The following is a 64116-nucleotide window of genomic DNA, read 5'->3' as shown; positions in this document are numbered from 1 at the left end:
GATAATTTAAAAAATATATCAGATTTTAAAGGGATAGGAAAAATGAAAGAGGGGTACAAATGTATGTGTGTGAATGTATGTATGTATATGTAGAATATGCATGTGTATGTATATACAAATGATATACATATCCCTTAGGTGATAACACAAAGCCTCTATGATTCAAACAATGACACTGCAATTTAAAATAAATAGATGGAAAATTAATAATTGCCTTTGAAGTGTTTAGTATTGTAAATGTTTTGCTTTCCTCTTTCACTTTAGATATTTTCAAGCCATACCTCAAAAAATGAAATTTTACATTAAATTGTTGCATTAGCAAATCTATAATAATAATAATAATAATAATAATAATAGACTAGGACTATATATCTTAACCATTTCCAATATTAAGGCAAAATATTTGCATAGAGTTCACTTTGCAAAATGTAATTTCTAATTAAATAAAATGTGCTAACATGCAAAAAATGTAACAACTAGATAGTTCAGTGATTAGCCTTAGTAAAATATACTGATAGAATGGGGTGTAACATCAAACTATCTAATTAAATGAAACCAAATATCATATACTCATAGTTTCAATGAAATATTGTCATGGTTTAGAAGATAAAATAGTATTAATATAGTACAATCATGATGACGTAATTGCACAAATAAATGGAAAGTTCAAAATTGATTGCATATTTAGAAAGCTGTGAAAATAGTGTATTCATAACTACTTTTAAGATTAAAATATTAAGATTCAGAAGAAAACACCTGAAGATAATTGCATTAAAATGCCTTTTGTTACATTGTTTCCTTAATTAAATTCTCCAAAAATATGTATGCAACATGAAAAGGAAGAGTATAAATCTACTGACACATGACTAACTATTAATCATTTCATATACAATTGTTAAATAAAATGCTGTGAAGATTACACTCACGAATAAATATTGATAGCAAAATAATAGAGAGAAAATTAACTATGTAACCTAAGCTAAAGGATTCACCTAAAACCCTAATGAAATGAGACACCTTGCTAAAAGACAGAGACTAACACACACACAAAATGTGCTTAAAATTTTTTAGAAATACTTAAAATATTTTCAATATCTAATATAAGTACAAGACTATTATAGAGTAAAGTTTCTCTCATCAGACAAGATTTAAATTAGAGCTATTTAGAAGCATGTGTAACTTAAAGTACTTTATGGAGTAAATATTTTAAATTCTGCAAATGAATTACAAACATTAAAGGATGGGTTTTATTTTGTGTGTGTGTATGTGTGGAGCTACTAGAAACTAGTACATTACAAAACAGGGCAACAGTATTGAAAACTATAATCACTGAATCACTGTAACATTGCAACAAGATATATACGTATGCATATATATATACATATATATATACATACTATATATAAATATATATTTTAATATTAAATTCTATAACAATTGAACTGAAATTTAGAGACTAAAACATTTTAATGAGGAAAATATAAATCAAATAATGAGATGTTTAGAAATTAGAAGTTATTTATGCAAGGAAAAAGGTTGATATAACCAATATAAATACATGGATATAAATAGGTATAAATAGAGTTTAGAGATAGATATGTGGAGATTTTATGGAATCTATAGGGTGAAAAATTGCTTTAATAGAATTAAGATGATTTTGATTTCTCATTACATAGGTGCTCTGAAATACGAGTTAATAAATCATTGATATAATAAACATAGGTTATTAGGAAAATAAAAAGAGAATGATTTTTTTTTTTTACATTTTATCTTCATATTTTTTTTCTTTTTTTTGTCTTTTTTTGTTATTTTTCTTTTTGCAAAATGAAACAATAATGAATGTATAATGTTATAATCAGGTATAACCATCTTTCTTGCTCAAGATTTCTTTTTCATCTTAGGCCAACCTACATATTTTGATACTTGATGAGAAGTATCAGTGAAAGACAAATTTTGACCTAAGCACTGAAAAGTTAATTCTATTTTGGTTCAATAAAACAGTTTTTAAAGCTGCTTGAAGAGACTGCAACAGATATTTCAATACCACATTCCATTTTCATAATATTCAGGGAAGCCTCTGTGAATCAAAAAGAAAATAACAGAAATAGTCACTTTGTCTTTCCAACTACCAGAAATTCAAATTAAGCCAACCTTTTCACTATAAGATGTAAGATTTATCAGAATACATTAAACTCAGCCACAAACATGTTTATGACAATCAGACAAAAATTGATGATTTTCTGTAGTGAGAATATGGCAATCAGATAGCTATTGAATAAATTATGTAAAATCTAGAAACATTTAAAAAATATAGAAATAAATGCCTCAATTAGCTAACAAATTTGACCTGAACATTAAAGTTATGATTTCCATTTGAAAAAAAAATAAATAAATAAAACCAAAACGTTCTTAAACGATTTTAGAACATACTGATGATTAGATATCCAGATTAGAATGTATCTTATTTCTAGAATATGAATACGATGAGTGTAACATTTTAAATAGATTTTTTTCAATTTTTTCAATTTTTGATTTTTTACAAATATTTTCAAAGCATTAAATTAATATAAATAAAAACTCAAAAGATATAATCAAAAAAATCTGTGTGCACATTTATGTATGTATGTATGTATATACATATACACATATATATACACACACAAACATATACAAATATATACACACAATGCACAAGGCACACACACAGTCACACAGTTCATGAAAATATCCATATTTAGAACATCTAAATCCATGATAGCATGGAAAACAGACGTAAAAAATACCAATTAAACACATAAACACATTCATACACATATATACATTTATATATATAAACACAAAACGTAACACTAAAAAAGCTCATTAACATAGGCATTTCAATTTTCCCCACCTTGAGAAGATATATGCATGTGAGTGTGTGTGTGTGTATGTAATTTTATATGGATGTATGTGTGCATGTGATACTAAACACTTCTGAGGCTGTATGGGATTCATTTAGAGCATTTGAAATTTAATTTATAAATGAATTATATACTGAATGAATTTGATGAAAAAATAAAGAAAAAAAGGTTAGCTTTCATCTTGTTATATCTAGAAATTGGAGAGGCAATGTATTTAAGTTTTCTATTCCTATTTCCAAGGCTGTGGAAAGAGGAAAATGATTTTTGATATATATATATATATATATATATATATATAATATATATATACACATATATATATATACACACACACACACATATTCACACAAATACACAAAAGTGTATGAGTGTAGTATATACATACATATATACTCGCACCTATATGCGTATATACACAGACACACATGTATGTACATGGCGTGCTTATTTGAATATGCATGAATATGTATGCGCGCACACGTGTGTATGTGTGTCTGTGCATATATATATATGTATATATATGTATATATATATATATATATATATATATATGTATATATATATATTTTGTTTGAATTATATTTATGGTTAGGATTCGGGATGGGTTTAATTTGATTTCAAAAATATAAAATAAAATAAATAAAAATGTTTAAATGAAAGTGGGAGAAGTTAAGAAAAAAAAAGAGGAATGGGTGAGAGAGTGAGGGAGAGAGGATTTAAGAAAAAAAAAGAAAAAGAAAGAAAAAGGGGGAATTTCCGTGCAATGAAATGGCGGGAGAGGGTACCCTAACGGGTAGAAGCTTGACGAGCCCTCTTCATTTCCTCTTGCTGGAGGCGCCGCTGGATAAATAACTGGGCTTTGGAAATGTTGTTAGGAGTACCAGTTATGGTGACAACACGATTACGGGTACCAGGTACATAGACTCCTTTTTTTGAAATCTGAATGTTGGTGCCCGTGAACTGTTGTATTTCCACGATGCCTTTCCCGCCAGGTCCCAGGATAGCTCCAACAATTGTCTCCGGAACCTCCATCTCTTGCTTAGTTGCCGGGGCTGATTTGTCATCAGCAGGGCTATAGATGCCAGTTCCGAGGCCAAAAGAATTTTGATTAACATTAGGAGACCTGTCGCCAGCTATGCTTGGAGTTCCAGTGAACCCAGGATTGCTGGGATAATTAGCAGCATTGCCAAATGAATCATTAAGCATTGGACTTCCCCCATATCTTTCGTTGCCAATACTAGGAGAGGAATTACTGAAAAGACTAGAGTTGGCTCCAGTGGAGCCTGAACTTCCTAATCCGGATGACCCACTGCCAACTGGACCAAAAAGGCTACCAGCACTGTTAGTACTGGTGGTAGTGTTAAAGAAAGGGCTGCTCACACTTGTGGTTGAAGTTGTACTACTTGACATCATGCTAGAGCCTTGCAAGCCAGATGAATTAAGATTCAGTCCTGTTCCTAGACCGCTTCCAGTTCCTAAGTTTGCCAAATTATTCAAACTGCCCATTCCTAAACCCATACTAGCTAATATACCATAGCTAGCTAAAGTGTTCATGGCAGTACTTATTTCTTCGGTTGCTTGATCTGAAAATCCATTTCCTCGCAGAGTTATTTTTATGTTATCCAAAGCTGTACTGTTAATGCTATTACTAGTGCCACCACTTAAAGCTGCATTCAAGTTCAGATTCGTCATGCTAGCTCCTATATTGTTTCCAAAGGCATTTCCATTAAAACCAAAACCAAAAGCACCAAAGTTATTATTAGCTAATCCTATCTCTGTACTTCTGTTTTGTATATAGTCCGTGTTAGCGAAAGGGGACCCGGTAGGATTAGCACTGGCCACTGGTCCTGTGTAATCTGCATAACTGATATTTGGACAGCTTCCACTTTGAGGATCTTCAACAATCTTCTGTAATATCATGTCAACAGCTCTTCTGTTGGACTCAACATCACCTACAAAACAAAGATTGAGAAGGAAAAAAAAAATGGAAAAAAAAAACAGTTTAGACTAACTAAAATTTAAGAAAAAGTATTAAACAAAAACTACCTTATTTACAATAATTTTCTAAACAATGAATGTATTAACATTTCAGCCAAGTTACTAAAATAGATAATATAGGGCTACATACTAAACATTTAATAAAAATATTTAGGAGCTGTTTTTCTAAGTCAAGATGACAAGAAATATTCAGTAGCAACAAATGCAGAGTCCGGAACAGATAAACAAATTTCTTAGAAATTCATAATTTACCCCCCAACACCCTATTAAGTATTTAAATATAGAATGGTTTATAAATTTTAGTGATAAATATACCAAAGTCATTTGCAATATAAATATAATAAATAGGCTTATGGCAACTAAATAACAAATGCAATGTAATTTATAAAAAGAAAAGAGTCCAACTTTATTATAGATGGATGGTCACTAGTAAAAATCTGCCCAAGACAACAAATCATCAAGTTCACAATGTTTTAATTCAAAACACTACAGCAAAACACAGCTTTCAAAATGTCAAACAATTTCATAATACATGCACAAAATTAAAAATAATACTACACAAGAGAACTTGTTTCCTAGTCACAAATTCAGTTTCAAACAATAATTCAAAATACAATAAACACACTAAAACAAGGCTGCACTCACCTGCAACTGTTACACAGCGTTCTGGCAAATTTGTTTCTTTTGACTTTTGAGATATCTGCACATACGCTCCACTTTCCTCCTTAATTTGTTTTATATAAATGCCACCTTTACCAATTATCATTCCTGCAGTACTATTAGGGACTAAGATTTTCACCTGAAAACATTGGTAAAACAACAATTAATAATTAAAAACAAACATGGAGCATTAGATAATAAATACATAAATAGCTTTAATTTTGATTCAGTTACAAATTAATTATGATTTTTTTATGATCAAAATGAATGACTTTATATGTATCAAACCAAATTTAAATTGTTAATCTTGTTAAAAATGATCTATTGTCTGTTACATTTTAAAATATTTAAGAAAAACTTTTTTAATAAAATTCTTATTTTTATTTAGTTAACCACAGGTTTTTTTTTTTGTGAAATTAAAAATTATCAGCAAATTTTTGGAGAGATTTGAATAAATATTTCATTAGTATAACATACTATAAGACAATTTCATATCTTTAGTTGACTAATGTTCAAACTGTATAAAAAACAAACTAACTATAATTCATTACTAAATCAAGGACCAAATCAAACAAATGTGGTTAACAGTTATTTATTATAAAATGCAGAACTGTCTTAGCCTTAAAAATGAAACAGGTAAATGCTAAATTAATTTGGACATGCTGAATGCAGTTGGAAAGAGGAGGCAGCAGTGACCTGATCATCATGTAAAAACCAGCTAATATATGTATGTGTGTATATATATATATATATAAATAAATATATATATATATATATATATATATACTTAAATAACATGCTTAATTTCCAAATAAAGTCATCCTTAAGAATTTTTGTACTAAAATATAGTAATGTTTAACATTTCTAAATATATAAAAATGAGTTCTCATCCACAGTAAACATACTTTAGTAAGAACTTCCTATACATTCAGAGCTAGATCAAAATATATATTATATATTTATTTGAACATTTATTACCATCAATAAATGGTTTGGAATACAATTTCAATTTCCTTGAATACTGAAACAAAATGTCCAGCCATATGTAAATAAAAAGGCCAAAACTTGACCTTAGCGGTTTCAAAAAGTTCAAAGGACTCTCTGACCTGTAAAAATGGTTCTAGACTATCAGAGGGCTGGAGCCTGTCAAATTGGGTTGGAGCAGCTAAATCTATTGTCTGAAAGTAAGAATGATTTCTTTTTAACCTATTTTGGGATTTCAGTATGTACAAAAAGTAAGGAAAGTGAGCAGATCAGAAGGTGATGTAAGAGAAACTTTATAGTTTGGAAATAGCAGCCTATCAGACAGCCTATTTAATAAAGGGCTCTTGCTGCCTGGGTTGGAGGTAGAAGAGCTAATTCTGACCACTGATTTAGTAGCATTAACAAAATGAAAAAGCAAAATGAACAAAAACTATAGTTAAATATAATTTAACAATATTATTAATCTACTTTCAAATATATCAGAAATTCCAAAAGATTCGACTCAATCAAATTGGAAAGGAAGATGCTTAGGTAACTAAGAATAGATTTTCCTCAGTTTCATGCACTTCCTCCAATTTTTTCTCAGTTACACAAATTAATTAAAGTATGTAGACAAAAATATGAAAAATTAAAATTAAGTCTTCATAGATTTTATTTACTTTAAATACATCTCTAAACTATATATGTACACACGCACACTCACACACAAAGGGGATAATTATATGCACACATTTATAAATGTATATATATAAACATGTATATACAAATGTGAGTATATATAATGTGCATAAATATGTATATATATATGTGCATATTGTGTGTATATATATATATTTGTGTATATATATATATGTATAATATAAAAGAAAATTTATAACATTATTACCTGCCGGTGCCGTTCATAGGTACTTTTATTTTCATCTAATTTGGGGTTAGGTTCTGGTTTTTCCCTGATTTTTTCCATAATAAAAGTATGGACTTTCCTAACAGCTTCAACTGAACCAGTTATAAGACACACTCGTTCGGATGTCCCTGGAAATTTTTTTTAAATAACAAACTGTTAATCTAATAAATAAAATAAATCACCAAAATGTGGTGCCTCCTCAATATATTCCAATTTTTATGACATAAAATGATTTTAAAGAGAAGAAAATATGCTATTCATACACAGAAAATAATTAAATATTTTAAGCAATAAATAATGCAAATACATTAAGATATCATTAAACTAAGTCCAATTTAAATTTGCCAAAAAAAAAAAAACAAACATGCAAAAAATTTACAACTTAGGTCTACATATTCAATTTTAATACAGATTAGCTTTTATACATACATACACACACACACACAACACCAAGACATACCAAATTATAGTTAAAATCAGTTATTTCTCAACTTAAACTAGTCAAAGTAAGATATTTGCCACATCAGTTATCTAAAACATTTTCATAATTCTTTTATTTGACTAGAAGATAATAAAATAGACAATCATTGTAAACACTCACTACATTCATCCAGATGTCTTCATTTGTTAATTATAATGCCCCCCACTTCTCAGCTAATAACCTAAAAATGTGTTAGTCCTCACAAACAGAAAATAGTTACCAGGATAATGATCATTAGCTTTCGACATCTTTACTCTGGCTCCTGCATCTTTCTGCACTTGTGCAATTGTCTCTCCACCTTTGCCAATAATGGCTCCAGCAGCTGCACTTGGAACTAAAATCTTAAGGTGGACATTCTCCCCTGTAATAAAAATTAATTTACCTTTAATAATTTCTATTCAAAATTTTATCAAATCTCCCCACCCTTAAGATGAACAAGTTATCTTTAATACAATACACTAACAAAATTTCACATTAATAATATCTGTAATTCATCTTTGAAACATTTTTTTAATGCTTACAAAAAAAAAATTACTGTTTAAAGAAGAAAAAACACTGCATAATTTTTAAACAATATTTTTATGGTTAAAAAATGTAAAGTCATTTTAAAACACTCAAACATTAAATAGAAAAGACAAAAATGTAACTGCAAACTTCACTAATTAAAAGGATAAACTACGTTTTGAGCATTAATAGTAAAAATATAAAATGCAAGTTAATACTGACAAGATTGAAATATTTAAGAATTCTTTTCTTTAGGCAGCAAAACGTAAATGTGTTAAGTAGTAATTTTTTAAAAGTCCAATTGAATGTTTGAAAAATATGCCCAAAGAATTCACAAAAAAAAAAAAAAAAAAAAAAAAAAAAGGGGTATATTTCAGAATGTGGGTTTTTATAAAGTATGAAAAGAAACATTGATGGAGCAAAAACAATAATGACATTATGCCATGTTATAATTAAGGGAAAATATCTTCAACTAAAACAGCTGGTAGTTTGAAATTAAACCTTTTCTTTAGGAATTCCTAAATTTCTTTACATGATACCACAAAAAGTTATTAATACACACACAGTAACTGTTGAAAGCAGTGAATGCTTTGCAAGGGATTTAGTACAAGCATAATAATAGCCAGGGTAGACCGCTTCAGTTAGAATGGACAGTTAACCTTGGTTTTGTAGCTGAGGTTAAAGATTGAGCATTTATATAGCTTAACTGAATGCTTAAGTACAGCTGTTCCACTACATGGTGTGGACAGAACAAAGACACTAAATATCATTACATTTTCAGGTTGACAAGTAAATGATTTAGCAGTACTAGTTTATGTATAATATGCCAGGATTTAAAAAAAAAAGAAGAAAAAACTAACAGGATGAATTGGTTTTTATTAGAACTGTTTCCAACTGGATTGACTTCCTAATATTGAGTTTTAAGATTTTATATAGAGGAAGTTGTATAGCTGACTATATTTAATAGTTACTCACTGGTACATGATTTACCATCCCAGAAAGGATGAAGAACAAAATTAACAACAGTATGATCTGAACATCTGTAACTAAATATTACAAGGCATTTTATCTATCATTCAATAGATACAGTCAATCCACTGCCCAGGTAGTTTTAATATTAACTACAAATGAAACTCACTCCAACAAAACAGTACACCTTGCTTGTAACAGCTTTAATTATTTTGTAGTCAGCCAAAGGTCATTAGTAGTCTAGTAGGTGTGAAGTAGTTCTAGTTACCACATAGGCTCTCCACACCACTAATGTATATCATTTTGTTTTTAATGATACTTGTTTGTATATTAATTGAAAGACCATGACAAAAATAATTGAGACCAATTCAAGGAAGAATTCAGTAAATTATCTGAATTCTTCCATATATTTACATGCAGGAAGTTAAAATAGTATAGCTGTGTTTTATTTCTCACATACTACTACTATATAATAGGGAAAATAGAAATAATTCAGAAATTATCAGGAAAATTTTCAAAACTAAAAAAATTAAGTAATGTAAATCAGTAATGGCACAAAGATAAAAATAGGAATAGCAACACCAAATTCATTATATTGATTTCAGTTTTATTAATTATTAAATTTCATAAGGATTTTCTTCCATACAATGCTAAAGTGGCATTTGGCTTTCGAGAAAAATCACAATCTTTAATGAAATTTGGTTTTATGCAAAGAAGTTTGGCTCTAAAGAGAGGAAGGTGAAATACAATCAAGCAATTATTTGTAAACAACACTATTCAAAGGTGGGGAAAATGTGCCACATCAGCAAAGGCTTGAATCAAAATGTGTTGTGTGTATTACAGATCGCATTAACATTATTGGCATAAAATCTCAGCCTTTACTAATGCAATTGCTTGAATAAATAATAAACATCTTCAAATAACTAAACTATCCATAGCAAGGATATGGACTTTCTATATGAAAAGGGATGGATATTACTGTATTAAATTTTAAGACACTAACCACTTGTTCATCAACATTAGTATCTGTGAAATACTATGCACTAGCAAGTACTCTGAAAATATGGCAATATGTTATAATAGAAAATACCATGATTAATTTAATGGTCCTGTGGTGATATCAGAAAATTGATATTAAAAGGTAGTTTACTCTATCATTTGAACATACCACATATCTGACTGAATATTATCTCAACAACCACAAATTTTAAGCTTTGCTAATTTATATGGCAAAACCAAGTCCAGTAGGAAAACTAGTCAGCTGAGATTTACAAGGACCCTTTCTCTGAAATAGAGAATTCTTGAAAAGGGTAAATTTTTTTTCTATCTCAGGTAAAAAAAAAAAATTTCCTATACTAACAATTTTAGTTTTAAATTTACAAAGGAGCCTCCACTGAGTTGCTTTACCAGCTAAAAATAGCAACCAAAATTTTTAAAAATTTCATTTTGGAATCCAATTTTCCATAGTTGCATGAGTCAAAGAATGCAACAGATTTTCTACAGCTAAATGACCTTTGTCACCAAATTTACTATTATGGTACAATGTCAATACTGGGATACACACATACAACAGGCTCCTTTCATTTATGAAATCCACTCAAAAGGCTTTGCCCAATCAAGGGTTTTAGTAAACACTTGCCTTAAAGTGCCACACAGTGGGACTGAACCCAAAATCATGTGGTCGAGAAGCAAGTTTCTACACCATGAAGCCATACCTGAACAAACAAATGAAAAAAAAAATGCTGGGCTCCCTTTGTGGACATGTTCTGCTTATTTAGTACTTACACTGCAATCAGAAAGAGTGCAGACATTATATACATATATATTTATTCATAAGCCAGGTATGTGGTGATTTTTTTTTGTTTACTATTGTTAAGATAGAAACTGTGGGTGAAGCAAAGATACTTGGCTATCAACCAAAAATTGGTTGATTTATATGGTGTCAATATCAACTTGCTATAAACAAATACCAAAATTAGTAACTTGCAAAATAGTAAGCTTAAATGGGTATTGTTTGGAAAGGAGCAGATTTGCCAAAATGACTTACCCCACCTACACAAGAAAAATACTGGTTATAACGTTCAGATGAGTTAAATATATAATCACTCAATACTAAAAGTAAAACATTAAAAAAATTATTTACTACAATGGCATATAATTTTAATTTATTTCTAGCCACAGTTGATGTAGTAAATCCTAATATAGTTATATAAAAATATAAAAATGCTCATTGATTAAAATAATAGTCATTTAAAATAAATTCAGCTTTTAATAGAAAAAAAAATCCAAATTAGTATTAGGCAATGAGATTTTGCAAAAACAGTTAATACAAAATATATATATAATGTATACAATATATAAAATATACATAATATTATACATATAATATATACAATATATACATAATATATACAATATATATAACATATATATGCATTATATATGTTCAAAACCACAGCAAATGTTATATAAATAGCTTATTTTTTAATGTTGAATTATTTTATATTAGTTGCATTTGAGTACAGAAAGGAAACGTGAGACAAAGTCAATTTCAATTAATGAAATATAAAATTGTTCAAAAAGAAAATCCAGAACTCATATTTATGAGAACCAAGATCAAGGAATAACTTTTTTCAATTTTCTTAGCTACACTTTTATAAACTTTAAAAAAAACATAAGGGAGAGGAAGATCAAAAGACTGCCAAGGTTGCTAAATGTTAAAAAAAAAAAAAAAATGTAGTCCAGGTGTCTGTTAGTAAAAATAAATGAAAATGTAAACTGGTAACTAGTGGATCATTCTAAGTAGATATTCAATCAGATCTTGCCATTTTTCAGCAGTCTAAGTGATCAACTAAATAATGCCTACATATGTACCTTTAAAAAATAAAATAAGTCTTTGTGAAATATATGCCAAGGGAGATCTTTTTAAATAACAAACTCATAATTTTATCACTGATGGTAAAACACCTCAGTTATAAACTTATTTATCCATAAATTTATTAACAACTGCTAGAAAAAAGAAAAAAAAAAAGGATTTTTTGAAAAAAATAAAAATTTCTCACTGGTACCATTTCTCGCCCATCATTTGTAATCTTGTAAGCTATTTCTTCCTATTTCCAGTACATTTGAAATATTGATCTTGATATTTTTGCCTGCATATGCCATTCTTGGGCATTAGGGCAATTGAAAAACTAATATTGCCAGTGACATGTATGTCTGTGTGTGTATAAACTTTGGTTCCCCAATTTTATGGAGCATATATTCTTATTGCAGTGTAGCATATGTCAGGCAGTCACATAAATGCAGAAATCAATTATGGAATATTTCATTACTATGTACACAAACCCACTTTTTTCAACTATTGGAAGATGATGCTTTTGATTTTAATATGGTGATTCAAAACTCAATTTCTGAATGTGTTGCAAGTGTGGACTGAGGACCATACCATTTGTTTGTTTGTAATAGATGTTATTCTTTGATTTTTAGCAGTGAAAACAAGATTCACAAGCAAATCTTTCCTATCACAAATTGTACATTATTTTTATTCCATAAAAAAACTGCTTCACAACTATTCTCATATTTTAATTACATTAGTCATAAAGCAAAATATGTTACATTAAGATCCAGTGATTATCCTGAGAAAATTTTTCAGTTACATAGAATGTATGAAACCCAATATCATTAAAAATAAAGATATAGGCTTGTGGGGAGACGCTGGAACCAACATATTCATTAGTTATTTATGGCTTGCTCTAAGTTTTGAAGGTCTCAACCCTCACTGCTAAGGATATCTACTTAAATGAACACTTATAAACACTGGAACTTGCACATACTGCTATCACTGTTAGAAGCAGTTCAAAACCATCTAAACTATATATAATAAAATTAAAAGTGTATCTGGTGTAAAATTGAGTAAACTAATGAATGTATATAAGGAAAAATAAAATTTGTTAGTAAATACAGAAAAGGAATACTAAATCTAGAATACAATACTGTAACTTTCGAATGAAAAAAAAAAATTAGATTACAGGTGTGCAACAAGCAATGGCCATAAATGTATAAGGATAGTGCTGTCAATTTGAGAAATAAAGAATCTAATAGCCACTAAAGAGGAAGGCTAGGCAAGGGCTTAAAGCATTAAAAGTTTTTCTGAAATCTCATTACATAAATGCCTTGAAAAAATGATAATCGCAAATTTCCAATCAAGCCAGGCAAAATTTTGCATGGGAATAAATGGACACCGAAGGGAAAAGGACAAAAGTAACAGTGATGTCCAGAATCAGCCACCTGAAACTTTAATGTTAGACACAAACAAAAAGCATGGATATGTTTGATTTTACCATTTTTTAAAAAGTTATTTAAGACATGCATGTTTTATCCACTCGTTCACAAAATAGAATTATGCTAAATTTGGCAAGTGACATCATTCTCCTGACAGATATTGTAATGAGAACAAATGAAAAATTTGGCTATGGGAAAAATCAAAGCAATGCATTCATGGCTCACCTTGGTTTTTGTGCCAAATTTGAAGAGAAGCCATCATATTATGTCTCAACGGTTCGTCCCCGGGTTGACAATCTTCGTATGCATATGAGGGTGCCCAGACCTGACTTTCAATACCTATCAAGATACCATTGAGTGGAACTTTCAGCCTAATTTAAATAAAATCTATAAATGTTTGTTTCTATAAATGTCTACACTATTATGCATCATTTGGATACAAATTGTTACCCGGATTAAAACTGTCGAAGATGGAAATTTGAACCAACTAAGAAGAAAAAAAAAAAAGAGAGGAAGAGTAAAAAGAAAAGTGGAGAGAAAGAAGTAAATAGAGTTCAAATGAATGATATTTTATGCATCTTGTATATGCATAAAGTGAGGAATAGTGCTGCTATTATAATCTAATCTCCTCAAAATAGGTACTCAACAGCAGCATTCCTAAATATTATTGTAATATAAAAAATAATTCAGAAAGACTGGCTTCAATAACTTCCTAAATCCATTCCCATTTTCCTACCAAAGTATCTTCATAATATACAATTAAAATATAACTTCTATATGGAAGACTTTAAAAGATATCTAAGCTAACTGCTAAGATACTGAAGCCAGAAGTTTTCAGAATTATATTACCAGCAGTAGCATGGTTATTGTATTTCATCTAATATAACAGGCATCACAGAGTTGTACCAAGGTGAGCCAAGAGAAAAGGAAAATTGAATAAATAAACAGAGAATTAAATGAAACTTAAAAGCAAATTAAAATTAATTATAATAAATCTTTGTTCATTCATCTCTGAAAGATGGCTTAAAGCAATTGATTGGCACTATTGCTGTAGATTTTTTTCCTCTCTTTTTTGAATAGTTATCCACACAAGTTGTGCACTTTCCACACTAGTAGAAATATAAACAGTATGGAACATCAATATCTGACCCCCTAATACTACTACAAAGTTGACGTTTTTATAGTAAATATGGTAACAAAACTAGAAAACTTATATCCTATTTTTTTTTTCTTACCTTTAATACTAAATTTTAAACCATGCTAATTTATTACACCATTAAATTCCTACAATCTAAAAGTTAATGGTTTGCCATCCACAAAGGAAGAATTTCTAAGTGCTGTAAAGAATCATTTTCTAATAAAGTACTGATATGATTTAGTAATTTTTACTATTTCAATATATTAGAATTTAGATAATATACTAAAAAATTATGTATATATATATATAAATAATGTATATATATAATTTATATATATATTTTTAAAACATTAAATAGACCAATACAAGCAACCATTAAAAAAAAACATTTTGAAAAGTGAAGAAAGCAATGTTCTGGCAGAAAACCATGAAAGTATCAATATTCAATATTTTAGCAATTTGTATAAGGTATTTCAATTAATTTATACGATAAAAAAATTCTTAAAAATTTCAATATTTTATAGAAATATTTGTCAAATATATTTAATGTTTTATTAAAATCAAATATTTCTAACAATGAACTAGTTTGATTTGAAAATATGCACACACAACTAGAAAGGAAAATATCAAATGAGATGAAATGAAATGATCCTAAACATGAATATCATGTCAATAAATGTTAAGATTTATGTAGATTTCAATTCATTTATTGTTTTAAAAATCTATATTTTTATGCAAGCATGAAACATGGTTTTCATAATGGGTAGTTATATATTACTAGAGTAAGTTTATTTCTTTTACCGTTACCACAGTTTGATGAAGTTTTATCTTATATGATGACAATGACTTTTGCAAGTTTTAATTTAAATGCACAAACCACACGATTCTGGTAACACATGAACTTAATTGCAAGTTATATTCTCGATGTAATCCCTTATAACGCATGACCTTGTGATTTTAAGTAGTTCAAAATTGTTAAATGTAAACACTGTAAATTCAGATGAAGTCATTTTGTGTATTTAACTTCTAATCCATTTATATTCATTGACATAATGAAATCTTTAAAAACAAAACATTTACTTTTGATTAAAAAAATTCTAGACTTATTGTTTGCAAATCTCTTAAATTAAATACAACAATTTGTGATTTTTTGGGAGGGTCCTATTTTGGTGTCGAAGAGCCAGTACTCAATGATCATCCCACAACCTCTAAGACAAAGTCAATGCAGTTAATGTTTCTCCCCAAGTTGTAAATTGATGTCTGCAGGGAAAACAAGGATATGAAAATATTTCTAAGAAGAAAGATGTAGTTAGTGTAGGATCTGTGATCAACAGGAGGTAGTAGCAAGGAACAAGTTGGAAGTGCCTGAAATGGCCGGATATGAGATTAAGCCAAATCGAAAGGTGCAGAGGTCACTGAAGTAGTAGTGACAAAAGGCAGAGGAAGGAGGCAGGTAAGTTCTTGCCAATCAAATAGGCAGCCCCTTTTTTTGGCTTGTTTTACAATGCAATTTAAAATGTATGTTTAACAACTGCACTGACCTAGATGTGAAAGCAACATTTTGTTGTGGGTCTAAGTTTTGTGGAAATTAGAAGTCCTTGACTTAGATTTATTTTCCCATGCTGAAGAAAACGCATTAGAGATTAAAGTTTTAGCTGTGTTGAAAACACTTTGACAGCAGCAATTCTTAGCAATGAGGCCTGGCATCAGTACCTTTCTTGAGAGTTCTTGATGCATTTTGTTCAAATTTTAGGTGGGTAAGGTATGTTTTCTTTCTATGCCTAGTGATTGTATTTGTACTGCCAAAGGAGACAAGATTGGTATGATTCCAATTGATTATATTTTGAGATATGTTCTTGGAACCAATGTAAAAGTGATATGAAGAATCAAGGTTGCATGCTAAATTATTAATACTACAAGAAGTGAATCAAGCATTAAGCATAATTATGTTGGTAATTAACTTTGACAGGCATTTTCTTGTGAATATAAAGTGTAATATTAATTACTGGGAATTTTTCTTCCAAAAGGCAGTGTATACACATGTGTACACCATCAAATAAATATGAATTTTAATAAGCTTATAGATCAGAAATATAGTTTAAACTTATTTAAACCAATCCTAATTTTTGTGTTAAAACAAATAACTGCATCAATCTTCCACACAATAAGTATTTTAGGAATAACTTGAATATATTAACATATATATTTACAAGAAGAAAAAAAAAAAAAAACCTTTTATTGATTCCTATTTGCTTGCCAGGTAGGTAGCTTGTCAGCAAGAGTTGTTTACTAGCACCAGACATAGCTCAATAAGACAGCTTACACTATACAAGAACAATATGCTAGTATTAATAGAACAGAAAGTAATCCAATGGCATTAGCAACTAGGTCAAATGCAGAATAAATTTAAATGTAATAACTATTTAGTATCAGGATATCAACAGTTCATAGAGAATGTCCTAAATATCGTATATGAAATTATAAAATTACAGCTACCAAATTTATTTTAATACTGAGAAATTAATGTTGCTAACCTTTAGATAGTAACTATATGGTAGCTGAAATATGAAATGGAAATCTTACTTAAAACCCAAATATGGCACATTAGAAAAATTATACATACTTAGCAAGTAGCAACCAGTAAAGAATGTAGGGTGGATAGTAATTTTCTATGCAAGATCTTGCAAGTATATGTGTGTACATACATAATGAATAAGGGCTGTTTTGGGTTCCATTTGAAATTTAAAAAATAATGCCCAACACTGTAAGCAACATTATATGTGCTGTTGAGACACAAAAGAAAGACATTTCTGAATAGTACTTTTATAATGCCTAGTATAACTTTACACTAAGTATCTCAGCAGTTTCGTAATTCGTTATTTGATTCATGAGGATATTTTTCAACGTAAACATTGAAGCTCCTGCAATGATGGGCAGTAATGAGTTCTTTAAAGATCAGTTTATATTAACCAGAAATATTAATTCAAGAAATTCTCTTTCAACAATAATGTGAAGAAAATGACACAGATTTTATAAGGCTAACCTGACAGAATCAAATTAGAAATTTTCAACTGTTTTTAGGAAAACAAAATTTAAACTAAAAAATATTTCACATGATCAAACTTTACTGTTATTTGAAAATTCTGAGATAAAGGGTGTGAATATAAGAAAAAAGATTCAGTAAAATATAAAAGGCTACACCATTTTACAGAAAAAAAATACAAATGGACTATTCTTTGCATTAAAAAAAAAAAATTAAAAACAAATCATCTAATTATAATAGTTAAGATGTAACTAGGATTTGATTGAACATTCAATATTTTCTCTTTTTTTAATACACGAAATATGAATGAAATTGTTTTTTAAAACTCAACTACCAATACATTACATAATTACAAAACAATTCCACATCTTTTAATATTAGTGAAGAGTAAGTACATTAAATTTGTTACCATCTTTCATGTTATCTGAAGATTTTAAAAACTAGGTTACCAACAACCAAGAATTTAAGAGATTTACAAAATATTAAAAAAATTACTTCTGCTCAAAATACTTTTTCAAGTTCTTCATTTTTGTAATGTAAACAAAATTTACCAATTTCTTAGTTCAGATCAAAAAATTTTGTTAGCATAATAACTATGCAGATATATTGATTATAAATGTTTCTAACATCAGATGCTTCAATGCAGCACATTATGTTAACAAATGTCTTCTAATCTACCAATTTTTGTAATAACATTTAACAAATAAATGCTCAAATATAAAGTTCAGAGGCTACACAATATTAATTGATGAGAGTTCATGATTTACATTGACAAAAGAATACTGAATATCACTTCACATTTCAATAGTGTCTCATTAACTGAATTTGGAAACTACATGTAATTAATCATTTTCAAACAATATCAAACCCATTTTTCTATCTGTCATCTACATTAAACTGTTCATGTGCTTCAATGTATTTTTAAAGTAAGTATTTTACAGAGGTTTGTATTAATTTTTTTTCTTCCATTCACTGATGTTTGGAATGCAGCCAGAATTCAAGCAGTTTTCATTCTGTCTTATAACAACATGGTTTCAGTTGAGAATTTTAATTTGACTATGAAAGTGCTACAACCAACAACTGAGGTCATTAGCGTACTAGCTAAATCTAATAAAATACTAGAACACTAAGTTATTCTCTTACTAAAAAACCCTGATAGTGGAGACATATTTATCAACTTAATATTACTAAAATTATGGTGAGCATCAATACACTGCAACAATTAGTAATGGTATCAATAAAAATTCAAAAAATCCCAAGAAAGAAGAGATAACTTTTAGGGCTCTTTCAGGTTGAAAAGATGGGATGATTATATTACATCAGTGCAGATCATATTTAGTATGAAATTAACAAACTTTAAGAAACTAAATAAAACATTCCTTTTAATATGAACTGGTTTCTTTCAGCTTTGTTCCAAGATTTAATCTGAATTGTTTGTTTAATTTTGAAAAATTAGACATGTCTTGTTACATAATTTAGCAGCAGTAATGAATCTTGTTGATGCCCTATAGAAATTTAATTTCGATAACTCAAATGATTTTTCAATGTCAAAGGATTATATTACAGTGAGCAAGAAAGGAAAAAAAAATCAGAGAAATAAGAACTTTTGAGTGATGCTTCTGATGTTTTGTATTAAGTTACAAAGGATGAAAATTGAAGACTATATTTTCATAATATAAAAAAATGCAATGTTAACCTAGAGATATGTTAATCTTTAGAAAATAATAACTTTCTACTAAAAATACTATTCAATATTCCTTGAATAAAAATATTGATCATGAAAAAAAATCTATTAGAAGATAGACTGTTAGCTCTGTCTGCAATTCTGAATATCTTGCTCATCACTGCTTTTCATTCTAAATTCCCTTTATTATGGACCACTCCTGCTGTCCACTGAGCTCTCTCTTCCATTCAGTTTACCACTGGCTTCAGCTCCACTCCTGCTTCTTGCCTCTGCTGTTGTCTTTAATGATGACTTTTTATAGGGACTCTTATTGAAATAGAAATATATTAAAATATTGTTTTCAACCAAGTTTAGAGCTATCGCTACACATAACCCAGTGTAACTTACAAGGCTGCAAACATCCCTAAGCAAGATGACTTTTTTTCATTAACTTGACCAACAAGTTCATAATGAAAAATTATAACCTGTATTATCAGTGAAATCTAAATAGAAGCTTCTTAAAATACTGGGTCATGAATAAAATGGTTAAGTAATCAGATTTATACAGTACTGTTAAGTAAAATTAAATATGCATACTTCTATAAGTAAATGGCAAAAAATCAGGACAGTTTAGAAGCAAGAGCAGGCTGTAAGCCGTAAGAACAATCTGACAAATTGAAATACAGATACAATTATAAAAATCAGAAAAAAAAAAATGAAGAATTCTATTATAAAATAATTAGCTTGATCCTAAGTTCAAGTGACAGCAAAATTCTGATAATTTTTCATTTCTTTCATTGATACCATCAGGTACCAAGCTTTGAAATTAATCTCAATTCATTATCTCTATCAGAATTATATTCAGCTGATAGTTGAGGAATTAGAGAAAGGAAAAACTATTGTTCCCCATATTTGGAAATAGTACTACTATGCTTAGACACTGGACATAACTGTCAGGAACTTAGCAGCCCAACAAAACTTTATACACTGAAGTATCAGGTTTTTAATTAGCTTTGGAACAAGCATTTTCACTCACAAAAGCAAATCAATATCAGGCAAATAAGCTAGATAACAAGAGTGAGAAGTGTTAAGCAGCACCAATAAAAAGTTATTTTGATAGTTTAATGAAAGGATCAGAATTTAAACTACAGTCTGTCATCATCAAATTTTATATAATTCAGTTACTTATACAAATTTTAGAATTTAAAAATTATAAACTCATTGAAAAGTAGAAGTGGATGAAATGATGTGAAATGCAGCAGTAATTATCAAATCAAATTAAGACATACACAGTTTCACATATACACAGAAGATATACAAAATACTATTACAAGCTATTTTTTTTATATAATACTAACAATGCATATATTTCATAGACTATGCTAAGTTCCCTTCCAACAAAAGGGAAATATATGTCGATTGCCTTTTCCTTTACTTTATAAAGCCTCACTACATAATTTTAGCAAGAAAATGTTTGTACTAAAATTTTGAAAGAAATTTGTTCAATAGTGTGAAGAGAAAACTGGAGAATGTCACCACTTTTTAGAGTGAAAGTGTAATGTCATGAAAAGGACTTGGTTTCACAAAAAAGATGTGCTTCATATCTAAAACAAAAATGCTGTCTTTGGTGAATGTCAAATTAGGAGTGATTTATGCCCTCTGCATAGCTGAGATAAACTATTTCTAGAGTAATATGCCATGTCTACACTCCCATTCTTTCATTATCTGGTGTAGTGTTTCTCAGGTGGGTGAGGCCTTTGAGGACTGAAAAGAGGTGAACATATTGCCATGTTTAATAAAATCAAGATGGCTTCTAACTTTTTAAATACTGTGAAGAAAGAATTTTGTGGAAGCAAACTATTTTGTTTCTTCATATTAAGGAGTGGCACAAAAAAAATTCACTATAAAAGGGGTTGAAGGGTGGTATTTGTGAGCTACTTATGCCTTTCTTAAAGATAGTAACAATATTTATAAATAAAAGGCATCAAAAGCTTAGTCGTAACTCAAAAATATGTTCATATATAGAGAATAATAGTACTTCTTCCATGAATTCTCAATGGTGAATACAATGACTTAAGGGTGGTGGAAGAAGCCAACTCAACCTGCCCAGGGTGAATATCGCCACAAGTACAAGTAATAATAGTACTTGAAGATGACAATCTAATATTTTCAATGTTTACTTATTTCAACCTAATCTTTTAAACATGCTAAAAAAAATTATTTTTGCTGAATCAGTACACTAAACTCTGTAGAAAAATTTATATATATATATATATATATATATATATCCTAATAACTACTTAAAATACCTTCATTTGAAAATAAATTTCTAGCATACTACACTCGTGAAATTGTTTAAGCCTAGATACACATTTGTCTTTCAACAATCAATTCCACAATATTTAATTAAGGATTACCAACTAATACAGGTCGGAAGACTTAACCTCCAGAGTCACTTATTTTTACTTAAAAAAAAAACACCAAAGGATATTAAAAGTCTGTTATTCAATGTTTTAAATAATTTAAAACATCTGTAAACACCTCCTTATCTCACAAACAACCCCAATTGTCTCAAACCACTTATTTCTTCCACACTGTAACCTCTGCTCATGTTTTCCTAAGATGTTTCTAATTAAAGAACAATGCCAGTAATATTAGGAGAAAGGAGTCAGTCGATGCTGTTCAATCTCAATATTTGACTGGCACTCTTGACTGTCAACCCTGAAAGGATGAAAGGCAAAGTTGATCATGGTGGGATATGAACTCAATGTGTAGGAGCCAAAAGAAGTACAATGAGGCATTTTGTTCTGTCACTAATAATTCTGCTAGCTCAGCAGGAAAAAAACCCCAGAAAACTGACCACAAAGGACCAGCAAGAGAATTTTACGGATAATATAAAATTTCAAAGTTTAAAAATCTTTATTTGTAATAATAATAATTTTTTTATAATTCTTTATTCTTTAACTACTATTCTTTCATTACTACATTTTGTTTCAAAATTCTAAAATAACTATGTATTTAGATCATTTCCATAAGACAACAATATGTTAGTCTCAAAACAAAAATGTAAATCATTTAAATTTACATGATAGATCACATAAGTAGTTTCAGCAGTGTAGTTAGGCTACTCATTATTCAGATATTTTCAGTAGATTATTATAGGCAAAAATTTACATGGAAAGCCCACTAGAAATATAACAAATAATGCACTTATTTGGTCCAATTTGTCAATCATACTTTATGCTGACCCCTAAGTACCAATGAGTTTTCCTTTCATTATTATTCGGAATAATGATTTTGAATCATGAAGTCAACTGACTGAGTCCAATGCCTTTTGAAAATTTGAAACATAAATACTTCTTAAAGTTTTAATGTTATACTTTCTGGAAATTGTTTACACTATACCAGTTAACATTATTAGACATTGGAGTACTCCTTTCCAAGTCAACTACATTGATATGCTTGTAGCATTTCTTTTATTTACTGCATTCAAAGATTATTCAAATTCAGAGTTAGCTTAATTAGGAAAAAATGGTAGAACACTTTCCATGAGAGAAAGGATATTGAAAAATAAATTTCCAAGAACAGAAAATTAACTCTGAGAACACTAGTTGTATACTAGTAAAGTAAACAATTTGTTGATATATAAGTGTTAATCTAACTTGTAACTATTAACAAACATACAGTTTATGCTGGTATTTTACGCTTTGGTAACATGACCACAGATGGTTTAAGGCATGGTGAGAGCAGTTCATCAGATCAAATCAAGAACTATGGATTTATTGGTTTTCAAATTGCTGACACAATAATATGGTCACAAGCCCTGAAAGAGCTATCACCATTTTTCCAGCGAGTGGTTGGATTTGAAATCAAAGAGTCAAAACACACATTGCAACCACAAAGAATCTCAATTGTGCAACAATTCTGTCAATCCAATCATCAAAAGCATGAAAACTGACCTCAGTGGTATTTGAAGACAGAGCATTCTATCTAACATTAATAACTGCCAATTCAATCTAATTTGATCATAGCCAAACCATCTTTCAAGCACTTAATCTGACTATTATTTATTGGAATCTTCACTGAAGCAATTAGTAAATAGACCGATTAGTTCATATTTGTTCATAATCAGTTTCATAATAGGTCTTTAAACACAATTTTTAATTCTAGCATCTTCATGTTAAATGAATAAAACTGAGAAAAGTTATTCAATTGAACATGCTGGCTGAGGTTTACTTCTTCAAACCAACAAGACACAAATCTAAGTTAAAATGCTTACAAAAATGTTTGTTGCAACTATTGTTCATTTTAACAGAATTATTTTCAATCTAATAATAGCTAACCAAAATATGGTGACTTCTTTCCAAGTAGCAGTCAGAAACGTTACACCCAAAGGTTACTTTCAAACAAGAGTCAAATTTTGCAACAAAAAAAAAAAAAAGTTGCCGGTAATGCACTTGCCTATTCAGTTTTTTAAAATTTTAAATTAGTTTTATCCATGTTGTATAACACAATTTTTCAAACCTAGCAAGAGAGCCTACACCTGAGGAATGGACATAAAAGACGGCAATCACAGCTGTAACTCTTTTGACCAATAACAATACTCTTTTACTTGTTTCAGTCATTTGACTTTGGCCATGCTGGAGCACTGCCTTTAGTAGAGCAAACTGACCCCAGGACTTATTCTTGATAAGCCTAGTATTTATTCTTTCATCTCTTTTGCTGAACCGCTAAGTTACAGGGATGTAAACGCACCAGCATTGGTTATCAAGCGATGTTGGGGGAACAAACACACACACACACATATATATATATATATATACATGATGGGCTTCTTTCAGTTTCTGTCTACCAAATCCATTCACAAGGCTTTGGTTGGCCCGAAGCTAATGTAGAAGACACTTGCCCAAAGTATCATGCAGTGTAACTGAACCCGGAACATGTGGTTCATAAGCAAGCTACTTAACACACAGCCACTCCTACACCATATGTTTCTTTTTGACTAAGCCATTCAATTTCACCTGATGGCTTACAAACCTAGTCAAACTTAATTGTGTAATAAATTATATTACTTTTAATACAAGTCTCCTCATCAATGTTTTGTTATTCATATAACCGCATAAGAACCTAAAATATTTTTGTTACTCCACCCAACCAAATTCAACAAGTTGCAAATGCAGATATACACACACAAACATATTCTCTAGCATCTATTTTCCCATACTAGAGTGGGTTGAACAGGAAGAAGAGGCAAGATTTTATGGCTGGATGCTTTTCCTGTTGCCAAACTTTACCTCATTTTCAAGTAAGAAATCTTTTTTTTATTCCACAAATCTTTGAAAGGAATGGAAACATATCACTGGCAGTGATACGTGCAGTCAAATGTTAATTTTCATAAACATTCACACACACACATTACAGGTTTCCTACAGTTTTCATCAACAAAATTCACTCACAAAGCTTTGGGTGGTCAACAAATGTAGCAGATGACACTTGCCAAAAACACTGCACAATAGGACTGAACTGAAAACCTACATATGGTCGCCAAGCAAACTTTTTAACCACACACACACACAAAAATATCACTGAACTATAAGGATATAAAAGATATGAGAATCTTCTTGCTTTAATATGTAGAGTGTTTTACATAGATTCATTTATTTCTACTACCATAATGTTTCATTTGTATAATTTCATATGTAGCATGCTATTCCTCTAAAAAGGGAAAATACACTTAAAATTAGTATGTTAAATCTCGTCTGCATGCAGTTTGTGTGTGTGTGTGTATATATACATATATATATATATATATATAAAGCATTACACAAATCTGTTATCGTTAAGGAAAAAAGCTCAACTGAAGTGGAAGGAAATAAAAACATTTCTTAACCCTTTTGCATTTAAACTGGCCATATCTGACCTAAATATTCTACCTGTTCTATGTTCAAACTAGCCAGTCACACCTACCCTACAATGCAAGGTAATATAATCACATGAAAATTCTGAAGCTACAAGATAATGCATGATTAATTCAAAACAATGTGAATAAATTATATTTGACAGTACAATCTAAATGCTAAAAGGTCAATCACTAAGTGATTTATGATCAGGCATCATAAAGTACCAGTTGCTAGTCTGTGTTATAGCAAAAGAACATCCATTCAAAATTTTAATCTATGGTACTGGAATATCTATAGCATTGAATGGTACTGGAATATCTATAGCATTGAGGTTTCAAAATATTACTTGTTCATAGGAAAAACCTCAATAAAAATATGATTTCCAACTAACTGTAAATTAAATTATAAAGATTCTAAAAATAAATAGCTATAATAATGAAATTCGATGGAAGAACAGAAGCATACGTCAGTGTGCTTTCAGATGAAGTCAATGTTCCATTGGAGAATGGATTCAAGAGACTTTATGTGAGATATTTAAATATACAATTCGTGGACATATACATGAGAAGGAATGAATTAACTATTTAAGTCAACAATACATATTCATCTCAGATTCAGTAATTAGGGCAATATTAGAAATGTGCACAAGATGTGAAAACCAATCATGCAAAACATTTTGTTTTTTTTTTCTAAATGTAAAGTATACAGAAACAAAGAACGAAAAACACTAGCAGAGAAAATTTCAATCCAGTAAGATTGAAATTTAGATGGTTTCATCTTGTAAAAAAATATATCAATCCAGCAATAAATTTTATCCCAGCAGGCAATGCTGTTGTTGCTTTGTATCCAAGTGATTCCAGGTTTAATCCAAATGTGCAGCATTTTGGGTAAGTATCTTCTACCATATAACTGCATATCAACCATTGATTTTGTTACTCATTTTGAAGAAGTGCTTTATGTGGATCTTTCACCAATATATTTTGGCAAGAAAATTGCAATAGTGCTCTTGAATAAAAATCCTTGGTTGTTTTTTGTTCCATTTTGAGCTGCTGCTACCGTCACAAATGTAGCAAACCAGTGACTGGCATATTGGAAACACTATCGTCCACCAATTGCATTATAAAGTAAAAATATCATGTGGTAAATTACATAGTTATACATCACTAGCATAATATCAGAGTATCTGTTGGAACAGATTTCCAAAGTAAACAGGGATGCAATTAGAAATGACAGTTGTTTATAGGATTTAATCAGAATTAAGATTGATTAATTCAGCCAACAAATTTGCTGGCAACAAACTATTAATTGTCTACTACGCAACTAAAAACTGAACAGTGTACAAGGTAACATCCACATCCCCATCCCTTCCAACTAGTACTTTAATGTACATGTACATAAACTGTGATCATAGCTAATGATAAGCAAAGTGACTATGTTTGAAAGAAGACATTTAGGGGAATGCTACCAGCTGGCAACAAAATATTTCCCTCTGCACAACAACTAGTCTTTATGAATCATGTGAAAACACATAATGGCAATGAAATATGGATAGTGAAAGAAAACCATCTGGAGCAACTGAAAAGGAAGATGTCGAATATTGATTGGTTGATGAGCAAGGTCAACTTCTTAGGAAGGTTGAATGCAAGATGAGAAAATGGTTGAACAAAGAATGGTTGATGCTGCAATGGAGACACTATTCGAGTAGATAATGAATGATGGGCAAACAGGAATATAAGCTTGCAGTAGAGGTTGACTAAAATGTCATAAATGAAAGATCCAAATGTAGAAAAATTATCCCTCACATACATAATGAAGCAGGACTTGGAAACTGTGTTAAAAAACATTGATTAATCCCTGCCTGCATAGTTATATGTATGCTAAATGATTTAAATATAGGGGAAAAAAGTGGCTTCAAAATTATTTTGCTTGAGTCTTAAGCTTGCAGACCTAAATTAACTGAAGTGATTCAATTTTGATAAAGCAGTATATTTTGCTACATATTCTCATGTAGAATGAGAGAACTCAGAGCTTCTGAACTGAAGTGTATATTTCTCTAGATAAGAACACTGAGGTCTCCTACATTAGAAATTAAAGATCTGAGTTCAAGCCAAAAAGAAAGCATCTGTATATTTTGAAAAAAATGTTCACACAGACAGGAAAATCCATGCAGCTTGATTGTGTTGTTAGTTGATGAAAAAATTAAATATGAAATTGTCAATTTTAATAAGCTTGTTGAAGATGCTGGCAGTTAAAAAAGTGTTTAGAGGGCCAGGTTCCATATTCTGCATATCTATGCTTTAAATGCTATTTATACTAAAATGAAGAGATAACTAAATGAAAAGTTACATTGAAAATGGGGAAAAAATGACAGTGCAATACAAACAAAATTTTATTCTGAAGAAAGTGCATACATACTTTCAATGGTCAATGATTCTGGTTACATTATATATAGAAAATGAATTCTAATTGGGGAAAAAACCCTTCAGAACCTTTTTGATAAGGCATTCTTTTTTGTATATATATATATATATATATTTTTTTTTTTTTACATAAAACTAGACATGAATGACAAAATTAAGTTTTGCAAAAATTTTATTTCTTTAATACTCAGTTGCTTCAATAATTAATATAATCCAAAAGGCTGTTTACCAACTGAAATTCATTGTAATATCAATGTTGCCATTTTACATATTGTCCATATCCTTAAAAGTAAAATACTACAACCAACTCATCAAAAATATAGTTTTATTCTAATCTATCATTGGATTGCCCTTTTTCATCTTATATAATGACCAAATTCAATCAATCTTTTTATACTTCAACACTGATACATTCCCTTCAGAATGTTTTGATGACAAATAGCTAAGCAAGATTCAAAACAATGGAAGACTTAAATATCCAAGTCCACCAAGAATGGAAACAGAACAAGTTGACAGTTTGGACAATTGGTCATTCTTTAGGTTTCTTCCATTAGCAATTAGCCAAGGAAAATGTGTAATAAATCAATAAATCAAGTAGAAGGGACATGAAAACGTATAATAAAAGTTAAACAGAGAATATTTGTAACAGTATACAAATGACGTTCAACAGTATCCAAGATAAGTATGTCCCAAATGATACACTATACTAACCACTAATAAAGACACTTAAAAAAAGTTGATGTAGTTTAGTAGCTCACTACGTAGAATGATACTGAGAAACAAAATATGCTGTATAGTTAATGGAAAAGAAAACCCATACTGTGATTTGATGTTGATAAAGTCAACACTTTGCATAATCCAAATTCCTCAATGTGACTAACAGTATGAGTTACTTGTAAAATAAATTGATTGCTATTGTGATTTACTTAGTAGCAATGCTTAATAACATAGGGCACTTAATCATGCTGAAGTGATCCAATGATAGAATAAGGGTGAAAGGTAAATGTTATGTAATGGCAAGGAAATATGACATATGGGGTGGGAATTAGTGAAGTATTGATATAATTAGTTGGTACATGCAAGAAATAATCATGTTGTATGCACATGTAATGAAAATAGATGACATGCTAAATAAAAACTGCTATGAATTTGACAAAATTAGCGAAGGAAGACTCAAAGCAATCATATTCAGAGATTAGAAAGTTAAGATGAAATGACAGATGTAGGAAAAAAAAAATCTGTTCAGCAAACCTGTGCCAGAATAGAAAAATGTTAAATTGATAATGATGAATACTTACCATATTCCTATAACAAGGACAGGGTCATTTTGTAATGTGATGAGAATGGTTATCAAGATGTTTAGCTAATTTTCATTTGCAAACTATTAAATTACCACCCATGAACAATCTTCTAGAAACCAAATAATTCGCACCTCTAGATTCCATATTTATGGTTTGAATAATGACTATGAATTAAAAAAATGTGTATCCAGGATGTTATATTTACAGGATATTATATTTACAAGTGGTTGGTGAGATAATCAATAGTTACTTAACCACAATGTTATCCATTCAGACAATTTCTATAGAAACAAAGGAAAGATAAGTGTTGCTACGTCATTCTTCAAGTAGTTCTGCTTCACACAGCATTTACTATGTAGTCATGGTGTCCGCTAAAAGTTGTATGGTTTGCAATTGCAACCAAGTACTTCAATAGTTTTATTTGGTATTCTGTCCATTAATTTTGAAATTCCTTATCATTCTTATCTTTTATTGGGTAAAAAGTTTCTAACTATAACACTGCTTACAGTGTAATAGTTTATTTTTTTATTGCTTCTGTAACTCTTGTGTTCTAAGAAAATTTGCATCCCTTATTTTTTACAACTCTTAAAAATAATTGATTTTTATATTTTACATTTCCTTTTAATGATAATTAGCAGTGCTTTAATGTTAACATACAAATATGAAAGCCAAAAAAAAAAAAAAAAAAATGAGAACTAAGTGGAAACTGAACACAGTTCCTATAAATGTTTCTGTATATAGCAGTAAAGAAAGGGGAAAGGATTCTCACTAGGCTTTCACTTGGTTTTTTAAAAGATACAAAAAGAGTTCTAAGATTTATACACACCAAACTTCCTTTTCACTACCAGAATTACCAAGAAATGTATACTAATGCTCATACTTCATCTTGATGAATCATACAAGGTGAACTGATTTTAAATATTTCATTATAATTGATTTTAGATATTCTGCAAATCCATTACTCATTATTCCTGAGCAACTTGTCCAGCAAAGATGCCAACTGAGCAATTAATTAGTGCAAAAAGAGACTAGTTGCAAAATGCTTGTTGCATACAACATACAAATACCAAATACATATCATTTCAACATCAATTTTCCTTCCTTTCATGGGACAGACAATTCTCTGATGCATGGCTAGACCTGTTTTTCATGGCAGTCTGAAAACATCATATATGATGATGACACTCTCACTTGCAGCCATCACATGATGTCAAAACAAGGGTACATACAAGCACAAATATATAATGGACACCTGCCCATGGTGCTGCACAATGTAACTCAACTATACAGCCACATATAACGTTTATAAACCACCAATAAATGACACACCCAATACCCTACATTGACCATACAACTATTGTTGATTTGTAACTACTCTCTGCAATGCAACATTAACTTATCACAATAAGCCATTTCTTCAGAAAACTACAGAAAAATTATCAGAAAAAAAAATGTTACAAATCAGACAACCATTATCATTATTTCTATTTTTTTTTTAAATTATTTTTAGCCATCAAAACCTCATAATTTAATCAAATCTGCACACAATCACATGTGAAATATAAATGTTCATCCATTACAAACACGTTGAATATAATGTAAATTATATATATATATATATATATATTACACGCACCTTTAAAACCAGTGGGCATGTTTACTGAAATTCCCTATTTTACTTCAAAAACCAGAATCTCATTTCTTTAAAATTTTCTTGGTAAATCTCCTTTTAAGCAGATATGACAGCAAATGTCATGTGTAATGGTATAATTTTTTAACCAATGTTCAAAAATTCTTAGGCAACAAAATTTCTAGGTATATGCATACACACACACATTCCAGAATGCTTGGATATCAGTTGTTATAATTTTAAGTATCAGTCACAAATCAGTTATATTAACAAATTTTTTTTCCCTGACAAATGAAATTCCTTTTAATGTAGAAAAACCAATAAACTGAAATATTTTCTTGCTAAATGACAGTACTTGTAATTTATCGAAGTGTCTATATTTTTACAAAAACAAGCCCAATATTAATAATGCTTAACTGGTAGAAATTCTATAAATCAGTTGTGAATTTTGATGGAAAATGCAAGAAGAGCAAACAAACTTGGTAAAAAAAAATTTTTTTTAAGTGAAATGTTTTAGTATAGGAATAATTGCATGCATTTGATCAATCTGGCATAACTAGTAAAGTAAGAATTAGAAATAACCATATTTAAAATTCATATTCATCCTTAAACTTGTGAAAATAACTTCTCTGGATTTTGTTCTAACTAAAGCTCTACAATAATCCTTATGTAATTCTAAGAAAAGCAGTTATATTTTTAGATTTAGCAAACATTTTCATGAAATGTGATGAAATTTCAGATTCTAGGAATATTTCCACAGTCAATCTGTTAAAATGAATTTGATAAAAAAAAAAAAGAAAAGAATGAATCCCATCTTCAACTGGGAGGAATGAAATTAAAATTCTTGCTTTGGATATTTTTTGTTTCTTCATAATAAAAATTCGGAAATTCAATTCTGGCAATATCAATGAAATATGAAATTTTAGTTAATTAATGAAAAGCAAATGAACAGATGATTGCAATGTTAATGTAAACTAGCAATGAATGATAGTTGAAATTGTACAAAATGGGGGAGCGGAAAAAATGCATATTCACAAATGCAACTTTTTGACAATGCTAAGTTAACAGGATACAAGACAGAATATTGATAATTTCATGTTAAGTCAGAACTAATTATCAAATATACGTAGTTCATGTCTATTTGTGAGTATGTGTGTGTATATATATACATACAATCACATTTAACATGTATATAAATGTACACACACACATGTATATAAATGTACACACACACATACACAAACATATATACATATTCACACATATACACACATACACATAACAAATATGCACACATACATATACACACAGATTACACATGAACATAATACATTCATATACATAAACATGTATACAAATATATTTACAAACACACATATATGTATAACTTTTATTCACTTGTGTGTGTGTGTGTGTGTGTGTAAAGATTAGTCAACCTACCTGAATCAGATTTATATTCACAGCTGTAGTCATCAGGTGTCCCAATAGTACCTAGAAATAAACAAGTAAAGAGCTACAAAAGGGTAACAATATTTATTTCAAGTTCACAAAATATCTTTACGAAAAACCTCAATTTCCAACTAATTGAGAAATTAATATAAATTGAGCAAAATGTAGGATTTTTTTTTTTACAGAAGATGAAATTTAATGCAAAATAGTTTGTAATGCCCTTATCCTTTGAAACCAAGCTTTAATATTAATAAGTAAAAATTTCAACAAAAAATTATATCACTGGCATTTTTATATAAACTACAAAGACATGGTAATTTGTAACTTCTTTTAACACTGAATTCAATTTGTCAAATTGTGTAAGTCAAAGACAATGTGCAATGGAATAAAATAGCCTATGTTACATCTTAGCCTGAATATTCTATCATTTATCAAGCACTTCCTATGAGCAAACAATTTCTGAACTAAGGGAATATTGCGTTTATTTGCCAGCCACTGACATATGTTACTACTGATTTACAAATAAGGTTTCTAGTTTAAGTTGAATTTATACATTACATATATCTAGATTTATTTTCATAGTTTATTCTATTAAAACGATGCCAAAATTGGCAGAAAGGTTAACCATAATGTGTGTGTGTGTGTACATACACATGTACATACAATGACATTGTAGTTAAACTTTAAACAAGTGTTGATAGCAAATAAGAAAAAAACTGAGATGAGGATATTTCAGACAATTTCATGTCATTAGGAAGGGCATCCAACAGTAGAAACTTTGCCAGATTAGATTGGAGCCTGGTGCAGCCTTCAGTCAAACTGTCCAACCCATGCCAGCATGGAAAGCAGACATTAAACAACGATGATGATGATGTGTAACAATATAAATACCACCTGTTAAATCAAAATTTAAGTGAACACAGCAAAACCTTGACAGTTAATTTCATACTATTCCACAAAAATTTTATCAAGGTCTTTTTTTTAATTTCCTTGAAGTTTGTTTAGAACAACAAAGATCCTAAATCTATCATCAATGTTCCCAGATTTCCAGTTTTGCTCTTCCTCTATACAGAAGATACTTTCTCACTTCATCCCACATCTACTCCTTCCACAATTAGATTGACACTTCTTTATGCAGCTATCCCCATCCGTTCTCATCACATGGCCAAACCAGCATAGTCCTCTCAACATCTAATGCGTCATATACCCAGTTTTCTTTTTAAATCACTTACACTCTAAGATTTATACACAGTACATATCTCTTTATCACCAACCACTTATTCTTGGATTCAAACAAGAATCCTTATTTCTCAATCAATGGGAACATATGTCAGCAATATGGTAGATAACGACATTACTTCCATAATTTAGAAATGAAGATTCCTACTCTTAATTTGGCCCGGTACAAATAAGACACCTAATGGTCAACAGATATGAAACTGAAGAACATATATGTGAAAATTGAAAAGAAAAAGGTTTCATCCTAAGTATGAGACCGATTGTTATTTCAACAACAACTGATCAGTCATGTATTTCTTTATATTATTCTTTCATTTGTTTCAGTCATTAGAACTGCAGCTATGCTGGGGCACTGCATTGAAGAATTTTAGTTGAATGAATCAACCCCAGTCCTCTTTTTCTTTTTTAAGCCTGATGCTTATTCTACCAGTCTTTTTTGTTGAACACCAGTTCTCAAGTGGAGGTGGAGAACATACACAAAAACACAGGATTTCCATCCACCAAATCCACTCACAACGCTTTGATTGGCCTGAAACTATAGTAGAAGACACTTGCCCAGGGAGTCATGAAGTGAGACTGAACCCAGAACCGACTATAAGCATATGTTGAAAATATGTTTACTAAAATAATTGAGACCAAACAATCTAAAAAGCTGGTTAATATATTGTGATTATAAAATGCAATATTTTTTTCTTTTTATTGAAGATATGTAAATTTCTGTTATAACACTCAAATCATTTATTTCTGGTCAACAAATTTATGGAACAGATTTTATTTTGAGTAGCAGACTATGAAGATATAAAAACTGAAAACCAACAATTGAAAAAATAATACCAGGAATCAAGTGAACATTTGGGTTGAAATGAATTCTCGAAAAATCTACAATATTAGAATATGATAACCTACACATGACAAATTAAAATATTTAAATAATTTATTATACATTAGCCATGCTGCTTTCCATAACAAATTAGAAATTTCCTTTTTGCAATGCCCCACCGCCAAAAAAATATATATATACATAAATAAATATATGAGCACAACATTAATTAGCCCATATGTAACAAATCTTAGTTAACATATTTCATTAATTTCATAAACAAGTATTCATGTTCCACGTTACTCAATGCAAGGGAGATAATTCTCACTATACAATAAGCTACACCCACTAATTCCTTTGCAATCGTTGCAATATTTTAATTGCAATAAACGACAAAAAAAAAAAAAATTTTAAACGCTATCAAAATTAATTCTTTTACAATAAACTTGAGTACGTGACTCATCACATGAAAAATACGAAATGCGGTTATATCTGCAAACTTCACCAAACCATCCCTCCCAGCACTTTAATTCCCTGAGGACATTTATGAAATAGCAGTAAACAATATAACAAATTCATAATTTGAGAATTTGCTTCGGGAACAGAGTTAATCCTTAATACACTAATGATGAAAACAAGAAGATATTAGATCATAAAATATACTAATTGAGTGAAAAAAGGATGAAAAAATTTAAACATAGCGAATATCTCAAGATTAAATAAGGTATGCTAAAAACGTTTATTACTTAAATACTGAATTTACATTTACTAAAATCTAGTTAAGTTCTGGAAGTATTTTTCATTTTAAGATGCAAGTTTTAGTTTTAAAATAGTTACTATAATACTCTAATTACAATTAGTTTTAGTGATATAAATGAAAAAGTAAAAACTATATCATTCGTAAAAGTTAACATTTGTATCACAACAAAAATGTAACACTTTTTTTCAATTATAAAAAAAAAAAAAAACCACTAAAATGATTATTTGTTTATAAAATATCTAGATTAATATATATTCAGCTAAGCAGTAAACATCATAAATACTTTAAATACTTGACTTCACTTATTTCTTCCAGTCCTCCCACTCCACCCCCACCCCAACAGTTCACTGAATGTTTAGTAATTAACAATATTCCGTTTGTATCTTGCAATCAGTATCACAACCTCTGTAACATTCAATAAATAGTTAAACACAACAAACAATACCTTATCTGTTCACCTAACAAACTAAATCCTTTTCAATGACCTTTCCAGCAAAGTAGATATCTTCAACAAAGCACAGTCTGTTGTGAAGTTTTCATACACTAAGTTAAAATCTATAGTACAAAACAAATTTTATAAGTCACTCACTGACAAATATTTATTCAAATATAGTTATATAATTAGATATAACTTTGCATTGACACCCAGCACAGCACATTAACCTCAAGCTGTACTTTTGCACATGGTCTTAATACCCCTCTTAATACTTGCATATGTTTGCTCTCAAATGAATGTTTCCTGAATCACAAAATATAATGAAATATCCAGAGCTCTACATTTAGGAAAATAAACTAATTAAATCTGACAATATAAATAAAGGGGTTTAAAATAACAACTGTGTATCAATATCTAATAGTTATCAAATTCCAGTATATTTTTACATATTGTTAAAATGAAAGCTTTAATTATTACAGATAGTTTGTTTCAAAATATCTTAATTGACTGACTAATATATACATTCAAATAATATATCATTTAATTTAAATGATCTAAATTATACTTGTTTGCCTTTTAGATAATTAACAAAAAAGACATTCTCCAAAACAGGATGAAGAAAAACTTATATTTGGAAATGAGTAAAAATATTTCAAATAATTTGATCATGTGACAACGTTTTAATTGTAAATTCATTGTCTACAGGGGAAAATAATATATTACAGCAACTTTCAATAGCTTATCAAGAATCAGCTGATTTTTATGAATGCAGCCATTAATAATGAGAAAAAAAAATGTATTGAATATTCTGAATACAACACTACCTACCACCAAATTATATCATAGACGATTTAAAATATACTTTCAACTAAAAAAGAAGTCTTAAAAGCATTTTTTTATATCAGTTTAAGCAACAAATACTGTCATTTTTAAAATTGCACGCATATTTCATTCAAGTACTAATAAATGACGCCTTGGTCATCGATGGAAACAGTATGTTACTGAAAATGAAATGTCAAAAATTAATTTTAATACATTTTATTTTTTAAAACTCAACAAACGACAGACAGAAAATGTAATACACTGTTCATGAAACCTTCAAAAGTATCTGATGCAATCACACTAACAGATTTAACCCAACTAATCATTTTAATTGCTCTATCAACCTACAAAGAAATAATACTTGTAGCCTATGCCACATTCCACTTCCAAATATATCAGACTACCAATATTTCTTGTGGGGATTCGAATACATTTCAGGCAGATTAAAAGGACAGTATTTAATTATAAGTTTATACTAAACGTAATTAAAACCAAGGAATATGCTATCCTAATTAATTAAATTAACATAACAATGAAGCCGAAATTATTTATAGTTTTCAAAGGAGGACGACGGTAAAAAGTATTTTAAGCTACGACCTCTAAGATGACACAAATGACCTACAGCCAAAACTGCTATACAATCGTGTTTGAGTATTATAGTCGAGAAATACCCATGCAAATAAACTACATTCCTACGTAAATGAGAGAGCAATGGGAAAATAGTTTACTCTATGCCTGTACGTGTCTGCGTGTTATATATATATAATATATATATATATATATATATATATATAATATATATATATATATACATACACACACACACAGAGTGTGAGTGTATTAATATATTACAAGATATCTTCAGTCGTATTAGCAGGATTTCTATTGAACCACCCCACGAATCAGTTAAATGACTATCTCAGAATGCGTAGAACTGGCTGACGCATAGTTTTGCAAAAAGGATGTAGAAACGACGAACACACATACACAGTGGTAGAACGACGTTCAGTCGCAAAACCACTAAGGGTTGAGGGCAGAGGATAGAAAAGGACGAAGAAGTACGTAACAAATGAGTATTTTCTATTTGCTCCTATATATATATATATATATATAGATATATATATATATATATATATATATATACATATATATATAATGAGACAAATAAGGAGGGGCGATGTAGAGAGGTAGATATCAGATACCTGGTAGTTCGGGTGTAGATATATCAGATGTGCCATACGTAGCCATCGTTATACTTGTTCTGACATGATCAACAGACGAAGCAGCAATACAATACCGATCGGTTAAATATATATATATATATAGTTCGACTTAAAGAATGTAGAGAGCAAACTGTCTCAACATCCAAATATAATACAAAATTATTAAAAAGAATACTTGATATTAATTGACACGTGTCCGCATTAGCAAAAGAAATGTCTACAAGTGATAGCTAGACATCACGTTAGCTGTGTCAGTGGGTGTTGCTCTTGTTACGACGTGGCCACACAAGTCCTACATACATTTGCGATCATTTATCTACCTAGCTATCTGTTTAGCTATCCATCCAATCCAACGAGCACTAAACAGGATGGATAATCAAGAGAAACCCGTTAAAATCACTAAGTGTTATATGTAATAAAATTATAAACCTCAAATTTCCTAACTCCGAAGAAGGCAAGATAATACCTCTCCATGCAGGAAAACTTGCTAGCTCACATCTATCGAAAAGGTTGTTGTCTTCAATATTATAGACGGAAGTATGTAGGTCGAGTCGAGTCATTTTTTTTTTTTTTTTTTTGCGCAATGCGAAGTGATGTCGGCTCCCACCTTCAGGCTGTCTGAATCGCGTACTCCGAATTCATTGCTATATATAGTTCTGCCTGTCATACGTAATATTCAGAACGAGATATCCGAATGAGGGTTTTTTTTTCTTCTTTTCTTCTCTTGCATGTCGCTGAAATACCATCTTCTAAAGATTGCCATAAAATATCGGCTCTAAAACGATACATGTTCATCGTACATTTATAATTCGATAAAATGTCGACTTTAGTAAATCTTAAACCTTCGTTTTCCTGAGCATATTTTGTATTTGAAAATCCTTCTACATTAAAAAAAATTAAGCATTATATATATATATCCTTTATTCTTTTGATCGTTATAATTCACAGCTGAAATTAATTTATAGGAACTATTCAAAATGAATTGAGAACGTGCACGTACGCGCGCGCGCACGTATTCGGTTTATTGGCAGAACGCACTAATAGCTTAGAACTTTAATAATTAGGGGGTGGAGTGGATCTATGAACAATTACATCTCGGAAGGGATTGGAGTAAAGGTGGGAGGGGCACACAAGCCGATATAAAAATGCAAAGATGGAGAGGTTTCTAACTATTGACTGTAGTTATATAAAAGTCAATACAGGATCATACAACATAGTCATCTAGTTCACCGACATATCTGAAGGATTTATTTCACACATACACACAGAAAATATAAATTTAATTGATATTAAAGAAGGAAAAAAAATCTTAAATATAGAACAAATGGTTTTAAATAATCCAGCCAAGAATACGAATTGCTTTACTTGTGTCAGAATTATCAAAAAGGTCCAACAACCATCCTATGACACACACACACTTTTGAATGACAAACTAATCTCTATCTGTCCCGTACGGAACACCAAGAAGGACAACCACACTTCTTTCATAATGAAAATTTACAAAAATTACTTATAACAGGACATTTAGATATATTCTTTTCGCTTTTTTTTTTTCTCGATATTCCAATATTCTTTAACATTTACTGTACAAATGTTTATATATATATATATATATATATATATATATATATATATATAATATATATATATATATTGGATATATAGTATACGTATATGAATTAATATTGCACAAATGTACCTATATGCATAATTTTAACTTTATATAAAATTTTAATATTCCTATGACAAACATTTTGAATAAACATTAAAATTCATATCAAAATTACATGCGTATGTATATAAATCAAAAATCGAAATTATTATATATAGATGTACGCACTCAAAATTAGCAATATTCCACTAGATTGTGTGTGTATATATATATATATATATATATATATATTAGATATACATACGTAAGTACACACAGAATTACATACACACATACTGTGTATTAAATACTGTCATATAGATGTGATTAATATATACATCGTATATCTACATTTATGTGCTAGTAGTGTCATACATACATACACACACACACACACACACACACATATATGTATATATATATATATATATTATATATATATATTATATATATATATATGTATGTACACACGCATATTCACATAATATACACGTCAATGTGTTAATAGCGTCACTTTATGTTAGCTTAATTTTTCATTAACACTGAACGAAACTAATCTAAAACGATAGAGAAAAAAAACACCCAGTGGGATATTTCCAATATCAATGGTGAAAAAGAATGGGGAAGGTGGTGTGAATAAAAGGGGGTAAGAAAAATAAAATTGTTAAAATGAGTGTTTTTTCTGCAAAGTCAAGAGTAATTATTCATGTGAGAGAGAGAGAGAGAGGGTAGGTAGGAAATATACCAAAATCAAAAATAATGTAATATATATATATATATATATATATAAAACAAAAAAAAAAAGGAAAGGAGATGATTAGTAATAAAAACACTAAAATTCTCCTTGCTGCTATCTTATACTGCCTTATACGCAGTAGGTTTTATATAGCAGCAGTGTTTAAGCAGCCAACAACATTGGTGAAAGCAGTAAACGACGTCGTCGGAGCTGATGGTGGCGTCGGCCATATTGCCAACAATCGTTGGTTTCCTCTCAACCGATGCCGACTTTTACTTGATATATATACACATATATCTTATATGTATATAATATATACATATCTATCTATCTATACATGTATAGACACACACATACATACATATATGCGTGTGTGTATTGTATGACAACGCAAATTATTTGGACAAGTGGTTGGTGTTGCCTAGTCCCTCACCGACTCACATAATTAACACCCCCTCCTCCTCCTCTATCAAGACTTTTCAATGTGTTTCAAAAGATCTACCGACCATGACCATCCCGTCTCAAACATATTATATAGAGGGAGTACACACCAATACACTGTGTGTGTGTATATATATATATATATATATATATATATATATAAAGAGAACACATAGAGATACAGAAGGGAATAAAGCATAAAATTCGTATAGGAAAAAAAAAGAGTTAATATTAGTCGTCATCTGAAAGGACGTTTAAGCAAGAAACTCTGAATAGCGACAGTGAAGAGCTTAGAATGTGTGTGTGTATATATACTCCTCAATATTTTAATCTCAATAAATGCAGTTTTCAGTATATTTAAAATGTACGTATTTCATATAGAATATACATGTGTAACATTATGTGTGTGTGTGTATGTATATATATCATTTATGTACTGATGTAACTAGGACTACATTATCTAATACGTTCTCCCCCCCTACTTTTCTCTCTCTTTTTTTTTTTTTTTACTAATTCTAATTCAGACAGTAGTATAAGGAGGAAGATTTCATTGCCATTTCTTGCATGTCGGTTGAAGTGAAGCTTGCTTCTTTCTCCTTCGTTTCCACTTCTTTGGACAAGTGGTCATTATTGTAAGCAATAACGATTTACTTTGAATACCAAAATGTGTTATAATGAGGATAGATTGATAGAGAACGTTCTATGGAGAGAGGGGTGAAGAGAAAGAAAGGCAAGAAACGGAATGAAAGGGGGGATACAAGACAAGCGATAGCGTTTTCCAGTCTAACGTATAAAAGAAAACCCATAGATTTAAAAAAAAAACCAAGTTGAAACGAAGGAATAATGCTAATTGAAGAGGCACACACACATAAATACATACATACATACATATATACACACACATATATATATATACATATATATATATATTTATTATATATATATATATATATATATATATATATTACGTAGAAGGTAGAGAGAGACCGAAAGAGAGAGAGAGATATTATGAGTGAAGTAGAAATTGCCGTTTCGGAAGGATGCAAAAAAAAAAAAAAGAAAAAGGCAAAGACATAGAAATGGAGAAAATAAAATGGTAAAAAAAAAAAAAAAATACAAAAGGATATTCAAAATGTATCTAACCTCCGCCTTGGTTTGAGCGCTTCGTCACCCCGCTATCACTTTCGGCGTCTGAGGGTCTTTTTCGGGAGTCGGATGTGTCCATATCTGACCCATTCATGCCATCGAAACTCATCGCCATCTTTCGCTAAGCCCAGATCTCGCGGAGTACCACGGCACGAGCACGAGACTAATTGAATAGTTCACTTATAAAATGGAATGAGAGTAGAGGTAATGAAAGAGAGTGAGAGTGTGTATGTGAGTGAAAGAGTGAGTGAGAGACTGAGTGAGACGGTGAATGATGATGATAACGGCGACGGCGGTGGTGGTGGTTGTTGTAGCAATAATGATGATGATGGCGGTGGTGGCGATGGTGATAGGGCTGAGCCAGCCTGGTTAGGTAGGTAGTTCAAGTAGCCGTCGACGATATTAGAAAGTTAGCAAGTTGAATGTGAACATGAGAGTAAGAGAAAGGGTGAAAATGACAAAAAAAACGTATATATATATATATATTATATTATATATATATATATATATATATGTATGTGTGTATCTCCAGAGCTTCTCTATGTGTGCGTGTATGTATGTTTTCTTGTTGTATAATGTAGTTAAGCAGTTAGGACTTGTTGGCAAACAAAGTGCAACAATATCATCTACAACTTCTCTCTCTCTCCATAATATATCCAGAGAATGTCTGTTATAACTGTAGTGTGTTGTAGTGGCAGTAGAAAGAAGACTGGCAAATAATTTGCATCTATCACTCCCACTGTTAAACTACTCTCTATCTATCATCTCTCTCTCTCTTTCTCTTTCCTCACTCTTGGTCTCTCTTCTCCCATTCTGTCTCTCTCTCTCTTCCCTCTCTCAAATTGTTTCTCGCCTTTTCTCTCTCTCTCTCTCTCCTGCACCACAACGCACAATCACAATTGATAGCAGCAATTTTCCTTTCATTGATTTTATTCACGTTGCAAAAATCCTATTAAGAAAACTAGAATTACGGACATATCCCCCCATCCCCCAATTATTTAATGTAAACAGCAACAAGCACACACAACACAAGTGTATTTGTAAAAAAAAAAAAAAAAAAAAAGGAAAAGAAAAGCAAAGAAAGAGAAGGGTGGGGAGGGGAACAAAGTGCGAAAGAGAAAACAAGAAAAGAAAAAAGAGCGAGTGTGTTTGTAGTTCGAAGTACAAGCATAAATTGACACAAATTCAGGAACACCTAATTACTACTATTATAAAAATAATACAAATCGGACATGTTATATTTTTGCACACTACTTACATGGATGATAGATGATAACCTTTAGTATTTTATGAATCACTTATAGCGTGTTTCAATCACCTATCACAGATTGATGAATTTTCAAGTGCGAAGAACATGCAACAATATTATTACAACGTAAAATGCACATTTTTTTTTTTTTGCTACATATATAATACACAGTTTCATGTATAATATGTATAATTTCTGGTGAACGATTTTCTTCTTTTCATCTTTATTACATTTTGCCAGTAATTAATACATTTGATAAATGCACATAAACGAATGGGTCTTAGAAGCAACAGACAAGATCTTTATATCGAAATCTACATTTTATTTCATACCTAAGCGATTGTCTTACAATTATAAATAACTTTTTTCATTATAAATGAGACTAAAATATTGCGCATCTGAATAACGTGATCCAGAATGATTCCTTCCCTGCACCATTATGTATATTTCATTAGACGAGGAAAAAAAAAAAGAAAGAAAAGAGAAATCAGCTGGTCCAAGCTGCGTAGCACGTAGGACAAATCTTATAGCGATTTCAATTAAATCTGGATTATATCATAGAACATTAATATGGAATACAATATTTATTTTGTTTTTAAACATATACTTAAGGCATTATATCTTGCAAAAATTATCAAATATCATAGCGCAATTCTTAATACGCAAATAGGATGCTTTACGGGCGTTAAAAGGGTCGAATGGACACGTATAAATGCAGTATCGATTATTACCATTTGTTAATATTTATAGAGAACGAGAGAAAGAGAGAGGAAAAATGATAAATGCAACACTCTGAATGAGCATAAAACATCAATATGAGGAATTGAGCAAAATACAATAACAAGACACAAAACGACTTCTATAAAAACATATTGACAAACTCAATATAAGTTTGCTCTTTATATACATGTTATAATGTTTTTCTTTTTTTTTTTAATTATATACAACTCTACGAAAATAGATACAGCATAGTTAATATATCTATGAATTTTCCTTTACTACATATACAGAACAATCCAAGAGTATAAAAATGTTTTATATAACAACGTAATGATGGTTCGACGAAAGTAAGAAAATAATATATAGGTGTGTGTATGTATGGATATAAATATATATATATATATTCTTTTCTCTTTTTTTTTTTCAATAGATATTACATTGTGAACTGATGAATGAGGGATGTTTTTTTTTTAAATGTTTAAAAACTGCAAACAGATGTAACAATAGCATAGCATTAACAGAAATATGAAGTATTCTTAGAAAATGTTTTTAAAGGAAAAAATGTTACCGTTTATATATCCTAATTTTTTTTTAGTGGATTATATAAGAGAACAATCATTTGAAATTAAATACGAAGTGTATATACATGTGTATATATATATATATATTGATATATATACATACATACATATATATAAACGTTCTTCAAAACAGAAGCATACTTTTAGAAAGTTAGTCTTAAAAACAAATTAGCAGTAAATAAAATAGACATCCCATGCACATACTTGTGCTTTTGCACATACTGGTGCATAGTAACACTCACATGAGTTCATTTTTTTTCCTTTTTTTCTCTTAAATTTACAATTAAGCATTTACAAAACTTTTTGATAAAACAAGCATCTAGTAGGCGTCACAACAAATCGTCTACGTTTAAACTTATGGACTTAAAAGGAACCCCATTTAACATTTAGCAGTTTTTTTCTACCTCCCCCAACCCTGAACATGGGTGGAAGATCAGCTGACTGCACGACCATGTTAAAGTATTCTGCTTACTGAACCATTGCTCGGTGTGGCAGCCGTGGTATGAATACATATGGTATCAGACACGTGGCCGGTTTGTAACTAAATCAATTTAGACGGAGAGATGTCGATCAGTCGGTGACTATATACCAATCTGTATTATTACCAAGCGACAACACCAAAAGCAAAGCATTTTTTGTCACGTGACAAATGACCGCATGTAACTAAGTGACTTATATTAAGCTACAACTATCAGAAAAGAGGGTGTGTACGTACATACATGTAAAATATATAAATAATATACACGGTGTATAATCTAAATATTATATAGGTGTATATGCATAATATATTTATAAAATATTTTTGTATATGTATTTATATATGTGTATGCGAGTGTGTGTGCTTGTGTGTGTATATTTATGTCTGTCTGTCTGTATACATATGTGTGTGTGTATGTATATATATATATTTATATAAATATATATACCTACATACATATATGCATACACACACACACACATATATATACATATAGTTAGTGACAAAATTAGTGATTTCAGATCTAGAACTAGATACACTCAGGGACACAAGTCAGTTTGAAGAAAGAAGATAGGAAAGTTCAAAGATCCATCAAACAGCCAGAACTTTAAAAAAAAAAAAAAAAAAAAAAAAAAAAACTACCAGCTGAAGTATTTAAGAAAATGAGGGAGATGTAGAAATTTACAGCATGAAAGACAACTGGATGTTCCTACAGGAAAACCTGAAGGCTACGGATCAAACTTGTAGCTAGTGTGAGGTTCCAGACAAACTGAAGGTGATGTGGTGATGAAAACAGAGGTATAAAAGCAAAGCAAATAGGCTTGGAAAGAGTTATGAAAAGAGGAAGAGCAAAGAAACTTTATGAGAAGTTAGACATCAGTTATACATAGCAAGGGGGAAACCCAGAAATAGGAGCTTTGTCAATATTCTACATTATGTATGTAGACATGAATAATGGTACACTTGCACTTAGTAATTCTGAAATGAAAAAGGCATGGGAAGTGCTACTATAACAGACTGGAAATTGCAAGGCAGTGGGAGAGGTCTACCCATCATAAACCCAAGGAAAAGACTGGCCATTCCAGCAGACAGTTGTATAATAGATACAACAATTAAGAATGTGAAGGGTGGTGGTGGGGGGAAGCCTCCCCTAACTCCACCTACCCACCCCACCCACATTCACTGCAAAATAGCTCTGAATCTCTTTCTATTCAACCCACTCTATTATCTCCTGAATCACTCTTGCTAACTCCTGACATTACTCCTTCCCTTTCCCCCCTTCTCTAGCGATGTTTCTATTACTCTCCTCCCTAACTGTGTGACAGTAATAAACCTTTTCCTCCCCCTCCCCCGTCATACTTTAACTTCTCAATACCTCACCTAAATTCAACACTTGCTCTTTTATTCTCTTTCTCTCATTCATAGGAGCTCTCTCTTTAGTTGCAAGGTGACATCAGAAGTACAGGAGCCATCAAAAGACTCAATACATTCTGTAAAGTCATTGCTAAATCGAACTGGGATAACACAGGATTAAGAGAAAGTTCTAGTCTTTCCCTTGTCAAGACAACTTTGTAATGCTGCTACTAAGAAAAATTATACAGAATGCATTGCAAACTGGTTGGTGTTAGAAAAGGCATTCTGCCATAAAGTGCATACCAAAACTGAGGCATTAGAGGAAAAAGTTATCCTCCAATCCAAGATTCTGTTAAACCATCGAACCCATACCAGCATAGAAAGCAGCTGCTGATGACACTGTGTGTGTACCCCACTGTGTGATATGGTAGGCTCTGAGGAAGCTAGGGGCAGATGAGTAGCTTTTGAAAGCTGTACAGGTCATGTAGAATAGATTCTGTTGGTAAGGTGAGAGTTAACCATGAGTATAGGTATGAATTTAGTGTGCATGTAGGCATTCATCAGGGTTTGGTTCTCAGTCCCCTCCTATTCATCATCGTCCTCCAGGACATAACAGAAAAATTCAAGACTGGCTTCCCCCAGGAACTGCTATATGCTGATGATCTAGCTCTCATGGTTGATTCTATAACAACTAGAAATAAAAATTCCAGATGTGGAAGTAAAACTTGGAATCAAAGGACCTTAAGGTTAACTTAGCAAAGACTAGGAGTCTAGTAAGCAAGAAAATGGACAGGACCCTTCCCTCATTAGATAAATGGCTCAGCTTGATATGCAGGAAAGGTGTAGGCAACAATTCCATTTGGTGTACCCAGTGCAAGTTATGGACACACAAGAGGTGCAATAGAATAATAATGTTATCAGAGAGTGTAGTGTTTGTATGTGGATGATGCACAGGAGCCATAAGAACTACTTGGGAAATTGATTTTCTTAAATGTTGCGGAAGTTCTTTATAGGTAGTGGATAATTTCTGCTACCTAGGTGACCTAATTAGTAGTGGGGGAGGATGTACAGAAAGCATAATCGCTAGAATAAGAATAGGATAGAGAAAATTCAAAATGCTTTTGCCTCTGTTGGCAACCAAATTTCTCGATCTCTGAGTTAATGGAAGGTTGTATGGTGCATGTTTACGAACAGCAATTCTATATGGTGGTGAGATATGGGGACTTAAATGCAGAGGAAATGTGAAGACTAGAGAGGAATGAAGCTAGTATGCTCTGCTTGATGTGCAACATCAGTGTACATGCACAACAAAATCAAAATGTATTGAGGGAAAAGTTAGGCTTAAGAGAAAATAGCTGCAGTGTGCAAGAGAGAAGACTGCACTGGTTTGGTCATGTGATGTGTTTGGATGAGGGCAGTTGTATACTGAAGTGTCAATCACTTAAAGTGGATGGAACTTATGGAAGGGGAAGACATGGGATAAAGTAATGAAGGCCAATCTCAAGACACTGAGCCTTGTGAAGGAGATAACAAAGGACTAAGATGTCTGGAGCCCTGCTGTTTTCAAAATGAGCTGTCCAAGAAAAAAGGGAAATTGATTCTGGTGCTGGTACCACTTAAAGAGCACTAGTGATTGTTTCGTGTTAAAAGCACTCATACTGGTTTCATATAAAAAAACACCCAGTAAACACTCTGTGAAGTGGTTGGCATTAGGAGGAACATCCAGCCAAAGGAACCATGCCAGAACAAACAATGGAGCCTAGTACAACCTCTGGCCTTACCAGTTCCTGTCAAACCATGTCAACATGGAAAATAGATGTTGAATGATGATGATGATTATATATATATATATATATATATCATCATCGTTTAACATCCGCTTTCCATGCTAGCATGGGTTGGACGATTTTGATTGAGGGCTGGCGAACCAGATGGCTGAACCAGGCTCCAATCTTGATTTGGCAGAGATTCTAGAGCTTGATGCCCTTTCTAATGCCAACCACCCCGACAGTGTAGTGGGTGCTTTTTACGTGCCACTGGCACAGGGGCCAGTCAGGTGGTACTGGCAACGACCTCGCTCGAATCTTTTTACAAATGCCACCAGCACAGGTGCCAGTAAGGCGACGTTGGTAACGATCACGCTTAAATGGTGCCCTTTTACATGCCACCGGCTGCTCTGGCAACGATCATGCTGAGATGGTGCTCTTGGCACCCTACTAGCATGGGCACAAGTGTCAGTAAGGCGTCGCTGGTAACAATCACACTCGAATGGTGCCTTTTATGTGCCACTGGCACAGAAGCTAATTAACCGCTCTGTCAACAATCACGCTCGTATGGTGCTCTTTGCACCCCGCTAGTATGGATGCCAGTCATCAAATGTGATTTTGATTTCACTTGCCTCAACAGGTCTTCGCAAGCAGAGTTTAGTGTTCAAGGAAGAAAATGGTATGCATAAGCGGGCAGGTTACACCTCTGGCATAGGCCACGAGGTTATGGTCTCATTTGGCTTGCCGGGTCTTCTCAAGCACAGCATATTTCCAAAAGTCTCAGTCGCTAGTCATTTCCCTAGTGAGGACTAATGTTTGAAGGTCGTGCTTCACCACTTCATCCCAGGTCTTCCTGGGTCTACCTCTTCCACAGGTTCCCTCAACCACTAGGGTGTGGCACTTTTTCACACAGCCATCCTCCTCCATTCTCACCACATGACCATACCAGCGCAGTTGTCTCTCTTGCCCACCACATCTGATGCTTCTTAGGTCCAACATTTATCTCAAGGTACCTACACTTTGTCAAGTATACACACTGACATTACACATCCAATATATATATATGTATGTATGTATATATAACATCATATGTAAACAAACAAGTTTGTTTTTGAAGCATTGGAACGAATAGAAAGATAAATTTTTTTCAACATGTAAATACTGAACAGTATATATAAAGGATTTTATCCTTTATAATACTGTTTAGCATTTGTGTTGAAATATATATATATATATATATATATATATTGGTGCAGATGTGGCTGTGTGATAAGAAGTTTGCTTTCCAGCCACATGGTTTTGGGTTCAGTCCTACTGCATGGCACCTTGGGCAAGTATCTTCTACTATGGCCTTGGGCTGATCAAAGCCTTGTGGGTGGATTTGGTAAATGGAAACTTAAAGAACCTATCATATATGTATATATATATATGTCCCAGAGGAGAAGGAAGGGACATATAGCTCCGAGGACAACTGGAAATTCCTGCAGGACAATTTACTGTGTGACACTGACCAAATCTAGGGCTGATACAAAGGCCAAAGGTGACTTGGTGGTGAAACAAGGTGGACAGTGTTATAAAAGCAAAGAGACAGGACTGGGAAAACAGTGTAAGCAAAGCATTATACCAGTGAGCCTGAAGGGATGCTAGGCGACAGGTCTACATAGCAAAAGGAATAGCAGAATGTAAGAAGTTTGCTAATGTTCTACAGCACAAGGATCAGAGGCATGAGGTGTTCAGAATTACAAAGCAGTGTGTTAGAGAGAATAGAGATGTGGTAGGTGAGAAATGTATGTAAATGGATAATGATATGCTTGTGCTTAGTCATCATCATCATCATCACTGTCATCATTTAACATCCGCTTTCCATGCTGGCATGGGTTGGACGATTTGACTGAGGGCTGGCGAGCCAGAAGGCTGCACCAAGCTCCAATCTAATCTGGCAGTTTCTACAGCTGGATGCCCTTCCTAACGCCGACCACTCCAAGAGTGTAGAGGGTGCTTTTTACGTGCCACTGGCATGAGGACCAGTCAGGCAGTACTGACATCGACCACGCTTGAATAGTGCTTTTTACGTGCCACCAGCACGGGAGCCAGTCAGGCGGCACTGGCAACGATCACACTCGAATGGTGTGTTTTACATGCCACCGGTGCAGGAGCCAGTCAGGCAGCACTGGCATCGACCATGCTCGAATGGTGCTTTTTATGTGCCACCAGTATGGGTGCCAATCAGGCAGTACTACCATCGGCCACGATAATGAATTCACTTAACTCAACAAGTCTTTGCAAGCACAATTTATTGCCCAATGATTGAAGGGTACTCTTAGATGGACTGGTTATGCTGCACTGGCATAGGCCACGGTTACAGTCTCACTTGGCTTGCCAGGTCTTCTTAAGCACAACATATCTCTCACATGAGGCCCAACATTCGAAGGTTGTGCTTCAACATGTAGGAAAGGAGTGGAACATAATTTCAATTGCTGCATCAAGTGTAAGCTAGGAACACATAAGAGATGCAGTAGAATCATGGGTTAGTTATCAGATAAGGTAGCTTTCATGTGTAGCATATGCGCAGGAACAATAAGTGCTAAGAGCACAAGGGACTTAAACTCCCTCAAATGCCCAGGAGGCTCTCTTGAAGTAGTTGATAGTTTCTGCTATTTAGGTGACCAAATTAGTAATGGAGGTGGGTGCTCTGAAAGTATTGTTTCTAGAATAAAAATGGAGTAGAGGAAGTTCAGAGAACTACTACCTCTGTTGGCAGCAAAAGGACTCTCTCTCAGAGTGAAAGGTAGATTGTATGATGCTTGTGTGAGAAGAGCTATATTTCATGGTAGTGAGACATGGGCTCTGAATGCAGAGGATATGTGTAGACTGGAGAAGAATGAAAGTTGTATGCTCTGTTGGATTTGCAACATCAGTGTGTATGACTGACAAAGCACAACTGTGTTGAGAGAAAAGTTAGGCATAAGAGGAATTAAGTGCAGTAGAAGAGAATGCATTGGTTTGGACAAGTGATGTGCATGAGGGAAGACAGCTGTGTCTGTTGCTGAAAGAGGATGGTACCTGTGGAAGTGGGAGACCCAGGAAGACATGGGATGAAGCGGTGATGACTGATCTTTGGATGTTGGGGCTCATGGACAGATGTTTGGAGATACGAGATTCTAGAGAAAACCCATCCATGAAACTGAGTGCTAGAAGTGTTGCGTCCCACCCAAAAAACAACACGCTTTTTACCCATCCTACCCTAAGAAACTGAACTACAATTTCTCTCATCTAACTGCATCTTTCTCTTCTTCACATTTCCTTTTCGTAAACTATTATTGTTTTCCAATCTCCTCTTTTGCCCTCACTGTCCTGCTTACTGCATTGCAGCTCCCCCGCCCCCAACACATACTCCTTATTATTTCTACCCAGGTTCTATGCTCATATTCTTTTTACTTGTGAGTATACCCTAGCACTACACCATCTCTCTTCTGATCTCATACTTTTGCTGTTTCTTACTGTCTCTCTCTCTCTCTCTTTCCCTTGGTCACTCACTCTCTCTCCCCTTCTCTTGTTTTTCCTCTGACTAGGTAACCAAGAATCTCCTTTACATCAGCACACTTGTTTCTGGCTCCTCTTTCTTTCTCTCTCTCTCTCTCTCACTCACTAGGTAATCATGTACTTCCTGTATAGCAAGACACCTATTTCTGTCTCTATTTCTCTGTTACACTCTAAGCTTTCATCATCTGATACTGGATCACCTCTTCTAATGCCCCTTCTGTTGTGGCAAGACATATGCTTCTAACTCTCTGTCTCTTTCATCCTCTGACACAAGTTCCCCTCCCTCTCAAATAATGCCTCTGCCCCTCTCATAATTCCTTCTCTTGTGAGTTACTTGGTTACCCTGCCAGTGGTTGCTGTTTGGAAGGGCATTCAGCTGTAAAAATCATGCTTGTGGCACGTAAAAAGCACTGAGTCCACTTTGTGAAGTTTAGTCTTAGGAAGGGCATCCAGCCATAAAATCCGACAAAGCAAACACAGCAGCCTAGGGTAGTTTTTCTACCTGGTCAACATCTGTCAACCATCCTACCCATCCATACATGGAAGATGGACATTAAACGATGATCATCATTATCATAATGATCATGTATATATCTATGTATGTGTGTCTGGGTTTCTCCCCTGCCACTACCAGTGGACAACCTGTGTTGGAGTGTTTATGTTCCTGTAACTTAGAGGTTAGTGAAAGAGATCAATAGAATAAGTACCAGGCTTTAAAAAAAAAGTACTGGGGTCTATACATTTGACTACAAATTCTTCAAGGCAGTGCCCCAACACGCCACAGTCTAACGACTGAAACAAGTAAAAAGATAAAAACGAAAAAGATATATATATATATATATATATATATTTATATTATTAATATCAGGAATCATATAATAATAATAATAATAATAATAATTGTGTACAGTGCTCAGGTGCACTACAACTCATCTAAAGTGTAATATAATCAGGTGTAGTTTCGACGGATTTCGGGAAGCATGAGGGCCTTAAAGGATGCAGTGTCATGGCAGTCAACAACTGATGCAGGCAGTTTATTCCACGCTTCAGCAACCCTGAGCGTGAAAAAATGTTTCCGAAAGTCATGGGAGCTGTGCTGTTTTCTGACTTTGTAGGCATGTCCACGTGTGTTAGACACATGGAGATCAAAAAGGTGTTCAGTGTTGTTGTTGGTGAGGTGGTTGATAACCTTGTGGGTGTTTACCAAGTCCGTCGCCAGACGCCGGAGCTTCAGTGAATCCATGCCCAGGGAAACAAGGCGCTCAGAATATGGTAGGTGTCTGATGGAGGGTATGCGTTTGGTTGCACGTCTCTGGACAGATTCCAGGAGGTCAATGTTCTGAGCAAGATAGGGATTCCAAACTGATGATGCGAATTCCAAGTGTGGTCGTACCATAGCTGTATACAGTTTTAAATAGATGGCTGGAGAGCGGCTAACAAAAGTCTTGCTGAGTGATGCAAGACACCCTCGGCCTTCTTGACAATTTTAGAGATATGCTTTGTCCAACGCAAATCACTGCTGACAGTGATGCCTAGGTCACGCTCGCAAGAGGATTTCTTGATATCAGTGTTGTGGAGGGAGTATGTGGACGCAGGGTTTTTTCTCCCAAAATGCATGGTGGTACACTTGTCCACAACGCCAGTTTCAGTTGCCAGTCTGTGATCCATTGCTGCATTGTGTCTAGGTATGATTGCAGGAAAGAGTTGTAGACATCAGGATCAGTCCTCTTGATTTCAAGGTACAGCTTGATGTCGTCTGCATATTTCAATACTGTGGCATTCTTTAAATTGGCATCTATGTCATTAATGTATGCCACAAACAGGAGGGGACCAAGGACAGATCCCTGTGGTACACCCGATGACATCTCATATGGTGTAGAGTGCTGTCCTAGAACTGTGACTACCTCCTTTCGGCTGAGATGAAGGATTTCAACCAGTTAAAAAGGTCATCCCCCCACACCCATTGCAGAGAGTTTCACCATAAGCCTTTTGTGTTGCACAGAGTTGAAAGCCTTAGCAAAGTCAAGGTAGACAACATCCACCCATGAGCCACTGTCAGTGATCTGAGTAATGTCCTCAAGGAACTCGACAAGCTGGTCACTGCAGCTGGAGTTAGGGACAAATCCATATTGTGAGGGTCGGATGAGACTGTGAGAGCTCCAGAAGTTCCAGAGTGTTTCTCTGACACACGATTCCATCAGTTTTGCAATACAGCTAGTGAGACTGACTGGGCGATAGTTGACAGGTGATGTGCGGTCACCCTTTTTGAACAGAGGAATGACACTGGCAGTTTTCCACTGCTCCGGAGTAGCACCATTGTTGAGACAGTACTGGAAGAAAATAGAAAGCTGGTGTAAAAGGAAGTGCCTGCCACGTTTGAGAAGCAGGTATGTAACTCCATCGAGACCAGGAGAGGCATAGTTGCGCTTATTTTGAAGGTGACGTCGCAGCATTGCGGTGTAAATTCCATAGTTGTTATGGAGTTTGCTGTTAGTGATGGTGAAGATGGTACATTTTGACTTTCACAGTGAATATGTTTGCATAGCACTCGGCAATGAGTTCTGCGCATTCCTTGGGGTCGTCAGTGATCTGGTTCATGTGAGGGTTGCGAAGAGGGCCCACTGGAGAGTGAGGTCTCTGCTTTGAATGCACATATTTCCAGAAAACCTTGCTGTCAGGATTGGCTGCTATGCACTGTTCAAATTCAAGCACTGCATTTTTTGTCACTTGCTTGAGATGGTTGGAGGATTTATTCCGCTTCTTCCTGTTGGTGTCTGATTTATGCAACTTGTATTCCTTTCAGCAGTCCGACGTTCCTTCCTGGCAAGTCGGACCGCGAAGTTCTGAAGTTCCCAATTGCCCTTTTGGGGCTGTTCTTCTTTTTTTTTACGTGGCACTGATGCTGCACATGCTGCCCATATTGAGTCCAGGATACTCTGGAGTATAGTATTCACATCTCCAGAGTTGTAGAATTCACGCCAGTTTGGGTGCTGTAGTTCAGTGTGGTACAGGTTCCAATCTGCTCTCTTCCAATCGAAGGAAGCAGATTGGAGATCGTTCAGGTGTTTGTTGCCCGCAAGAGCCAGATTGGCGGATCATAGCATGATCAGAGTCACCTAGAGGTTCCTCCGTAGTGCAATTGATAACCGCTTCAGGAGTTGTGGTGAAGAGCAGGTCCCAGGTGTTGTCGCCTCTTGTTGGAGAGGTGACTACTTGTGACCAGTTTGAGTCCAGCACAAGCTCAACAAAATCGTTTGCACTCTGTGGCCAACGGAAGGTTTCCCAATCGATCTCAGGATGATTGAAATCGCCTGCAATAAACACATAAGTGGCTGTTTTCCTGGCTGCAGCTCGGAGGATGTTGCAAAGCTGTGTGTCCTGATGGTAATTTGGGGGACGATAAACAACGCCAAGCAGGAGTGTTGACATGGTCATACGTACGTCACAGAAAAAATTTTCTTGTGATTCGTTCAAATCGGCACAAGGAATTACCAAAAAATTTGAACGAACGTAGACCATCAGAAAACTTCTCAGAAAGATATACACGTGTGAAAAATAATTGTTGTATTAAAAGTATATAGATAAATAAATATAATTTGTATAAAAATATATGTAAATATGTATAAGTATAAATATATAATGTATATGACAGTTTAAATGTTTTGAATTAAGTATACACACATATATATATATGTGTGTGTATGTATACGTATGGATTGTATATATCTGTAGAAGCTCCTTCTATATAATAAATATATATATATATATATATATATATATATATATTAGATATATATATATATACATATATATATATACATAAATACATACATATATACATATACATATATACACACATATAAATACACACACACATATATATATATATACTACACATATTTATATATATATATCTATTTTGTTTTTTATCTTTTTACTTGTTTCAGTCATTAGACTGTGGGCATGCTGGGGTACTACCTTGAAGAATTTGTTGTCAAATGTATAGACCACAGTACTTTATATATATATATATATATATATATATATAAATTGTGTGTAGGATTCATTGGAATCAGTGTGTTTTTTTTTTTAAATACACCAATTTACAGTTGAGATTTGCGCAGCTGTGTCTATACAAAATACAGACTTTCACACATACAGCAATGCATACATGGACATGTCTGAACACTTACATACACATACATATGAACAAATTAATATACATATTCATGTAAATATACATGTCTATGAAATTATACAGACAAATCAAATCAAAACAAATCAAAATAGATGAACATCAATGCAATTTGTATCTTTGTGGTACCAGTGCCGGTGGCACACAAGAAAACCATCCGAACGTGGCCGTAGCCAGTACCGCATCGACTGGCCTCCGTGCTGTGGGCATGTAACAAACACCATCCGATCGTGGCCGTTCGCCAGCCTCGTCTGGCACCTGTGTCGGTGGCACATAAAAAACACCATCCGAGCGCGGCCGTCTGCCAGCCTCGTCTGGCACCTGTGTTGATGGCACATAAAAAAACCATCCGAGCGTGGCCGTTCACCAGCCTCATCTGGTACCTGTGTTGGTGGCACATAAAATCACCCACTACACTCTCGGAGTGGTTGGTGTTAGGAAGGGCATCCAGCTGTAGAAACACTGCCAGATCTGACTGGCCTGGTGCAGCCTTCGGGCTCCCCAGACCCCAGTTGAACCGTCCAACCCATGCTAGCATGGAAAGCGGACGTTAAATGATGATGATGATGATGATGATGATGATGACATGCAGGCTGAAAAGTTGATAGGTTGTTGACAGGTTTATAATTTTTGGATGATATGTTGATATTGGAGTCACTGTCTCACTTGTTTCCACAATGAGAGGGTCAACATATGTTCTGCATCATGGTATTCTCCAAGCCAAATTTTAAATTTTAAAATACTAAGTTTTCAGTTCACCTGAAGAAAACAATTTTTTTCATTATGTAATCAGTTTATTCATCAATAAAAACACATCTGAAACAGCTGTAGTGAACTTAACCCATTTGTGTTCTTTCTTTATATCATCATCATCATTTAACATCTGTTGTCCCTGCTGGCTTGAGTTGGACGGTGTGACCAGAGCTGGCAAGCTAGGGGTCTACACTAGACTCTTGTCTGATTTGGCTTGGTTTCAACAGAATGTGCTCATGCAGCAACATGTAAAAGAGGCTGTGCAGTTCCATATAAAAGCTTTACAGAATGTTAGATGCTTTTATGTAGCACCACATGAGTGTTTTTACATGTTGCCACATGAGCACTTTTATGTGACATTGCATGGATGCTTTTATGTGGCACTGCCATGAGTGTTTTATGCAACCAGAAGGATCAGTCTTTTGCTGTGGAGTATGGGTCTTCTTGAGCATATATGTATGTATTGCCATGTAAGATGGTGCTGGTGCCATGTAAAAAGCACTCAGTCCACTCTGAGAGGTAGTTGGTGTTAGGAAGAGCATCCAGCTGTAAAAACCCTGCCAAAACACACAATGAAGCCTAGTGCAGTCTCCTACCTAGCCAGCCTCTGTCAAACCGTCCAACCCATGCCAGCATGGAAAGCAGGCTTTAAATAATGATGATGATGATGATGATGAACCCAAAGCATCAATAAAAGATGGATAACATCTGGAGTTAGAAAAGTGATCTGAAGAAACAGATGAAGACCATACAGTTCTATATTTAAGAGATGAGGAATTATGTACATTATTTACATTTGACGGATATGCCCATAGGCATATGGCATAGTGGTTAAGAGCGTGGGCTACTAACCCTAAGATTCCAAGTTCAATTCCAAGCAGTGACCTAAATAATAATAATAACATTGAAAAATACCTTAGGAATGAGAAATTTCTCCAAGGCACCTGATGAAGGCTGGAGGGTATATCAGCCAAAACGTTGTGTTAACAACAAACAAGATGAGGACAAATATTTGTTAAATGTAAATAATGTAGATGAAGACCACATCAGAATTTTTGATTCAAGGGCTAGAGAAACTCTAGATAGACTTGGAAGCAAGAGGCAGAGACCTCAAAAAAGTGGGAGAAGATAGCTTCTAGTTTACGAGGAAACTTCAAGCAGTCAATGTTTAGGATATCCACTGTGGTTAAAGTAACTCCTGAAAAGTTTCTCAAGAAAATTTATTCTAACTCTCTTTGCAAGTTACCATTTGAGATCCAGAGCTTGGTGAGGATAGCAATGCCAGAGAAAATGTTCAGCAACAAACCACTAATTCTGTGACATAAAGTATTTCAGAAGCCAAGGCCAAATGAAATTCCCTATCTACTGTATAAAATATTCTGATGCTCATGAAAGACTCCAAAAATTATTAACATCAGCATGAAGGTACCTGAAGACCAGTAACCAGTGGATGGTATCTGATAATGTGTATATTCCCAAAGAAAAGTTATCCCATAATAACAATTCATTCAGACCACTATCACTTCTGAATGTTGAGGGGAAAATCTTCTCTGTTATGGTGACGTGGTTAACAGGTAATATTTACCTGGACATGCCAGCCCAGAAAAGAAGCATCTTAAGAGCGTCTGGATGCACAGATGCCTCAATGATGTAGCAAGAAACCATTACAGAGAAAAGAGATCTCAATGCCCTGCAGCTCAATCTAGCAATGGATCAGTCTCACACAAGATGATTCAACTGACTCTTGAGATTTACTATGCCCCAAAGAACATCCAAGAAATGTTGAAAAGGTACTTTCATGAGTTCTCAGTGTAATTCTCCACAAAAAATTTCACAACAAACTAGATCAATGTGGAAGTTGCTATAGCACTGGTCTGTGTCATTTTTTTTTTTTTCAGTAGTGTTCACGCTGGCAACGAAGGTCATCCTGAAGGCAGTGATGAATGATACACATCTGATACAAATGCCAAGGGCCTCTATGGGTCACACAAAAGTACTCTCTACAAAGGAAGATGAAACACAGGATTTTGAAGCAGTAAATGAGGGTTTTATCTCATCTAGAATGAAATTTAAACCTAAGAAATCACAGAACCACTCTTTATGGATGTGAAATTAGCTATGTTTTGTTCACTCTAGCTCACCAACAGTGGAAGAACCAGTCCAAATCTATGAAAAATGGTTTGACAACTTGAAGATACAAAATGAGGAAATGAAACCAACCAAATGGCAAAAGAGAGTTTACAAGCAATAGGTCTATAAGGCCTATCTTGCAAATACAAAGTCTAGTGCCTGCAGTTCGTGCTGATACCAAAGTTTCTCTGGTTACAGCTAATATATGACATTGGCATTAACACAATGGAAATGATGGAGGCCAAGATTAATAAATACACAAAGTAATGACTGAGTATACTGTAAACAACATGGAGGAAACCTACGTCTACAAACCTGAGAAGCATGTCAGTTTAGCATTGAGAAAATCTGGCTACCAAATCAAAGCCCTCATCATAGCAATGGGAGTGAGGGGGCTTGTGGGCAAATCTGCCTGTGATCTCTTTTCTGGGGAAAAGAAGAAGCAAAGCTCTTAAGGGAATGGTAGATGCAGTTGAGAATTGTTCCAACTGGATCTAGTCATGGAAGAATTCGGTGAACTTCAGAAAGCATAACTTACCATATGGACAACTGATGTCTTGACTGAAGTGGCTACAATATTCAAGGTGCTTCTGTCAAAGAGCGTAGGCTCGAAACATCAAAGACTTTTTAATTCTTCCTGAGCAGCAAATTTGTAAGGAATAACGACTGTACGTAAGGAGTTGGTGACAGAAATGTCTCCTTTTAAATGCCACACAGTTGCCCTAACAAAGGAAGAAGCCAAATACATGATATAAATGGATAAGTGCCAAAATGGAATAATGAGGATGACAACCGTTCTACTGTTTGAGAGAGAAGACTTTATTTACAGATGTGTACAATATGAGATGAAGTATGGGTGCTAGCAAAGTGGAGTGTCTGTGTCCATACGACAAGTGTTTGTATCTGTGTGTCCGTGTGTGCGTTACAAGAGTGAACATAAGTACAAACAAAGGTGTGTGCAGGTAAGACAGAATACTGAACATAGGAAAGAGTCTCTCAGGGTATTTTAGACAAGATTGAATTTATTTACCAGTTCGTAATAAGGTTTCACAATAGTAATAGTTCTGTAACAGGATGTTGGGGTCACAAGGCAGAATGCCGGTTGAATACATGTGTAGCAGTTGGGGCTTCAATGCTGTGCCAGGTCTCTTGACACAGGAATTCAAGCAGGTAGTGTCGTGCTGTTAACCTCAGTGAATATCACAACAGCAAGAAAGCTAAACCAGAGAAGTCGACGGTGGTGATGGCGATGGTTGAGATGATGGCAATGGTGGTGGAGACGTCTTGCGTTGCTGGTGTATGTTAGCATCATCATGGCTGGATCAGGAACATGGCTGGCTGGTCATTGCTGGAACATGGAACTGGCTGAGTCACTCTGTGGTCAGAGTTTAGTCCTGTGGAGGACTGTTACTTAAGACTGATGTTGCTGGAACATGGTTGAGTCACTCTGTGGTCAGAGGTTAGCCCTGAGAAGGACTGGAACCCATGATGAGAAATCGTGAATGCTGGGGCCTTCTTATAACCTGAGGTGGGCTCCAGTGAAACCCAAAAAAGAGTATGTCATGGGACCTTATCTGAAGGCCGTGATTGGTTGGTTTACACACTGGTGTGAAATAGGTCAAGAGACAAACTGCGCCACTGTCAACCAATCAGAGCAGTGGACACAACAGGGTCAAAATAGCCGAAGCTGGTTGTTATCTAACACGAGATCATTTCTAATATATCTCTCAAACAGTGAGGATATCAGCAATGCTACAAACTAATACACCTGCTTGTTGTTCCCTCACATGTCTTTGTCTTTTGTTTTCAGTACATTTGAACTAAACACACACACACAAATACATATATGTAATTGTAAGATCCAAGGGTCTAAGTGTAGGAATTTTGTAAGCTTTGAGCAGTCCGTGATGGGTACAATAATAATTTACTTGCTGGATCCGTGAAAAATTCAGGGAAAACATAAAAAATGTAAGCATTTGTAAATTGTGTGCTGGTGCCATGAGAAATGTTTCTATATTATGACAGTTACAGAATATAGAAAGACATATAAAACCGAAGACTATATAATCCAACCAAAATATCTCAGTTACGCAAACGTAAACAGAATATCTATTTAACCTTAAAATACATCATACATATTCAAAGAACCCTCTTGGTTTAGTGGTACGGAACGTTCTTCTGGTATTATTGTATTCTCTTACTTGTTTCAGTCATTTGACAGTGGCCATGCTGGAGCACTGCCATTTAGTCAAAGAAATTGACCCTTGGACTTATTCCCTGTAAGCCTGGTGCTTATTCTATCAGTCTCTTCTGCTGAACAGCTAAGTTATGGGGGCATAAACATACAAACATCGGTTGTCAAACAATGGTGATCGGGGGGGGGGGACAAACACAGTCACAAACACACACATGTAAAAATATGATATGATGGGCTTCTTTCAGTATCCATCTACTAATTCACTCAGGAGGCTTTGGTTGGCCTGAAGCTATAATAGAAGACACTCTTTAAAGTATAGAGTTGAGTTTCATGTAGCCACCTGTTGACAACTTTTCTCCTCCACCCATTTTGTAGTGGGTGTTACCCATTTTTCTGGGCTCTTATCACAGCTATACCCCATTGGAAATTTGTATTAGTTTTTGTATGAAAAAAAGGGATGAGAGTGGGGCTTGTCTGTAGTTTGTAAAGAAAACATTAAACATACCTGAAAAAAAAAAAAACATAGTCTTCCCCCACCAACTAAAAGACATGAAGAACTATAAAAGAAGGTGAATAAGTACCAGGGGTGGAGGAAAGCAGAGAGAAGTAGCAATTGATTGTTCTAGAACTTCCAGAATAAAAACATAAACATCTGAAAGACTTTCCCTCTATTCATTACTAAATGTCTTTCCCACTTCTTCATTGTTAAAAGTAAAGAAGCTAGAAAAGATTGATTTCAGTCTAATTGTCATTGAAAATGACTGAGGCTTTCCTTTCTCTGTCTCTATTGCTTTACTCCTTTTCTCTACTGTTAAGAAAGTGAAGGTGTGTGGCTCAATGGTTAGGGGTATTTTAGCCCATTATTGTAAAGTCATGAGTATCAATCCCTGCAGCACACTGTGTTCTTGAGCATGGTACTCTACTTCACCTTGCTGCAGTCCACTCAGCTGGCAAAAATGAGTTGTAACTGTAAATCAAAGGAGCCAACCTTATCACATTGTGTGTGAGGCTGAATCTCCCTGAGAACTACCATATGGTATGCATGTCTGTGGAGTACTCAACCATTTGCACGTTAATTTTATGAGCAGATTGTTCATTGATCAGATAAACAGGAACCTCGTCATTGTAACTGTGAGTGCCATTTTCTAAAAAGAGAGAAAGAAAAGGAAATGTTCCACATCATAAGGCAAAAATTTCTTGTGTTTAGTATAAGCAGTGAAAGCTAAAATGAAATAATTCTCAGCTCATGTTCAGTTTGATAACAACAGCCGGTGTATTGGTGTTTCTTTTTTCCAGCTGAGGCAAATAGCTCTCTAAACTTTCACCAATTCTTATTCTAACAATTATATTTTCAGAACAGTCCTCTAAACTGCTAATTAGGGTGTCCAGGTAACAGAAACTATCTACTACCTCTAGGGATTCACCAGGACATTTGAGAAAATCAATTTCCCAAGTATCCTTAGTTTTTATGGCACCTGTACATCTTCCACATACAAAGACTACCTTCTTACCTTCTCCATTAACCTTCTTGTGACTCCACTGTACCTCTTGTGTATCCATAACTTGTACTGGGTACACCATATGGAATTCCTTCCTACTCCTTTCCCACATGTCAGGCAAAGCATCCTGTCTATTTTCCTGCTTCCTAATACATTGGTCTTTGTTAAGTAAAATTTAAGGCCTTTCAATTCTAGCTTTTGCTTTCACACAAGGAATTTTTTTCCTAATCCTGTTACAGATTCTGTTACAAGAATATGGTCATCATCATAAAGCAGTTTGCATGGCAGCTGCTCTTAAATTCCTGTTATGGCCTGGAGGACAACAATGAACAGGAAGGGACTCAGATCAAGGTCTTTTGAACACTCACCTGTACTCTAAATTTATCATTGTACATGCAAGAAACTTTCACCTTACTGGCAACACCCCTATACATGGCTTGTATGGCTTTTACAAGCCTTTCATCTACCCCTATTTTCCTCAATGACCACCAGATCAAAGAGTGGGCACATGCAAAGACATATATAAGAATATTAGTATATCTATATATTAGAAAATCAAATACTTATATTCTAAGACATAAATGTATTTTGGTATGTGTACGAAGTGATAAAATACACTGCTTTGAGGTCATTGATGAATGTGTGGTGCCAATCGCTCCTGGTCACCCTTGTTTTCTCTTACCATGTGGTGGCTTCCACAGAATGGTGGGTTTTGTATGCCGTGCCAATGGTAATTGGAAAACATGGCCTGCGAATCACAAGCGGCACTCAGTGACAATGTCATGGAGTAGACGGATATCAGTTCAGCGATGTATCTTGTCATTGGTGATGTGGTCCTGGTATGATATTCACAGTATCTGCCAGAGTCATTGTAGCAGAAATACATCTTTGTTGATGTCTTCCACATTTCCACCGTGAATATTGCTGATGATATGATGATGTTGTTGAAGAGGTGCACTTTAGACTTAGTGGAGATCGCCCTACCTGCCCAGATGAGTCTAGGTCTTTGAAAGATAGCTAAGACCTTCACAATCTGGCAGGTAATGTCGCATTTGGTGTCTCTGTTGTTGGCCATGACACTGCCCAAATAGGTAAACTCATCAACTTCCTCAATTTGGTGTTGTCCAATCATCAAGGGGATACCATTGTTGTTCCCATTAACATATCCAATCCTCATGGCCTTAGTCTTGTTTGCACTTATGCAGAGCCCGATCTTGGCTGCCTCATGTTCCAATCTCTCTGTCCTTGTGCAAATGGCATTCTTCGCCGCTCCGAGGAACACAATGCCATTGGTGAAGTCGAAGTCAGTCAGGTACCCCGACCCACATCATGAAATCCCAAATCTGCATTGGCACATGATGAAGTCAATCGCCATAAAAAATAGGAGAGGGGATAGAATACACCCTTGACATACACCGGTTTCAATGGCAAAGTAGTTGGTATAGCCCATCTCTGTTTGAACGCAGCACCTAGACTCATGGTAAAGGCTCTGAAAGATATCAATGAAATGCTCAGGAATGCCGTAGTCACAAGTGATGCACCACAACGATCACTGGTGTAAGCTGTCAAATGCCTTGACAAAATCAATAAAAATGATTAATTGCTGTTGCTGATATTCTAGGCTTTGTTCAGTAATGTTGCACAACATGAAGATTTGTTCTTTGCATGACTGTCCGCATCAAAAACTGGCTTGTTTTTCTTGGAGCCTCTCATCCACTGCCTGTTGCAGCTATCTTAAGAGGATGAAACCAAAGACCTTTCCAGGGACAGATAGAAGTGTAATTCAATTATTGCAATTGGCAAGGTTTCCTTTCTTTGGCAGTTTGATAATTACCCCCATTGCCAATCCTCTGGGACCTGGCTTGTTGCCCAGGATACTTTAAGGAGGGCCATCAGGTATTCGATGATGGGATGACCTCCATGTTTCAGCATCTCTGCTGCTACCATATTCAGTCCCAGAACCTTGTTGTTCTTCAAGAGCCATATCGCCGCCACCATCTCGGCTGTCATCATTTCACCTGTGTTCAACCCGTCTTCTTGCTTGATGTTCCACAGTCAGTAACAACTTTGTGTTCTTGTCCTTGATGGGTACTCCTTGTCTGCTTCTCATTCCGGTAAGATCAGGTACGATATGGTATAAAGTCTTTGTATCA

At 33.3% G+C, this 64116-nt stretch overlaps 1 protein-coding gene across 10 annotated transcripts; it reads right to left on the bottom strand.

Annotated features, from left to right (window-relative positions):
• Positions 1–3451: 3451 nt before the first annotated feature.
• Positions 3452–44653, bottom strand: LOC115222483 (RNA-binding protein Nova-1). 10 transcript variants are annotated; one of them, XM_029792710.2, is made up of 8 exons: positions 37992–38201; positions 32217–32267; positions 13907–14020; positions 8148–8288; positions 7429–7574; positions 6665–6736; positions 5544–5697; positions 3452–4852 (listed from the first exon to the last, which is right to left on the bottom strand). In XM_029792710.2, the coding sequence occupies exons 1-8, from the start codon at positions 38083–38085 to the stop codon at positions 3687–3689; spliced, it is 1938 nt and encodes a 645-aa protein (XP_029648570.1). In that variant the 5' UTR covers positions 38086–38201; the 3' UTR covers positions 3452–3686. The 10 variants fall into 10 exon arrangements, with proteins under 10 accessions (XP_029648570.1, XP_036367419.1, XP_029648573.1 ...); XM_036511526.1 differs by lacking the exon at positions 37992–38201 and adding an exon at positions 37505–37676; XM_036511524.1 differs by lacking the exon at positions 37992–38201 and adding an exon at positions 44292–44653 and having other exon boundaries at positions 3453–4852.
• Between the last annotated feature and the right edge of the window lie 19463 nt (positions 44654–64116).

The sequence above is a fragment of the Octopus sinensis genome, linkage group LG20, assembly GCF_006345805.1.
Source record: "Octopus sinensis linkage group LG20, ASM634580v1, whole genome shotgun sequence".
Lineage (NCBI taxonomy): Eukaryota > Metazoa > Mollusca > Cephalopoda > Octopoda > Octopodidae > Octopus > Octopus sinensis.
The sequence above is the reverse complement of the archived record's forward strand: the minus strand, read 5'-3'. Positions and strand labels throughout refer to the sequence as shown.

What these genes read in the sequence shown, in the direction of transcription:
- LOC115222483 (XM_029792709.2), bottom strand. Translation starts at nt 41,614, where the DNA reads ATGGCGATGAGTTTCGATGGCATGAATGGGTCAGATATGGACACATCC. An exon ending in TGAATATAAATCTGATTCAG is followed by an intron (nt 14,021 to 32,216) that starts GTAGGTTGACTA and finishes GTATCTTGATAG; the next exon opens with GTATTGAAAGTCAGGTCTGG. An exon ending in AGCTAATGATCATTATCCTG is followed by an intron (nt 7,575 to 8,147) that starts GTAACTATTTTC and finishes AAAAATTTCCAG; the next exon opens with GGACATCCGAACGAGTGTGT.